The 71,771-nt window shown below is 47.7% G+C and overlaps 1 protein-coding gene across 1 annotated transcript; it reads right to left on the bottom strand.

Moving 5' to 3' along the window:
* Nucleotides 1–61,677: 61,677 nt before the first annotated feature.
* On the bottom strand, nt 61,678–66,412 carry SOCS1 (suppressor of cytokine signaling 1). The gene is made up of 2 exons (XM_028706818.2): nt 66,140–66,412; nt 61,678–62,883 (listed from the first exon to the last, which is right to left on the bottom strand). The coding sequence occupies exon 2, from the start codon at nt 62,806–62,808 to the stop codon at nt 62,191–62,193; it is 618 nt and encodes a 205-aa protein (XP_028562651.2). The 5' UTR covers nt 62,809–62,883; nt 66,140–66,412; the 3' UTR covers nt 61,678–62,190.
* Nucleotides 66,413–71,771: the final 5,359 nt, after the last annotated feature.

Here is a 71,771-nt window from a genome sequence, read left to right as displayed (position 1 = left end):
AATCCCCGGACTTAGCTAGGATGGGCAAGTCACCTCCTCAACAAATCCTGTTATGCCAAAGGCTCTGTTCTCGACGAGCCTGGGAACTTCTGCGAACAAGTTAAGTTTCACTTTCAGGTTCCTGGAACTCCTTGCGTTGGACAACCGCAGCTTACAAGGACAAAACAGCTGCCGGGACAAAGATATCCGTGACATTCCCTTTCAAACGGTGCGCGGGTACCAAGATCTGCAGGAAAAACACTGATCTCCTTTAAATAGGAGTTCATAGAACTATGCTATGAACTCCAACATTGTTCATCCTCATCCCTTCGTTAATCGTTTGGCAAAAACACTGCTGCATTTTGAGCACGCGTTTCTCTTAAAATACACATTTTGCTGTGCAATGTTTTTGCAAGCACTTTCCTCTAACTTGATGCAACCTTGTGTATTTTTTTAATGCACATATGCATTTTTGCACGTGCCTTTGAAAATGATAATTTTGATAAAATATGAACTGAACCAAATTTCTTCCTCATTCCCTCCATCCATCTAATGGAAAAGGACTAGAAAAACTTTGCTCCCCTTTTCTGCGCTTTTGGCAGGATCTTATAAGTTCGCATTTAGCTTGCAGGATTTCATCTGGCGGGCTTCTACCGCTTACAGGTGAAATCTTGCCAGTTAAATGCACGTAAGATGCGATCGTGCTGTATCTATTTTGCAAAGTGGTTTGCCTTTCTATCCAAGTGTACGCTACAGGTTCAGCCGCCTCTTGAGATCTCATTGCCAAATTTGGCACGAGGGTCCCTGAGGTGGGTGTGGCAATTTTCATCGTTGCTGGGATGCTCAGCAGTGAGTTGGCTTGAAGCTCCAGGTGGGCGACGCACGCAGCTTGTGCATGCACCTTGCACGCGTCAACCTAGCAAGAGCTGGCTGCAAATTACAGTCATACCTCGAGTTGAATGTGCTTCGGGTTGAGCGTGTTCGAGTTGCGCTCCGCGGCAACCCAGAAGTAATGGAGCGCGTTACTTCCGGGTTTCACCACTTGCGCATGTGCAGACGCTCAAAATGACATCATGCGCATGCGCGGAAGTGGCAAAACGCAACCCACGCACGTGCATACGCACCGTCGCACCTTGCGTTCCATTCGGGATGCGAACGGGGCTCCGGAATGGGGATCCGTTCCGGAGCACCGTTCGCATCCCAAGGTACCACTGTATAGCATGCACAACTGGGAGGCAGGAACCTGCCTTCCTCCCCTCTCCCAATTAACCTCCGTCTCCAGGGGCTGCCCCATGACATCATCAGGAGGCATCCCTAGGTCTCAGGTTTGGGCCCTGAAATCTCAGGATCTAGGGTGCTCCTGAGCTGACAACCCTAAGCGTGTCTACTGTGTCTCCCCCCACTTTTTACCGCTGTTTCTTAAACTGATGCACATTTGGGCAGGCATAAAAATTGGCTGTGTTGGGGGCACATCAAGCCCTCTGGGCATGGGGTTTGCCACCTCTGCTCTTTTGGATCAGGGCCTTACTCAAACATTAAAAACTGCACAATGAAGGATTGCAACATTTGCTTAGGTTTGGGGCAAAGATGAGAGGGGAGCCACCCTTTTGCCCTTCGCTGGAATTCTATTTTGAAGCCGTTCTTGCTTAAACCTGCCTGGGTATACAGCGGGCAGGGTGTGCCCCAAACAGCAGGAGTTGAAGGCAACTCCCTGGCACTCTGTGCCCACATCTCTGTGTGGTTATAAATAACCCCACGATTTCTGTGAAAAGGAAATGTTTGTTTTTCTTTTTGCTCTCTGGCAGAAGGCCATACAGAGACACACACCCTTCTGGCTGATGGCCAACTTCCCTTAGACATCCTTGAGATCTGATTCAGGGATTGGCAATGGGCAAAAAGGCAAGATTGTGCCTGGCATTCTGGGATGGAAAGAAAGAGGGAAAGAACCAGGGAGCTAAAAAAAAGCTGAAGGAAGAAACAAGATAAGCCAGAAACAAGATAAGCTGAAGGTATCAAACTGGGGCGAGGCATTGGATGAGAGATTCAAGACAGTTTCCAAAGGCAAAAATATGTGATCTGCACCTTCTGAAACAACCTGCGAGCCGAAATGCACCCACACTCTGGCATTTCAACTTCTCCGAATTTTGCAGTGATGCTCTTCAGCCAAGCACTGCGTGCAAAAATGCACCACGCACTGGGGTAAATTGTGCATAAAAATGCATATTTGGATGCAATGCAATTTGCAAAGCTGTGTTATATGGAGGAAAATATGCTTTACAAAAAGGTGCCCATTAGGCAAAAATGCACACACAAATGTGTGCACATTTGGGGAAATTTGCAGCAAAATGCAGGTGAATCTTCTTAGGGAATTAAAACTATATATATATATATATATATATATGCAGGTTTTGGTGTCCTCGGGTATCTTCCCGTGTAAAAGTTGGGGTGTCTAGGCGACGTTTCGACGAGGTCTCACTCGTCATCTTCAGGCTGGTGCTTTCGGCTTCAGAAGCCGAAAGCACCAGCCTGAAGATGACGAGTGAGACCTCGTCGAAACGTCGCCTAGACACCCCAACTTTTACACGGGAAGATACCCGAGGACACCAAAACCTGCATTCCTGTACCCGTGAAAATCTACGAAAGCATATATATATATATATATATATATATATATATATAAACGGATGTGAAAATGTGGAGAACTGAAGAGTGGGGGAAAATAAGAATTCAGGAAAAACAGATTTGCCCATCCCTGTGGCTAAAAGCAAAGGGGGAGCAGATTCCACGCAATTCACTTTCTCTGGCACTCAGTTGTAGGTCAGTTCCATCCCATCCCATGCAGATTTTCCAAATGAATGCACAGAATGTTGCATTTAAGTCATATGCCTGATTACAAGCATTTTTTGCGTTTGTGTATTTCTTTAAATAGAGATTTCCGCCCTGCAAAAAAAATCTTTTATATTGTACTCTATGTGCAATATAAAAAACGATGTCCATTAAAACAAAAGCATGACCTAAAATCAACGAAACAGCATTATAAAAGCTTATATAAGCAAAGCAACATCAAAGATTGGGAGATTCTCTAAGACATTAAATCAGGCTCCCATTTTAAGGGCCAGGAAAAGCCTGGGCAAAAAGATAAGCCTTTACAAGACGTTTGAACTCTGAAGCAACTGATTGCATTACTGCTTGATGTATTGCAGAGAGCAGGGTCTTCCACAAAGCTGGGTAAGAACAGAAAATGCCTATTGCCCCAAGTTCCCCCAAATATGCATTTTCAATGCGTTTCAATGCCTTGCCATTGAGCATACAGTTTGCATATGCACTTAAGCAATCAAAATAAAATCCATGCCGCAAAATTCTTTGGCACAAAGTCCAGGCCTAACCCTGTAGTTTCTTTCCATTTCCGTTAGCAAGTTCTGGACGACTGACCTGAGTCAGTCCACTGTGAAAAGCAGACCCGATGAATTTCTCCTCTTTTCCTGCTGAGAACAACCTGTCTTTCTACTTCTGTTTATAGAGAAGTTTTGGAATAGCTTGACTTCGCTTCCACAGAATAGTTTAATACGCAGACAGAACGTCGGAGGAATCCCAGCCAAGTGATACTAAACACGTCTTTGCTGAGGCTAAGCAGCTTTGGGATCTGGTCTGTGTCTGCATAAGAGACCGCCTAAGCAATCCAGACCAAGTTGTTGCCTTGGAATTCCATGGAAATGGCAGGAGGGCAAGATGTGATTGCAATATCATAAATAAGGAGAGCTGTCAGTCAGCCATCGTCACCTTGATTTGACTAGCCCAGGGTTTTGCAGCTTATCAAGCTGTCATCAAGCCCAACCCGAATTCTTAGGAACTGAGATGAAACAAAACTTAATTGGTTAAATTATTTAAGTCGTGGATTAAAAAGTGAAACTCTGCACCTGAGAATCCTAATGAACAGTGGTACCTTGGTTCTGGAATGGCTTGGCTTCCAAACAAATCGGCTCCCGAATGCCACAAACCCGAAGTGTTCCGGTTTGCGGACGTTTTTTGGAAGCCGGGTGTCCGTTTCGGCTATCGCCATTGCTTCCGGGGCCAATCAGCCATTTGGAAGCCGAGCCTTGGTTTGCGAATGTTTTGGAAGTCAAACGGACTTCCAGAACGGATTGAGTTTGGGAACCAAGGTACCACCGTATTGTGGAATCATCTTATTAAATGCAGAGGTTCCTCACTGGCAATGGAGGTGCCCTCTGCCCATGCCTTGATTTCTAAAATCCATAGTGCAGTTTTTCACTCCGTAAGAATCTTTCCCACCCATTTTGGTCCCCCTTTTGACCGCCACCCTAGATCTTTATTCACTCTCAGCACAGTCCCATCAGGCCCAGGGGGTCATAAAAACACAAGAAAAGCACTGCAGGATCAGGCCAATAACCGGTCTGGTGGGGTATCGTGTTCTCGCAGTGGCCGGACCTAATGCTCCAACGTGAAACTAGCCAGCAGGACCTGAGCACAAGAGCCCTCTCGCCTCCTGTGGTCTCCAGCAACTGTGGAAAGCTGGCTTCAGACATCAGACCAACTCTGCATTGCAAAGATGCCTGCAAACGAGACAGGAAGGCTGGCAATATCAAGACTGCCACATGGGAATCTCTTGGAGACAACCACACTGCTGGGAGACAGGCAGTCACGTTGTGCATCCATAGCAGTGACAAGAGAAGGAATGACAGCTGAGAGGAGTATAGAGAGAAGGCGCTCCATGATGCATCTGCAGCAGCATACATTCCAACATTTCTCTGATGAAAATATGCAGACCTAACGGTCAGGGGTCCCTTTTTATCTAGCTGCTATACTCAGGGTAGACCGGCTGAAATGGACGGACCTGAGTAACTGAAGTCCACCGACTTCTGTGGCTGCACTCTGCAAGTTGTGTGTATTCCATATTGCCATTCTTCTTTGGATGGGACCTCACTCATTTTCCATTTCATTTTCCCCCCAATTTTTTTAAATTGGTTTTTACAATATTAACGGCAAACAAAAACACTAAACGAACAAACATAAATCATAACCTTATTGAAAATAACAGTTATTAACTTTGTAAAGCAACTTCCTCATTTCCCCTTAGTTGAATTTCATTGCATATCCTTATAACGGGTTTTCCAAATCCCAATTTTATACACTTTAAATTAAACATTAACATCTTTAAATCTCCTCCTTATAGTATTAAACATATTATTTTATCAATTAACATAAATACAATCCTAAACCCATTAAATATCTGGAAGCTATTTCCGGTTAGTTTAGTTTAACAAATTTAGCTAAATAATCATTTAATTTCTTCCATTCTTTGCTCATTTTCCATTTCAGGTGCTCCCAGCTCTTGACCTGTTGGTACAATTCTCTATTTCTCAAAATCAATTCATTAACAACAACAACAACAACAACAACAACAACAACAACAGCCCTCCTAACACAAAAATCCATTCCAGTTACTACCACCCTGAAAACTTCCTTCATTTCAGCAACATAATGGGGGAACTGCTGTTATACAATTTTAAACAGTTTTGTCAGTGATAAATCCTGGCTGATCTTCAAATTTCCCAGACATCTGAGGCTGGATCCCAATCTGCCCACCCCCCTGCCCTGCACTAAGTATCCCAAATGATATTTCAATTCCTCCAAGTTTCTTTGCAGCATCAGCATAGAAGGCTCTCCTATTGGACGCCGGGGAGGAGGAGGACGCAAGCATTCTTGATTGGAACAAGATGTTAAAGGCTAAACAAACCGTTTCGCAATAATGTTCCCCTTTCAGTTACACACTCCATCTGGCTCAAGTTACAAAAATATCACTGGGAGAGGGGAACCTGTTTGCATTCGTCACACCGACATCGCAAGAGGCATGATTTGCAAGAGTCGTTCAAGAGGGGCAGCGCTGTGTAGTGGTTAGAGTGCTAGCCTAGGACCTAGGAGACCGAACTTCAGCCATGAAGCTCACTTGGGTGATCATGGGCCAGCCACTCACTCTCAGCTTAGGCTGTTTCGCAGGGTTTTTCTGAGGATAAAACCAGGTGGGGTGGACCACTATGCTTGCCACCTGGAGCTTCCCTTGGAGGAAAGGTGGAACATAAATGCAGGCTCACATCCCTCAGAGGCGGACATGGAGTTGGCGTTATTTACGATGTGCTGAAAGGGGCATTGTTGCTTTCGTACGAGGCTCAACGGCTCAGGAACTTATCCATTTCCCATGCCACAGAAATGAAAACATTGGCACAAGGCTGATGAAGTTGGCCGGGGGCCTTAGCCAGAGCTGCTCGATGGGCAGGCAGTGATTCAAGCGCATTGCAAAAGCATTTCCTGACCCCTTTTTCTTGGCTTTTCCTGTGGGTCAGCTGCAGGGCACACTCGTTGCATAACGGGGATGCCTTCCTGCCTTATGAAACGGCCGTACCTCGCATCCATTTAACACCTGAAGGGTTGCAAAGCCTCTGCGAAGCTTACCGCGGCCTTGGCATTCAGCAGCAGCCATGTGAAGGGACAGTGAACTCCGTACGGGCGGAGAAGCGTTTTTGACTCAAGGGGTGCATACCCTTATAAGCAGCCTTTTGGAAGTGCAACAGCAGGGATCATTCAGTTTGCAACCTAAGGGTTAATTCTCCTATAACCAGGCAATGGGGAAACAGAAGCAGGAGAGTGGAATGAGGGAGGCCAAGAAGCATGAGATGAGTCTGGCTGGTGAAGATTCACGGGTGTCTCCCTCTACTGCTGCGACAAGCTCCCTTCCTTCCTGGTTTCCCAGAACCAGAAGAGGCATGAAAAGGGCGGAGGATAGGTTGGTTGGTTGGTTGGCTGCATGCAGACATAGTCTTCTATTGCCTGGGGAAAGCCCTGGAGAAGAGGGGGCTTAAATAGCTGTAAGGAGGTGGGGACCTTCAATCTTAGCAACTGATTTCATGAAGCAAGACCCACCAGGTCTGCGAAGATCGTGTTTTCGCTAACCAAGTGTTAATTCCAGCTTCGAGCAGTGTGATTTACTGCTGGCTCGCTCTTTGACGCCAGAGCTGGACCCATAACAGCTAGCCAAACACTCTCAAAGAGAACAAGAAGCAAGGAGGGCTGTGGCCTGGTGACAGTTCCAAGGGCCAGATATATAAGCCTAAGGGGCCACATTCAGCTCCTGGGGGCTGAAGTTCCCCACCCCTGAAACAGCCCTTGGGCTTAATCCAGAGCAGCAAATCTTGTTCTGGAGTACTGTTTAGGGGCTTTGGTTGGGAGAGGAGGTTGTTGTTGTTGCTGCTGTTAGTTTTTTGTATCTTCGTTTTGGATCTTATGATTCATGTGGACATTGTTCAATTTGGTTGTGATTTTTTTGGATGTTTTGTCTATGACTACTTTTATTATATTTGTAGTTATGCATTTTTTTTCTGTCGCAAGCCGCTTTGAGCATGGTTTTAAAAATGCTCCCAGGCAACTTCCTTGGAAGAGCTTAACGAGATTGTCTCTACCCATTAAACAGTTCAGTAACTTTGGACAGCCATTAAATGTTCTGAGGAAAGAACACGGATATAAAACAGGGGCTGGGCCATGTGCCCTTCCTGCCCGTGGCTCATGTCAGCGCATGTTGAGCTCTCCAGCTCTGAAACCATTTATTAGATTCCACCATTCCTGTAAGGCCCCATCTTGAATTCCCAGAGGATTCTGGGAACTCTAGGAACTGACAGACCTCAGCGCCCTTCATAAACTACACTTCCCATAATCCTTTTGGGGAAGCCGTGGCTGTTTAAGGTGGTATGGCATCCAGATGGGGCCTGAGTCACAACCCCTCCAGCACCAGCCAGGGTGGAGAACCTTTTCTGAGGGCCTCATGCCAGAAGTGGGTGTGGTCAAAGTGGGCATGGCCAACACACATACCTACATACTCAACCCAGATATAGAGTAGACACTGGCAGAGGAAGAGGAGTGCGGGGGGAGCACACCACCCCCGGCAGCACGATCCCGGTGGGGTGCCATTGTGGCTGCCCTCCGCCCGTATCGGGCACCACGCCCCTGCAGGCTGCACACCCTGCCCCCGCCTGCTCTCCACACACACACACACACACACACACACACCCTGGTGCCGGAGCATGAAGCTCCGCTACCGAGTGGACATGCCAACACTGGAGGTGTTGCCTAGCAACCAGTCAGAACGGCACAGCCCTTGCTGAGGCAACTAGTGCTCTGATTGGCTGTGTAGTCCTGAGGAAATTTCCCCCTGTACACTTGGTTGTTGCGTCTTTCCCTGCTATGAACAAGTCCTGACCTAAGGAAGAAAGGCAAAACCTCATGGTTTGTTTCTCAAGTTATGCGCTGTTCTTGTTCATTTTGCTGAGCAAAGTGTTATCAGTTTCTTTTCTCTCTGGACTGCATCCATGCTATCAAAGCGACTTCTCTAATGACAAGCCTGCTTAAGTGACCATTTCACCCTTATCTTCTGTGGACCTTCAATTACAGGGCTAAGATGAAGGGGTTCTGCTAACCACACTCCGGCCTCTGCAGTCAATACATTGAGTATCACTGGCTAATGGTTGCTGTTAGTTCTAAAGCCTGTGCAATAGGTCTGTCCTAACTGAGAAACACCTCTGGACACTGGGCAGTCAGCCACCCCACTAAAGCTGCAGCAATTGAAAAAGGTGAATTCATTGCTGCCAGCCCCAGTAGCCACTCCACTGAAAACCAGAAGGGCCATCCATCCTGTAGTTGGGCCAAACAAAACCCAACACTATTGAGAAGGCCTATAGCAGGGGTCGACAAACTTTTTCAGCAGGGGCCAGTCCACTGTCCCTCAGACCTTGTGGGGTGCCGGACTATATATTTGGGGGGGGGGGAATGAACGAATTCCCACAAATAACCCAGAGATGCATTTTAAATAAAAGGACACATTCTACTAATGTAAAAATATGCTGACTCCTGGACCGTCCATGGGCCAGATTTAGAAGGCGGTAGGGCTGGATCCAGCCCCCGGGCCTTAGTTTGCCTACCCATGGCTCAGTCCAAGGCTGACTGGTGCTGAAACAACATCCATATCCTGCCTCCAGCTTAAGCTTTGAATGGAGCTGTCCAGGGCGCTTGGACCTCTTTCCTGGCTGGAACCAAGACCAAAGTTGTCTAACTGGTGGCCTTCCAGGTGCTATTGTACAGAGCCCATCCAAATACTGAAGGGATTTGAGGAGGCGGGTGTCTCAGGGTGCCCCATTATCGCCCGGAGCCACCGCTTGGCTGGCTTGAGCTCCTGCGCTGGCGCTGAGCACCCAGACCGTCTGGAGCCAAGCCGACCTGCTTTATCAGCTGGGATCTCATGTTAGCCTAAAACTCCACACTCTCTACCTGAAGCTGTCGCAGACATGAGTTTGTTCTGCAGCTTACTAAGCAGGTTGGTGGCGGTTTGCTTCAGGTGCGCGACGGATTCTGGCTGCAGCTACTCCTCAAACATTGTTTTCCTTGGCAAAGCTGCCAAATTGCTTCATCTGCTGTTTCCAGCTATGTTTACCTCCGTTTTCTTTCGATAATCACTTTCTTTTCTTTTGAGGGATTAGCCTTGCACCAGGAGGGAGGGGAGGGGAAATAGGATCCGTTTGGTATTGTTTACATCAGCTGCGGCACGCAATGTGAGCTACGCTGACATTCGCTTGAGCTTGCCAAACTTGTGTCGCCTAGTCCTAGAGGTCTTGCACCAACTTGCAAGGCCCTGAGCACGGCTGATCTGAGCATTTGCAGGAAAGGTTTCTCTTTTGCTTGGAGAAAAGAGGAAGGAAGGAATAGGGGACGTGACAGGTCTATAAAACTGGGTGTACAAAGAGAACATTTTCTTCCTAGGGGATTGGACATGGGATCTTCTGCAAGCAGAACAGATGGTTTGCAACCAAACTCTGGCCCTTTCCATCTGCTAAGGGCTGGGCCAGATGAGCCAGGCGTGATTTGCTCTATGCATGGACAGACGTTAACTAAAGCAGTTGTCCTTTTCGTTTGCGGATATATTTGAATCATTGCTATAATTGTGCAATGCACAACATTGGTTGGTACCTTGTTGGAGACTGCAATGGTGCAGTTCCTCCTGGAGCAACAACATTGCGCCACAGTGATCCTATATTATTTTTATTTCCCTGCTTGCAATCAAAAGAATTCACAGGGCAGTTGTTATGGAGAATAAATCCTACAAGGAAAGGTTGCAGGAAGAGAGCATGTTTAACTAGGAGAAGAGCCTTTAAATCAAAGGTGGGGAACCTTTGGCTTTCCAGACATTGCTGAACTATAACTCCCAACATCCCCAGCCAGCATGAGCAATGGCCAGGGGTTATGAGAGCTGAAGTTCCTCACACCTGCTTTAAACATCTCAAAGGATGTAGAAGAGGGCAAAGACTTGTTGTCCGCTCCCCCAGAAGGCAGGATGAGATTGAAGGGTCTACACTACAGGAGCGTAGATTTGGGTCAAATATATTTTGTACAGGAGGACAAATTTGGGGTGAACATTAGGAGACAAGAACGACGAGGCTGGGTAAGGGTAAAAAGGGTAGCTTACTCCTGCTAAAATACTGTAAATAATTGAACTTTTATGCCATGAGGGAGAAACCCTACCTATTCTCACTGCACAGAATAAAACACAGTCATCCTTTGGAGTTCTGGATTCTGCCATGCAGCTCTCTGACCAAGCAGTGCGCACAAAAACACATATACTAAGGGAAGATGTGCAACGAAATGCATTTGTTAGTTAAAATAGCATCCAAAAATGCATTACAGTCATACCTCGGGTTACAGACGCTTCAGGTTGCGTTTTTTTCGGGTTACGGACCTGCCGGAAGCCGAAAGTACCAGAACAGGTTACTTCCGGGTTTCGGGGGTTGCGCATGCGCAGAAGAGCTAAATTGCAACCCACGCGTGCGCAGACATGGCGCTGCAGGTTGTGGGCACTGCGGTTTGTGAACGTGCATCCCGCATGGATCACGTTTTCAACCTGAGAGTCCACTGTATATGAATGTCCATGAGGACTTTAAAACAAAGGAGGAGGGGGAGGAGGAGGAGGAGAAGGAGAAGGAGAAGGAGAAGGAGAAGGAGAAGGAGGAGAAGGAGAAGGAGAAGGAGAAGAAGAAGAAGAAGAAGAAGAAGAAGAAGAAGAAGAAGAAGAAGAAGAAGAAGAAGAAGAAGAAGAAGAATTCAAAGACTGATATAGAAATATGGAAAACTGAGCTCTGGGTTGGAAAAAGGAGAAACTAAATTGGATATCTGTAGCAACCACACCATGATTTCACCCAGCTTCTGGGTCTGCAGAAAACGGTCGAGACCACATCCCGTAGGCCCCTGAGCAACCCTGACTCGCAATTAATTTTTCTTCAGAGTTTCTCAGGGACCCTTAAGAACCATAAAACACTTTCATTACAGGGCGGGGGAGGAGGATGTGGGGAAGGATGAAGCGAAAACGGGGCTGACCAATATTTTCCACACAGCTCTGAATGCAAACGGTGCCTGAGGGTCTTCTTCCCACTGGGTGAGAAAATATCTGACTGTACCTGTGAACGTGTGGTGCAGGGTATGCAAAACGGGGAGGGGGGAGGCTGCCGCTGGGAAGCCAGTCAACACAGCAGATTCCTGGTGCGGCTAGCCATCCGCACAACCCTACATGTGTTGTGGTTTGTGCTGTTTCCAACGTGGTGGGTGCCTCCGGATGTTGGGGAGGGAGATCATTGAGTCTGCAATCCCCTTTAGATCTTTCCGTGCGCAGTGGGACTTACTTCTGAGGGCAAATGTGCCGAAACAGATTATACATTTCAAGGAGTATCCTATCATGGCTTCCTCCCAGAGGATCCTGGGAAGTTTCATTTCCTTAAGGGCACTGAAATTTGTTAGGAGATTCCCAGTGCTTTTTTCTGAGGGTACGCAGGGGTATGCACACCCCTAAACATTTGGGGAATCTAAGTTTGGCCTCGTTGAGGGGCAGTATTTCAATATGAGTAGGAAAATGAGAGTACCCCAAACTTTTTTTTTCCGAAAAAAAAAGCACTGGTTATTCCCTTCACAGAGCTACAAATCACAGGGCGAATTATTAAACCACACAGGGAATTATATGCCTGTGAGGGGAATTTGGGTCTTTAACAACTCTCAGCACCTTCAGAAAACTGTAGTTCCCAGGATTCTTTGGGGGAAGCTATGGCTGTTAAAGTGGTTTAAGGGTGCTTCAAATGCACCCATGTGGCCTGTATCTGGTCAGAACACAGAATGGGAGTGGGGCGCCATCTTGTCCTTTGCCTCAGGCGATGAAAAGTCTTGGCCCTGAGGAAAAGGAGGGTGAAAAGGCAGAGGCCATTGAGGAGAGGGTGGCCTGAGGAGAAAATAGAAGTAAAAAATAGAATCTGAGGGCCAGATAGAAGCCCAAAGGCCCCCACTGAGCCATTGAGGTTCTCCATCTCCGCTGAACAGGATAAGATAACCTCAAAAGCTTTGTCGTCCTCGGAAATGGTTTATTTGTATGAAATTGTTACAAAACCAAAACGCACAGGGTGCAGCAGAGAAATTGGAAAGCAGGAACATGTCCCAAAAAAGGATTCACGCAAAAAGTAATGGTTATGATATTTAGATGTACTAAGTGCTCAAGAAGCTTCACATTAGCTCAGCAATCCATGCAACAGTCCTGTAAGGAAGGCCAGAAATATCATCCTCCACATCCATTTCGTGTTTCTCTGCATTTCTGGGGCACATTGTGGTGAGAGCCAGGAAGGTGTAGGGGTCAGATTAGGGGTCAGATTAGGGCCCAGGAAAGACCTGGGTTCAAATCCCCACCTGGTCATGAGGCTCACTGTGTATAACCTCAGGGCCACTTTCTGCCTTTCTCAGCCTGGCCTACCTCACAGGGGTAAATGAGGAGGGGGAAGAACCATGCATGCCACCTCAAACTCCTTGGAGAAAAAAGCAGGATAGAAATGCAATAAAAATAATAAAGATATTTAAAACACAGAAGGGCAAAGACACCCCATTCCATGTTCTCTTCTCCCTTTTTAATGGGATCAGTTCTGATGCAGAAAAGACCTGCAAGGAAATAGCTGTGCGAAGCAACTTCAGAATAAACAAGGGAGGTTTAAGCAGCCTGGGAAAAGTTAGGATCCTTGTATGAGCTGATGAAACACCAGCCGGTTCTTTGTGGTGGCGAGGCGAGATTTGGCCACTGAGCAGAGTGTGCTAATTTCTGGGCAGGGCGAGCTTTTCCAGTGAATTTTCGCAGAGCCTCTTAATTGACAAGAAGCCATTTTATCTGTTTACCTATCCAGAACAGGGCCAAGGGCATCTCACCTGCCAACACCTGGATATTTAATATCGGCTTTCTGTGTGGAGCTCGTTGTGGCCCATCCCAGAGGTCACACAGGGCGGCAGTTTGTTCACAGGCATTGGTGCACATAGTAGGGAGCATGGAAAAAGGCTCATCTAATTCAGCACACTGTTCTCAACAATGGCCAGCCTGTAGGAATCGGGGGGGCCCAACACACCATTGGCGTCAACACACCATTTGAATAGCAATGCCCATCACCTTTTGGGGGGCCTAGTAAGGTAAAGGTAAAGGGACCCCTGACCATTAGGTCCAGTCGTGGCCGACACTGGGGTTGCGACGCTCATCTCGCTTTATTGGCCAAGGGAGCCGGCGTACAGCTTCCGGGTCATGTGGCCAGCAGGACTAAGCCGCTTCTGGTTAACCAGAGCAGTGCACAGATTTCCGTCACGGTGTTCTGTTGCGCCAGAAGCGGTTTAGTCCTGCTGGCCACATGACCCGGAAAGCTGTGTGTGGACAAACTCTGGCTCCCTCAGCCTGAAAGTGAGATGAGCGCTGCAACCCCAGAGTCGCCTTTGACTGGACTTAACTGTCCAGGGGTCCTTTACCTTTTTACTAGAAAAGCTAACAAACAAGCTGAAAATAGCACAGGGTCAAACAAAGGAGGATGCCTTCACCCTGGTGTGGCTCCCCTTTTTTTACATATACAGGCTTACAAGACAATTACCAATTCCCCCCAACAGCATACGAATCGACGAGGCTAATCTGACTCAATAATATATATATATTTTTAAATGATATTTATTAGAAGTTTAATAGTTACAAAAAGGGGGGGGGAAGAAAGACAATAAAAAATTACAATACATCAAAAATAAAAAGAAAGACAGAAAACAATACAGCAAAACAATAAGAAAAACAAAAACACTTAAAAACACATCCAATCTGACTCAATAATAACCCCCACTCTCACACACAAATAAAAATAACCGGCTGCAACCAACCAGTGCTCACACACTCTGTAAATAATTGTTTACTGTCTCCCTCCTGCTTCTTCTTCCTCCCCTCTGCCTCCCCACTTCTCTTTTCCCATCCCATCCTGCATAACAGCAGTAATGTCTCACACTGTAGAAAGGACTCTATGATCTGTAAACAGAGGCACTGGATGTACTTTTGTTACCCCAAAAAATCTTCTAATAAAAACATGGTTTTGGTCTTATATATATATATATATATATATATATGCAGGTTTTGGTGTCCTCGGGTGTCTTCCCGTGTAAAAGTTGGGGTGTCGGGAAGACACCCGAGGACACCAAAACCTGCATACCTATACCCGTGAAAATCTACGAAAGCATATATATATATATATATATATATATATATATATATATATCCCCAAATGCTGCAAACTTTCCTTCTAGAGTTGTTCCATCCCCATGATCATTCCAGCTGCCCATTTCTTGAAGCCTTGGGAAAGACAAGCATTTCCCACAAATCCCGAAGTTCAAATCCATTTTTTTAACTCCTCTGTGATTACTTGCAGCCATTGTTTCTCCTCTTTGTTGATTTTCATATGGCTGGAATTGAGCCTCCTGTACAAAAGTAAGATTTACATCCATCACTCCTTCACTCTCTGTGGTGGGCATGAGGCCCCCAAAAGCCTCCTGAGGGAGGAATGTGGCCCTCACTCTGCTCCCAGCCCCTGGGATAAATGCACAAGAGGAACCCAGCAGCGTTGTACCAAACACACCCAACTCATTTCCCCTGGAAAGCTCCAAAAACCTCCTACTTTCTTTGTTCCTTGGCAACTGATAATTGAGGTAGATGATGTCTGAACTTGGAGGCTCCATTCAGTCATAGTGGGGCAGTGCCCACTTTGCCCTAATGAACTGCCCCCCACTGCTCTGAATGTAGCAATGCTGGGAACAACCAGCTGCAAACACCAACACTCGCACGACAACTTTTTTTGTCACTGCTGCATGGGGAAAGGATCGTCTGGGGTGATCACACCCGCATTTGGCCGCAGCCACCAGTGGCACGTAGATTCCAGGAGGTTGCCCATGAGCAGAACGCAGCCCTCACGCTAAAATTAAAAAAGAATGTTCTTGCTATATGAATAGAAATGTAAGGCTGTCATCACGCAGCCCCCCGTCGGAGGACTTGCTGTGCCGCATCACAATCGGGGATTTGCATGAAATCAAAGCACACACACACACACACCCCCGTTGGAGGACTTGTGGTGCCGCACCACAATCCTGGATTCTCATGAAGTCAGGGGAAGGGAGCGAAAGAGACGGCAGGTTTCGAAATGGCAGTTTTAAACAACAGCAGATGTTTGAGTGAAGCAGGAATGGAGAGGCACAGAGGGGCTATGGGTGTGCAGAAAGAGTTGTGAGGATATGGGTGGGTCTTGAAGCAGCTGAGGGGGCTTGGGTGCAGTGCGAATGGAGGAGGTGGGGGTTGGCATGGAGGGGTGAAGGTAGGCAGGGTTGATGAGCAACACAAGCAGCAGTGGGAGCGCCTAGTCGGCGTCACTGAACTAAATGGACAAAGTGCCAAACTCTGCTGCCTATGACTCTGTGGCTTCCTGGCTTATTTCCTAGAAAGGAGCCCCTTGCAGAGAAAACACAGCGCCCTGCTCCAGAGATGAGAGATTAGATGGCCTTCCCAGAATGCTTTTCTTTCAGAGAAAAGGGCTGTGAAACTCTTATCTGGTTAGAACGCAGAAGGGAGGGGGAGAAGGTTTGATAAACAAAAAAGCTAAATGGGGACAGGTTGCGGCGGGTGACTAGGAGGGAGCACAGAGGAGAAAGCGAAAGCTACGGAGGGGAGGAGAAAAGGGACGGTTTACAGCAAACAGCTGCAGAGTGAAACAGAAAGCAACCTTGTCTTGCAGTCACACACAAAGACAGAGGTCATCTCAAGGAGAGTCGCATTTGAGTCCATTCAAGGGAGAAGCGAGCAGCAAAACTCTTTTTATTTTTTAATGCATTTGTGGAGGAGCTGCAGGAAAAGCAAAGTGAACATCAAGAAAGAAAGAAAGAAAGAAAGAAAGAAAGAAAGAAAGAAAGAAAGAAAGAAAGAAAGAAAGAAAGAAAGAAAGAGCCCACATCGTTGTCCAAAGAGTTCTACTGGTTTAAATGGCTTGGCCACGCCAACCATTTCCATGTTACAGCTTGCAATTATTTATCTGATTGCAAGTTCCCTGAGTAGCTTATCTGACCGGCCAGCCTGTGATATATCTCCATTGTGAAATACCGCATATTGATTCCAAGAAACACCCTCCCCCCATTTTCCCAGTTTACTTGTCAATAAAGGCTTTTGCCCTGTGATGCTTTGGGAGGGAAAATATGGACGTGAAGACAGAGCTGAATAGCTATTATTGAGGAGGCTGGTTTTATTTGCTCCTGGGGATGCAGTTGTGGCTGACATCATTTTCTGGAACATGGGCTGGAGGAGCCTCAGTGTCTGGTTCTCTGGGAAATGGGCTGTGTTTCACCCCTTGATCCCTGGGATGGGGGTTCAGTGGCCAGGAGTGCCCACCTTATTGAGCGCATCCAAGCAGGGAGACGGGACCCATTAGTCACCTTATTTATTATAATTTAGTGCTCGCTCTTGAGCTTTCCCCTTCTGATGTATAAAACTCACATAATGCCAATGGAGCAAAGAAACAAGGCAAGCGATAAAATCACTGGAACCAAGTCGTGCAACTCAGCAGAAACAATGGGCCTAAAATTAAAATTAAAGAAATATAAGACGCAAGTGATGAAGGAGATAAGAAATGGAAAAGGGAGAGCAAGTCCCCGGAAGGACAAACTCAGAGATGTGAAGGACGATGGTGAACAGCCAGATTACTCAAAAAAACCTGACCCTCTACAGCATAACTTCATCCCCTCCGACATTTCTCCAATGAAAGTAGGGATATTCTAAGGCGAAGTGGGACATTCTGGGATCAAATCATAAAAACTGGGACGGCTTCTGTAAATCTGGGACGGCTTCTGTAAATCTAGGACTGTTCATGGAAAACAGGGACACTTGGAGGGTCTGGCTGTGAAACTCTGATATGGTTAGAATGCAAAAGGGAGGGGAAAAGGTCTGATAAAGCAAAAAAGCTAACTGGGGGGGGGCAGGTCGTGATGGGTCACTAAGAGGGAGCACAGAGGAGAAAGCAAAAGCCGTCAAAGGGGCTGTTTACAGCAAACAGCTGCAGAGTGGAACAGAAAGCGACCCACACACACACACACACAAGTCATCTCAAGGAGAGTCGCATTTGAGTCCATTCAAGGGAGCAGCGTAGCAGCAAAATTCTTTTTAATTCTTTTTTTTTTAACACCACCCTTATGACATCTTTTGCCTAACAATAGTAGTGGCCCTGTGTGTTTATGAACCGACCCAGACACTGCAGTCATCATCTGAGGCCCTTGCTTCCTCCATGAGACGTCTGGAGGGTGGCAACACAACAACAGGGCCTTTTCTGCAGTGGCTCCCCCATTTGTGGAATGCTCTCCCCTGGGAGGTTCGCCTGGTGCCTTTGCCACATATCTTTGGGTGCCAGGCAAAAATGACCAGGGAGGCCTCTGGCCTTTAACTACCTGTGGCTTTTAGAAGTGGGCTGGGTGTTCTTACTGTATTTCTATTTTCCTTTCGATTTTAATGTATTTTTGGGGGTGGGGGTTGTCTGTCTGTTGTCAGCTGCTTTGGGTTGCCCTGGGCAAGATAAAGTGACTAGCAAATAATATTAATATTAATATGTAGAAAGGATGTGGCAACGCTGAGAGTGTTGAAAATCCCCTGCCGTTCCACATGTAACCTATAGCTGACACAACAGCAGCAAATGGCTATTACTGGAATTCAGTGGTCCGAAAATATGATGGATTATAGCAAAAGGGCCCTTTGCCGATCTGTCTTTGGAATGTACCTGGCCAGTTTTTAGTTATAATCAGATTTTTTGAGTTCTTCGGGGCAGGAGAGTGGAGCACATGCGTTGCTGCTCCAAATTTGTCTGAAGCCTCCTACACTTGGCCAGGTCCACCCCCAGTTTCTAAGAATACTTTGTGGTACTTTCAGCTTTTCCGTCTCTGTCTCTCCAGGAAATATTTTGGTGGCTTAATACACCAGCCAACATCTTTGAAGTGCGAATCTCTCATCAAAAGGTGTCTCTTTCTCTGTGACACCTCGGAGGCCAAGGCCTCAAAAACGCAAAAAAATAATAATAATAAAAAAATAGCATTACCGATGAGAGATGCTGTTTCACCTTGAGGTTACACTTCACCCCACACCACCTCGCTCATTTTGGGATTCTCTTTCTCCCCTTTATCTGACAGCTGCGGCCTTTCCTAATGCTTTGCCCAGAGAGACAGTGTGGTGCAGTGGTTAGAGTGTCAGGCTAGGACCTGGGAGAGGCCTGGGTTCGAATCCTCACTGGGTGGCCTTGGGGACCAACCACTGCTTTTCTCAGCCTAACCTACCTCACAGGGTTGTGGTGGCGATTAAATGCAGAGGGAGAGAACCATATGCAACACCTCAAACGTCTTGGAGGAAAAGGTGAGATACAAATGCAAAAAAAAAAAAAAAAACATTCTAAAGCACTGTTCCTCAGCCTGGTGCCCTGCAGACGTTTTGACTCTGCCAGTTTGGGTTCCTCTCTCACACCCCACACCCCCATCTTAACTTTAATTCCCAACCTTTCCTCACCAATTCAGCCTAATAAGCACATTTTTGCAAATCAATTTCCCCTCATATAGTGCACGGTTACATGCTTATTTTACTAATATAATATGAGCAGTTTTGTACACGTTGCTTGGCTGGAGAAGGGCACTGTAAAATTCAGAGACCCGCGGATCTTGAAGGATGGCTCTGTTTCAGTTTTCTTCTTGTTTCAGAAAGTGAGACTTAGTACAGTGGTACCTCAGGTTACATACGCTTCAGGTTACATACGCTTCAGGTTACAGACTCCGCTAACCCAGAAATAGTGCTTCAGGTTAAGAACTTTGCTTCAGGATGAGAACAGAAATTGTGCTCCGGCGGCGCGGCAGCAGCAGGAGGCCCCATTAGCTAAAGTGGTGCTTCAGGTTAATGACCGTTTCAGGTTAAGAACGGACCTCCGGAACGAATTAAGTACTTAACCCGAGGTGCCACTGAAAAGGCTAACTGAATAAACTTTCTCCTTCCTCGCTAACTACAGCACTCATCAGCCCCAGCCCCACACATCCTGCCATGTGCTTGTGTGTTATCCTGGGCACATTCTCCAGGGTTTCCTCCAAGTAATCGGAGACTGTGCCTGCATTTAGCCAACCTCTCTTCCGCCCTTTTCATGCCTCTTCTGGTTCTGGGAGACAAGCGGGGAGGGGAGCTTATTGCAGCAAGAGGGAGAAATACCTGTGACTCTTCACCAGCCTGACTCCTCTCTGCTTCTTGACCTCCCTCCTCTCCTGCTTCAGCTTCTGCCTCTGATTCTGGACTGCTCTCTGCCACAGACTCTCCCCACTCACTAAGTCCTGTTACCCCTTCAGTTTCCAACATCAGCTCCTCCCAGTCTTCTCCCTCTGACCACTCGCCATCGTCCCACCACCACTGCCCAGGCTCTGAGCCTTCTACCCTTGGGGGTTCCCCAGCTGCTTCCTCCCACTATTCCTCTGTGTCCAACCAGTCCATGACAGATGAGAGGTGGGGGGAGATTTGAGCATTGCACCGGGCACCACTGAAATTTGAACCACCAAGGTCCACCATTGCTAGATGGACCCAATGGCCTAGCTCAGTATAAGACAGCTTCCTATGTTCCTAGTATTTGTTGTTGTTTAGTCGTTTAGTTGTGTCCGACTCTTCGTGACCCCATGGACCAGAGCACGCCAGGCACTCCTGTCTTCCACTGCTTCCCGCAGTTTGGTCAAACTCATGTTCATAGCTTCCAGAACACTGTCCAACCATCTCGTCCTCTGCTGTCCCCTTCTCCTTGTGCCCTCCATCTTTCCCAGCATCAGCGTCTTTTCCAGGGAGTCTTCTCTCCTCATGAGGTGGCCAAAGTATTGGAGCCTCAGCTTCAGGATCTGTCCTTCCAGTGAGCACTCAGGGCTGATTTCCTTCAGAATGGATAGGTTTGATCTTCTTGCGGTCCATGGGACTCTCAAGAGTCTCCTCCAGCATCATACTTCAAAAGCATCAATTCTTCAGCCTTCTTTATGGTCCAGCTCTTACTTCCATACATCACTACTGATGTATGGTTAGTTTTAACTATACTATAGCTTTAACTATATGGACCTTTGTTGGCAATAATAATAATAATAATAATAATAATAATAATAATAATTTATTATTTGTACCCCGCCCATCTGGCTGGGTTTCCCCAGCCACTCTGGGCGGCTTCCATAGAAAACAAAAATACAGTAAAATGTCACAGATTAAAAACTTCCCTGAAGGTGATGTCTCCTGCTTTTTAAGATGCTGTCTAGGTTTGTCATTGCTTTTCTCCCAAGAAGCAGGCGTCTTTTAATTTCGTGACTGCTGTCACCATCTGCAGTGATCATGGAGCCCCAAAAAGTAAAAATCTCTCACTGCCTCCATTTCTTCCCCTTCTATTTGCCAGGAGGTGATGGGACCAGTGGCCGTGACCTTAAGTTTTTTTGTTCCTAGTATAGGAAAGGGTCATCATTCAGCGGCAGAGCATCTCTCTACAGGCAGACCTTTGCTGTGTCCAGGCTTGTGAAGAAAGATGGAAATGATCCCACTTTACAGTCAGGAAGACTGAGGCGCATAGAGAACATGTTGCCCCAAGGACATGCACAGCGAGTCCATGGCAGAAGTGAGGTCAGCCCTTTCCCCAACTCCTCAGCCATCTTTGCCCATCTGCTACGTTACAACCTCTGGAATTTACCGAAGAAGGAAGTGCGATTCTTGCTAGCCAATGAATCAGAGAAGTGAAGTTGAGTTAGTAATAGTAGCCAGACAATTCATTGCAAAAGAAGAATTTGGGAGAAGTGAGGTAGGGAGTTTCCACCTTTTGCTTTCTTCCCGTCTGTCAATGTGATACAACCATCAATGGTGTATTCATAAGAAAATGGATGTTTACCCCCACTCCTATTGTTCCTTTAACAGTAAAAGAGAAATGAAAGGCCGAACCAGACCCGTTTCTGGCTAAAGGGGTGTTATTTTTAAAAGGAAACCAACCGATTTGGTTGAATTTTGAGATCTCTAAGTCACCGTCGCCTCAAGACGTGTGACCCTCAGCATGTGTCTGGGGTGGAGGGTGTTCTGACTCCCAGGCCTTCGTCTTGGGACAAGAGTGCCGCAAAGGCTGCTATCTAAGACAGAGCTTTCCTGTCAAGAACATGAAACGCCGTTGTTTGGGGAAGGGCTGTGGCTCTGTGGAAGATTATCCGCTTTCCTTTTTGTGTGTGTGCGTTTTGATCTTCATTGGTTTCAAAAATACATCACAGATATCCTTCTCCATCCGAAATATACACAAAAGAAATACTGAAGTGTTGGAAATGAAGTAAAGTTGTACAGTAGTACCTCGGGTTAAGAACTTAATTTGTTCTGGAGGTCCGTTCTTAACTTGAAACTGTTCTTAACCTGAAGCACCACTTTAGCTAATGGGGCCTCCCGCTGCTGCTGCTGCGCCGCCGCCATGTGATTTCTGTTCTCATCCTGAAGCAAAGTTCTTAACCCAAGGTACTATTTCTGGGTTAGCGGAGTCTGTAACCTGAAGCATCTGTAACCCAAGGTACCACTGTATAATGAAGTATTGAGGCTTCCCTCCAGCCCAACATGGGTCCTCTGCATTTCTGTATTAACTGCATATTGAATAATACCTAGTTTATATTTATCCGTTATTTCCATAAGTTGTGTCACAATGCAGGAGTCATTCAAGGCCTGCCCAAGATTTCAGGTGTTTACAGTAATCATCTAGGTATTGTCTACATTTATCCCACTCTCTGCTTCCATGCTGAAAGTCCCGGGTTCAATCCCCGGTGTCTCTCGGTAGGGATGGCAGAATCCTGCCTGAAATCATGGAGAGCTGCTGTCAGTGTTGTGTAGACGACTCTGAACTGCATGGGCTGGTGGCCTAACTTGTGGTAAGGCAGTTTCTGGCAATACGAACCATTCAGCACTGAAATGGACCCCTTAAGAACGTGGTGGACTCTTCCTCAGTGGACGTTTTTGGGCAGAGGTTGGATGGCCACCTGTCACTGATGCTTTCGTTGAGATTCCTGCAATTCAGGGGGGGTTGGACTAGATGCCCCTCAGGACCCCATCCAAACTTGACAGTTTTATGATTCTGTGTTGTCAGACCACATCATCCCTAGCCATATGTCAAGCTGGCTGAAGCTGAAAGGACTTCTAATGACACCAGGAAGGTCACGGATTGCCAACCTCTGGCGTATCGTGTTGGACATTTTGCTTCAAATCTCCACTCAGCCACAGAGTTTCATGGGTGGCCTGTCCTATTTCACAAGTTACAGATAGGTAGCCGTGTTGGTCTGCCATAGTCAAAACAAAAAAAATTCCTTCCAGTAGCACCTTAAAGACCAACTAAGTTAGTTCTTGGTATGAGCTTTCGTGTGCATGCACACTTCTTCAGATACACAGAATTTTTTTTGTTTTGACTATTTCACAAGGTCGTTGCAAGGAAAAGGTAAAGGTAAAGGGACCCCTGACCATTATGTCCAGTCGCGGATGACTCTGGGGTTGTGGTGCTCTTCTCGCTTTACTGGCCAAGGGAGCCGGCGAACAGCTTCCGGGTCATGTGGACAGCATGACTAAGCCGCTTCTGGTGAATCAGAGCAGCGCACGAAAACGCCGTTTAGAGTGGTACCTATTCATCTACTTGCAGTTTGATGTACTTTCGAACTGCTAGGTTGGCAGGAGCTGGGACAGAGCAGTGGGAGCTCACCCCATCACGGGGATTTGAACCACCGACCTTCTGATCAGCAAGTCCTAGGCCCTTGGAAGAAGAAGAAGAAGAAGAAGAAGAAGAAGAAGAAGAAGAAGAAGAAGAAGAAGAAGAAGAAGATATTCATACCCTTCCTATCTGACTGGGTTTTCCCAGCTACTCTGGGCGGCTCCCAACAGAATGTTAAAAACACGATAAAACATCAAACATCAAAAACTTCCTTAAAACAGGGCTGACTTCAGATGTCTTCTAAAAGTTAGAGAGTTGTTTATTTCCTTGACATCAGATGGGAGTGCATTCCACAGGGCAGGCACCACTACTGAGAAGGCCCTCTGCCTGGTTCCCTGTAACCTCGCTTCTCGCAGGGAGGGAACCGCCAGAAGGCCCTCGGAGCTGGAGCTCAGTGTCTGGGCTGAACAATGAGGGTGGAGACGCTCCTTCAGGATTGAGGCTGATTAGGGCTTTAAAGGACAGCGCCAACACTTTGAATTGTGCTTGGAAACGTACTGGGAGCCAATGTAGGTCTTTCAGGACCGGTGTTATAAGAATGCAATAAGAGCCGGCTGCATCAGGCCAGTGGCCAACTGAGACTGGCACCCTGCCCTCGCAGTGGTCAGCAAGATGCCCATTGCAAATCCCAAAAGCAGGACTTAGCAGCCTCTTTGACAGTGATTCCTAGACATTCAGAGGCTTCTTGCCCTGGAAAGAGGATAAAATGGGAAGAGGGAGAAGGGCAGTTGGCCATGAGTGTTTTCTTCTGTTGCTATTTTTTAAAAAACCTCATACCGTTTCAACAAGATGGGGGCAGCGAGTGCTTATTCAACTTATTGCCAGTTTCCGTTTTGGTGGGCGACCTCCTGTCATGAGAGGGAGAGGCGGAAACCCCTCTGTTCATGGGATTCTTTGACAAGGGAAAGTGGAAGATCCAACTCTGAGCACCTTTCTCCAAAGATGAGGAAGTGAGCTCAACAAGGGGAAGCCTCCTTTTCCGGGAAAGTCTTGCAGCCCAGTGGTAGAGCAGATGTTGAAGTTCCTGGGTTGAGTCTCCAGCATCACCAGTGTTATGTACTGAGTTGAATAGGATCCAAAAGGCAGCAGTCTGATTGGTCCTGGAACAATAGGGTCCAGAATGCAGCAGTCTGATTGGTCCTGGAACAATAGGGTCCAGAATGCAGCAGTCTGATTGGTCCTAGAACAATAGGGTCCAGAATGCAGCAGTCTGATTGGTCCACAGGAGCCACCCAATCCAGCTCCAGGTGGAAGTGAATCCGCAACCTGATTGGCCTACAGGTGAATCCCGAAATTAGCCAATCACGTGGGGCCCATTGTGTAAATAATGTATGTAAAGCAGACATTCTGGAGGAACTTCCATTCCTCCTCATTACTATGAGCTGAATAAAGAGCATGAGATCCACTCTCGACTCCCAGTATATTTCAACCAGTTAAAAAGAGCAGGTAGCACAAGGCAGTGAGCCTCAGGCCTGGGTGGACCCAATGCGGCCCTCCAAGTCTCCCTTTCTGGCCCTCGGGACTCTCCGCAGGCCATACCCCTCACTGGCCCTCCGCCGCTCCCTCCTTGAATGTTTATGCCTAGCTGCAATGTGTCCTTGAGCTCTGATAACACCTCTTGCTTGCCTAAATGGAGCACCAGGAAAAATGTGTGAAAAGGAAGCCACCGCAAAAAAGGCCCCGTTCTCGTGTTGACATACTGGTGTCAGACTGTTTCCTGGACTTATTTCTGGATCATGTTTTGCAACTCGGCTGATTCTGCGTACTTGACTTTGGGTTGAATGCTCCTCTCTTGGTGGGGAGGGGGCAACTTCCTCACCTTGGAAGAGAAAGACCTAGTTTGCTTGGAGACCCTGAAGCCCTGGCACCAATCAGAAGAGACAACACTAGGCTAGACAAACCAATGGCAGCTTCCCACGCGTTCTCTCCAGCTAGGCCCTATGCAGGGTAGACCCACCGAAACCAAAGAGCCCAACTTAGTCATGCCTGTTAACTTCAATAGGTCTACTCTGAGTAGGGCTAACATTAGATAACAGCACTACCGTTCAGTTTCTCGACACCCCACGGTGCACAAAGGCTTCCAACCTTTCCTTGGCACGAAAATTCCTTTGATTGTTTCTCTTTCTCTTTTCAGAACTTTGGCCACTTCTCTTAAATCCATATCTGAGAGCCAAATTACGCAACAGTCTAAAGTGTGTGGTGACAATCACCGTGTCCTGGTTCTTTTATTGCTTTTATTTTTATACAACAGTCCTGCTGTGCAGTTTTCTAACCACCTTCTGTCTTGCCAGCACTGCAGCCCCAACTAAAAAACAAAACACACAAGCACACACACAAATACACCCTGCTCTTTGCAATGGGGGGGGGGAGGGAATCCTAATGGCCCCAGTCCCCCGACCCCAGGGAAGAAAACAGGAGCAAAATACAAAGGGGCGGTGATTTAGCAGGACTAAGAAACAAAGACTCAGAGCTAATGATTTTGGTGTCAATAAAACGTACCCTATTTTTCTTTGTATAAGACGATGCTTTTTGCTATAAAAAATTACGCAAAAATTGGGTGTCGTCTTATACACAGATAGTGAATGCAGAGGGGGGGATGTGTGATTAATGGCAGCAGCAAGCAGGAAATTGGTAGCAGTGATTGGGCAGGTGATTGGTGGCTGCGGCAACTGAGTAGGCGATTGGCGGCTGTAGCAAAGCGTGCAGGTGATTGGTGGCTGAGGCAAGGTGTGTGATCGGCAGTGGCTGTGACAAGCAATCAGCAGCGGTGGGCAGGCGGGTGAGCGACTGGTGGGAGTGACCTCCCCACCCCCCAAAAAAGCTAAACAACTTAATTTGGGGTTTTAAAAAATAAGGGTCATCTTATACATGGGGGTGTCTTATACACGGAAAAATACGGTAATTTGCAGATTGTCTTCAAGACACTTTTGAAAAGCCCTGGGTCAGAAAAAGACCGTTTGTTGTTGATTTAAGATGACAATGCAAAGTAAACAGCAGAGCTGGGTAGAAAGCGAAAATGACTGTTTTACTGGAAAACATTAAGGGTTTTTCCAGCCGTATGGACTTTTGTGGCAAGGCAGAAGAGATACTGGAGCCCAAAAGCCTGGCTAGGGGGTGTAGGACAGCACAGCAGGGTTTTGCTTTCGGCGGAGTTGCCAGATGACCGTCATCTGAGCAAATTGGGTCGAGGTCATAGCTGTCAACTTTTCCCTTTTCTTGCGAGGAATCCTATCGGAAGAAGGGAATTCCCCTTTAAAAAGGGGGAAACGTTGACAGCTATGGTCGAGGTTGGTTTCCAAGTTTTCCAAACAGGCCCAGCGATTGTCAAGATGTGACAAGGCTATAGAAGAAGGAGGAGAATTTGGGCAGAAAGCCTGCTGCGAGGAACCATGTTTCTTGCAGGCCTGCTCAGGGGCGGGAAAGCTTTACACCCCAGCCAGAGTGAATGGAGATTGTAGAGAAAGGGAATTAGCAACAGCTATCTATCTATCTACAGTGGTACCTCAGGTTACATACGCTTCAGGTTACATATGCTTCAGGTTACAGACTCCGCTAACCCAGAAATAGTGCTTCAGGTTAAGAACTTTGCTTCAGGATGAGAACAGAAATCGGGCTCCGGTGGCGCAGCAGCAGCAGGAAGCCCCATTAGCTAAAGTGGTACTTCAGGTTAAGAACAGTTTCAGGTTAAGTACGGACCTCCGGAACGAATTAAGTACTTAACCAGAGGTACCACTCTATCTATCTATCATCTATCTATCTATCTATCTATCTATCTATCTATCTATCTATCTATCTATCTATCTATATCTATTCAGGGTTCGTGTAAAAGCTGCCTAAATTCTATCAGTGCGTTTGAGAGTGAAGAAGGGCTGTTTCCCAGGAAGAGAGAACTGAGTCACAACAGCCTTCACTTCACTCTGGAGTTTTGGGGGAATGTGCAACCTCAGAGGTGAAATATGTCCTCCTCCTGAATATCAAATATGTAGGGATGTTTAGTGAGGCAGGAGAGGATATATTATTTTATGATATCCTTCCTAACTTGTGTCAGCAAGTTCTATGACTCAGCAGAGTTGTTAAACAATCCCCCTTTTAAATTACACAGCGGTTAACTAGTTGCAGGCTCGTCTCACTATTTAGGATTCCTGCTTTCCCTTTTTATATCCCTCCTAAAAGAATAGACACGACCGTCTGGTTAAAGTTAACATAAAACTAGTTTACTTACAATCCTCCAGTTCACAACAAGATCCCTGAAGGCAGACTTAATTTACAGAACAACATATAACTATGTGAACTATGCCATAAGGGAACTCAGCAGTCACTTCTCCTAACTCTTAGGAACACAAAATGGAGAACACACAGAGCAGAACATGGAGGCCATGTGCTCCTCTGCCCAAGAAGAGGCCATGCCCACATTAAATCACCTGCAAAGGAAGTCTGTCCCTGCTCAGGAGGAACTAGGAAGTTTTCTCCTGAGTGATACAAAGCATTCCCCAGCATGTGCATTGTAGGAATGTTGTATTTGACTGCAATACGTTTTTACATCCCACAGGATAAGCTCCCAGAATGATGTTCTCCACACCATTCCTGTCTCTGCTGGGTGCGGGAAGGTGTCCACAACCGCCAATAGCCATGTATTTGCTAACCGGATCACAGAGATGGGGGATAGAAATTTTGTTCCTTGGGATGTTGAAAGAGTTGCGCTGGAAATATAGCAAGAGTAGGAAGAAGGGGATGCTCTTCATTTATGAAACACAGGGGCAGAATGTGGGAAGAGAGATTGTTCCTCCATGGTTGGGCCCATGTAGGAGGGCCAGAGGTGGTCCACCATTTCCCCTGCATTCCAAGAGTCACGGTTTAGTTATGGGGGCTCGGGAAAAGGTATATGGGACACACACAGCTCTGTCCTCCAATGGAAGGATATAGGAGCAGGAGCCGAGGGGGTGCCCACTCCCCCTGCCCCAGCATCTGCTGCTTGAGGAAGTCACCTCAAGCTGCCCAATGATAGGGCTAGGCCATGCATTAAAGTGTTGGGTGGATCCTCTGTTTTAACTCCGCTTACGGTTAAAATTCTCTGAAGAGCAAGGGCAGGGTGGAAAGGTACAGTACGTCAGAGGTCGCTGAGCTATTTGGGCCACTGGGCGGATGTGGGATTTTGAGGCAACGTTGTGGGCGCCAGCCGCAAAATGGCTACCACAGGGTCTGTGGCATGGTACAAAATGGCCGCCACATCTAAAAGAGCAGAATCAGAGAACAGGACCACGGATTGGTGCGTTGACATGCTCCTTGCATCAGCCCCACCCCCCCCAGTGGGGCAGGGGGAGTCAACTGTGTTAGGCACCGCCACCCTCACACTTTGAACTTCTGGCCTACTCAGAAGCAGAAAGAAGGAGGAGGCCCAGTCCTGTCACACAGTGAAATGTGGGCATGTTTATAGCGATATAGTCAATGCAGGAGACGCCAAGACACTGTAAGCAGGAGCTAAGCAGGAAGACCCAAACAGTCTTTTTGTGCATGGTGGATTTTCGAGGCGTTATTTACTGATGGTACTGGTAGATACATTGAATGCATGTGGGCACCACATTGCTAACCCCTGTCGGGCCTAGTAAGCCTCCTGGATTCCCTGCAACAGAAGTGGAACTGCAATGCATAAATAAAGAACTGCTTTTCTGAGTGAAACGAAAAATTCTTTGGAAAGACCAGGGGAGGCAATGTGTTAGGAGCGGTTCCAGAGAAACCCCGATGCTTTCTGCTTTATTTATGCAGTATGGCTTCTGTTCTCCTCTGGCCAGCGTACAAACAGGATCTGGCACACATCCTACAGCTGCCTTCTTCTTCCCCCGACATGCCAAAGGCAATGAAAGGAATTTCCTTCTACCAGAAAGGAAAAAACTGTTTCAGGAACAGATTGCTGTGCAAACCGGAATGAGTGAACAGTCACAGCGCAGGGGCTGGCTGGTGCCCATTGAGATGGGCAGGGCAGAAGGAGGTGGCTCTGGAACCAAGGAAAGGCAAAGCTGGGATGAGACCAAGAAGGAGGAAGCTGATAGTCAGTGGGCCAAGAAGTAGAGTTGTCACGCCAGCAGCATCCCAGACCCTGAGATTTCAGAGCCCAAACCTGAGACTCTGGGGAGGCCCCTGGTGATGTTACAGAGAAATCCCCTGGAGACGGAGGTTAATTGGGAGAGGGGAGTGTAAGAGGGCAGAACCCACTCTGGAGGGTCTATGCTATAATTTGCAGCCAGCTCCTGCCAGGCTGAAGCATGCAAGCTGCATGCACAGTCTTCTGAATAATTCTTAAAATTAAAGGCTCCCTCGGCCACCTAGAGATTCAAGCCTTGTGCCCGTCACCTGGAGGGGGCCATGCAAACCTGGAGGCTTCAGGTCAGACCTAGAGGCCTGCCAACCCTAGTGAGAAGGCAGACAGGTGGGGGCTGGCTGAGGACCAGCTGAAGCAACTCCTACTGGTTATAGGACCAACTCCTACTAGTTATAGGCCAGGGCTGGGGAATCTGGTGGCCTCCAGATGTCGGATGCCTCCACCACCCCATCAATCCCTCCCCAGCCAGCATGGCCAATGGCCAGGGATGATGTGAGTTGTAGTCCTGTGGAGCTTTCCATCAAAATTGATAAGGTTCCCTGAACAGCAGAGGGCTTGTTTGTCTCCAGGGTTACCTTCTATGGAAAAGTCACTTTGCCAAAACTGTGAGCTTTCAAACGATGCATCAGTGCAAGCGAGCAATTAAAGGCCTCTCCAAATAACCGGTTTACCCCCTTATTCATTTATTTTTAAGCATAACGTTTTTTGGGTTTTCAAAAAAACAACAACAACCCAGCATGCAAACAATAAAGAAGCAAAGCACGGCAACTGTGTGGAGCACATTATGGCAGCTGGAATAAAACGAACAGAAGGTTTGGTCGGCTTCTGCAAACGTCATAATAAAACAGAGTTTTGGAAGTCAGAGCACATATCAATAAGGTAGCATCACCACATAGAGGCAGGTGTTGTTGGGGGCCTATGAAGTGTGCTGTTTTTATTTATGAAGCATGCAAATGGGTATCAAAATGGTATTGTTTTCAAATGCCACTATGAAGTCTCCTGTGAAGCTCAGTCGAATGCTCAGCCAAGGCCATGCCCCACACTAACCCAAACCATCCATCCCTAGAAGAGCTTGATATGGGCTTCCAACTAGAGGTGCCAAGTTGCAGAGAAGATTGGGGGGGCGGACAATGGTGTTGGGGCATTGTGCAGCGTCGGGGCGTCGGGAGGAGCCAGGGGGCAGAGCCGAACATGGCGGCAGCGGTGCTTCGGCAGCTCATCTCCGCCAAAAAAAATATTGGGGGGCAAAAGAACTGGTCCCTTGGGAGTTGGTGCCTTTGCTTCCATCATTAGGCAATGTTGCACCTGGTTGCAGCCAGCAGCAGAGCTAGCAGCTCCTTGCGAACCAAGTGAGGTATCTCAATTGCTTTCAATACCCAGGAGAGCTAATACTGGATCAGGGATTACAGGCTGCAGAAAGGTCTGTGAATATAGTCAGCCGATAAGCTGTTATTTTTTCCTTACTCTATTTATCAGAGTATTCCTCTACTGCCTTGTCATAAACCCGTCAACATAATTCTGCCTTAAAAAAATAGAAATACAGATAGTCATTAAGGTCACCGGGTAATCAAAAATGCCAATTAAAACAGACACAAAGGCTTGTCAGCATTAAAGGGTTTCCAAGAGACACCTAAAGGTCAAAAGTGACAATGCCTATCTGTTGCGCAGCCCTTTTGTACTCATACAAAACCCTGCAGAGGTGGGAATATAGCCAGTCTAGCTGAGCAGATTGTTCTGATTTGCTTGTGGGGAAGGTTATACAAGGATAAAATCCTGCAGTCATCCTGATTTCCCAATGGGTTGTTTATACTGTACATCGCCCCATTAATTATTCCTTCACCCCCCACTTTCCTAACTGCAAACACACCCTGTTTCAGATTGCAAAATATGTGGCTATGAAGGTAAAGAATCAAAATTTCAAGTGGAGGTATTGAATAATGAGTATAAAAATCTGTCTAAAATGTATAAAATGTTGCTGGAGTGGCATACAAAAGATGAAGAGGTAAAAGCAGTAATGATACATTGGGCAAGAGAGTTTGGTTATAATATACAGTATGATGACTGGATGAAATTATGGAATGAAAGGTTAAAATTTACGGCATGTACTGCGTTGAAAGAAAATGTAATGAAAATGGTTTGCAGATGGTATATAACACCAGTTAAACTGGCTAAAATGTACAAAACATGCAACAAGTGTTGGAAATGTAACGAAAAAGAAGGTACTTTCTATCATATGTGGTGGGAGTGTAAAAGGGTGAAAGGCTTCTGGGAAATGATATACAATGAATTGAAAAAGATGTTGAAATATACATTTGTTAAAAAACCAGAGGCCTTCCTATTAGGAATGGTAGGAAATGAAATTAATAAGAGAGACTGTAAACTGTTTCAATACGCAGTGACTGCTGCAAGGATACTTCTGGCCCAAAGATGGAAGCAGGAAGAAATTCCAACAGTGGAAGAATGGAGAAGGAAATTGACTGAATATGCAGAATTGGACAAATTGACTGGGAAGATTCGATACCAGAAAGACCAAAAGTTTATCGAGGACTGGGGGAGATTTACAGAATATCTGAAAAACATATGTGATGTACAGACAACGCTTGTTGGTTTTGAAGAGACTCTGTGAGATAGTAAGAAATAGTGCAAAAAAGAGAGTAAGAGGAAAAGGAGTTCTAAAAGGCAATATTATGTTTTGAAATGCGTTAACAAAATAGAAATTTTACGAAAGATTGACAGAGAAACTGAGGGAAGTCAAAAAATTGAAGAATGAGTGTTAAAATATTTGTTGACTGTATAAAATTGTTTGGAAAATGAATAAAAATATTTATTAAAAAAACACACATCCTGTTTCTTTGTTTAAGTAGATTTGTTGCAACAAGGTGTCAGGCCGCTTTTATTGCACAAACCTAAATTTCGTGATATGTGCCTGAATCCCTCCCGCAGAATGCAGACAGACCACGTTGTTTCCAAAAGCATACAATGCAGCAGGTGTTTCCTTTGAGGCACAGTGAAGAAGATGTGGAAATCAAGTGTGCCAGAAGCGCTGTAAGAAAGGGATTGACTCAGCGAGGGCCTGCCCTACCATTAGGCAAAGGGAGGCAGCTGCTTCAGGCGGCAAACTATTTGTGGCATGGAGAGTTGGCGAAACCTTGGAGGACAGAGCTGGGTGGCCGTCCAGTCTGTTCTGCACTGCTGGCTTCAGGTGTGTCTGAGGCCACCAGCGTGGAAGTAAAGCCCAGTCTGTAACAGAAAGCCCCATCTATAACGTCAAACAGTATGGCTTTCCCCAAGGAATTCTGGGAACTATAGTTTCTAAAGGGTGCTGAGGCTTGTTAGGAAATCTCTATTCCCCTCATGGGAATAGGAGTTTCCTAATAGCTCTCAGCACTCTTAACAAACTATAGTTCCCAGAATCCTTTGCAGGAAGCCATTGCTGTTTAAAGTGGTGTGACTCTATTTTAAATCTGGACCGCAGATGGGGCCTAGGATTCGACAGCCAGTCTGGTGGCTTCTGTACACAGAACTAGGGATTGGGGGGGGGGCAACTTCTTGTCCTTTGCCTCGGGCAGCATAATGTCTTGAGCAGCTGCCAGTCAGTGTCAATAATACTAAGGTAGATTCCTTTGTCAGATCCGGCCCATTATGCAGGTATGACTGAAACAGAGAGCCAGCATTCACCTTCTTGGCCATTTTCCCGTTTGTTGTTGGCAGGATGTCTCCCCTTGGAAAGCTCAGAAGCTAGTCTGGAGGTTTATTAATCGAAGAACTGGGTCAAACTCCAGATTTATCTGGATCACTCTCTGAAAGGGGCTATGAGGTAAAATCTCTCTGAAAGCATAAAAAGGAAGGAAAGAATTGCCGTCTTAAAACAGCCTGAGCCCTTTCACTCTCATCACATCTGGGCTTGCCATTAAACAAATGATTTCTTGTTACAGCTGAAATAACCCGTCCCAGATTTCATTTGTCAGAGAAGTTCTTTGGGGTTATTTTTTCCTCCTGCCAATGCAGAGCAACAGTGAGATTGAAGCAACGTGATTTCAAGACCAGGAACCGTTTCATCAAGGGACCGTGGGCCTTGGTACACAGGGCCTGATCCTGATAATGTTCAGCACTTCTAAGGCTGGCTGTGGTCGCAGCCACATAACACCTTTGAAACACTCTTATACCATTATAGAACTTTACTCAGTCATAGATTCCTCCAAGGAACGGCTAGCAGTGGGAATCATTAGATTCAGGGTCAGTGCACAGTGACATTCGCACCATGATGGTGCCACCTTAAATAACCATAGTTTCCCCCAAAGAATTATGGGAGCTGCAAAGGTCTGGTTGGGCGCAGGGAGATGGTGTTAGGAAGCAGCTGGGGAACCAGCAAGGGAAGAAGGCTCAAAGCCCAAGGAGTGGTGATGGGGCAACAATGAGTGGTCTGAGGGAGAAGACTAGGAGGAGGAGGTGTTGGAAACGGAAGAGGTAACAGGGTTTAGCGGGCAGGGAGAGTCTATGGCAGAGAGCAGTCCAGAATCAGAGGCAGAAGCTGAAGCAGGAAAGGAGGGAGGCCAAGAGGCAGAGATGAGTCTGGCGGGTGAAAAGTCACCGGTGTTTCCACCTCCTGCTGCAACCATCTCCCCTACCTGCTGGTCTCCCAGAACCAGAAGAGGGCTGAAACAGGTGGAGCAGACTCCACATGGGCACAGTCTCTGATTGCTTAGGGAAATCTCTAGCGAGGAGGGGAGTTAGTAAAAGAAACATTGTGCCCCTAGGTTGCACTTCTGACATAGTTTGCCTCCAGACCTGTTTATTGAGCCTTCGCCCAGATCTGTTTGCACAAAGTTAGCTGGGAGGTGAGCTGGTGTTACATGAAGCCAATGTTGTCCTGTCCTTCCCGGTGCAATCTTCCTGTCACTTTCCTTACTGCAAGGAGTCTATTGCTGCTGTTGGTTCAGAGTGCTGGTGGAATGGGTTTGCTGCACAAGATTGACACATCCATTTGAATTGCGCAACCTAAATTTCCTAGCAATTAATTGAATTCTACCGAAAATAGCAACTGTCTGGGGAGGCCTCATAATCATACTGTCATTTCCTGGCTGCCAAATTGCAACATTTTGTTGTTGTTGGAGAAGGGCAATTGCTGAGAGTCCCCTGCCCTGTCTGTGGTGCTGCCCTTGGCGCTGGGTGAAAGGTGATTGACTTAGGATAGCCTTCGTCTGGAGGACGCTGAGGACAATGACTTGTATCAGTCCCAGGCAGCACAATCATCAAGGCTTTGAGGGTCCTATTTCTCAACCCCCTTCCCAAGTGCCATTTGGTAAAACTCTTGGAAACCATAGGCATTTATATATACTTTACCTTCTTTGGCTCCATGATCACTGCAGATGGTGACAGCAGTCACGAAATTAAAAGACGCCTGCTTCTTGGGAGAAAAGCAATGACAAACCTAGACAGCATCTTAAAAAGCAGAGACATCACCTTGCCAACAAAGGCCCGTAAAGTGGTGCCTCGCAAGACGAAATTAATTCATTCCGCGAGTTTTGTCGTCTTGCGATTTTTTTCGTCTTGCGAAGCACGGTGTCGGGAAAGTTTTGGAAAAGCTTCAAAAATCACCAAAGTCTTTAAAAACCTCAAAAAAAGGCTACCACACCGCGTTCTATGAGTTGCTCCTTGAAGTCAAGTCGCAACTGTATTAACGGTGTTAAGAAAAAGGAAACAAACTTGCAAGATGTTTCCGTCTTGCGAAGCAAGCCCATAGGGAAAATCGTCTTGCAAAGCAGCTCAAAAAACCAAAAACCCTTTCGTCTTGCGGGGTTTTTGTCTTGCGAGGCATTTAGAAGACATATTAAGGCAGCCCTGTTCAGGGAAGTTTTTAATGTATGATATTTTAGTGTTTTTTGGTTTCTATGGAAGCCGCCCAGAGTGGCTGGGGAAACACAGCCAGATGGGCGGGGTACAAATAATAAATTGTTATTATTATTATTATTATTATTATTATTATTATTATTCGTCTTGCGAGGTACCACTGTATAGTTAAAGCTATGGTTTTCCCAGTAGTGATGTATGGAAGTGAGAGCTGGACCATAAAGAAGGCTGATCACCGAAGAATTGATGCTTTTGAATTCTGGTGCTGGAGGAGACTCTTGAGAGTCCCATGGACTGCAAGAAGATCAAACCTCTCCATTCTGAAGGAAATCAGCCCTGAGTGCTCACTGGAAGGACAGATCGTGAAGCTGAGGCTCCAAGACTTTGGCCACCTCATGAGAAGAGAAGACTCCCTGGAAAAGACCCTGATGTTGGGAAAGATGGAGGGCACAAGGAGAAGGGGACGACAGAGGACGAGATGGTTGGACAGTGTTCTCGAAGCTACCAGCATGAGTTTGACCAAACTGTGGGAGGCAGTGGAAGACAAGAGTGCTGGCGTGCTCTGGTCCATGGGGTCATGAAGAGTCAGACACAACTCAACAACAACGACAACTTTTTATTAATATATTTGTATGTTTGTGTCCACCTCGCTCCCATGTTTCCACGTCGGAGGAGCCTTGCTCAATCACGCAAAGCAGATGCCTCGAAGGAAAGCCTGAAAATGGGATCTGAGCACAAAAGCACACTCCTCATTTGTGATTCCCAGCGCCTGGTACTCAGACAGAGACACACCTGCTGCAGAGAGAATCAGGGTGCCGGCCCCTTGGTTCTCAATACTTTTCTCTTGTTCTGAATCATAGAGTTGGCAGGGACCCTGAGGGTCATCTAGTCCAACCCCATGAATTGCAGGAATCCTTTTGTCCAACGCGGGGCTCGAACCCACAACCCTGAGAGTGAGAGCCTCATACTGTTAGGGACTGGCCCCCAAGGTCACCCAGTGAGCTTCATGGCCAAGTGAGGATTCAAACTCTGGACTCCCAGGTCCTGGTCCAACACTCTAACCACTACGCAACGCTGCCTCTCCATTAGAATTCTCCACTCTGAGAAACCCAGAGCTCCCCCAGATGACCTATTTATTCAGCATTTCTCCTTCCACAAAGCTTACACGGAGGTTAGACCATGTCCAGTTTGCATTGAGCAATTGTTCTGCTTTGCTGGCAGAGAAATTATATGAGAAAACAAGTATCCATTTTAATTTGCTAGCGGTACATGTGTACATCTTCCCATTAACCATTTGCCCGTCCCACACCTTTCGATGCATTTCCTCGTTCCTATCCTAATCACAAAAGGTCTGTTTCTTTTTTCAAAAGTGGATTTGTTGCCATCGGAGACAGAGCATTTTAATACTGTTTAATTGTGCAGTTCCAATTTCCCTGTGTTCCTGTATCCCTCTGGCAAAATCTGGAGACGGACCCCAACTAAATTTTGTAGTTGCGATGGAGAGTTTTGGTTTTGGTCTGTGTGTCTTTTCTTTAAAAAGCTCTAGAAATCCAACAATTGCTCCTCTGAGACAAGATGATTGCCTTTGACCTTAGACCCATTTATCAAGGAATTGCGTAATCTGTTCTTGGAGAATCACTTCCTGCAGCCAAGAGTGAACATCCAGTGTTGGCTAATGTAAACAGAAGTTACCTTAAAAAGCAGGAAGTAATAAATAAATAAATAAATAAATGTACAAATGGTTCGTCACTTCTTATAAAACACCATGTTTCCTATTCTCCGGTTCGTTTCCTATTCTCCGGTTCAGGGGAAATTGCAATTTAGCAATTTCCTTGGGAATAACCGTATCAGAGATTCCTGCTTGCTTTGGGTTAATCTATTCGTCTACAACAGTTCCCGTTAACAGTGCTGAAGATGTCAGTTTTCAAGGCCAGGGTTTCAACATGACAGCCCTCACACCAACTGGCTTTAGCCAGCTAAGTTGTACTCAGAGTAGACCCATTGAAAGTCCATCAGAAAGTGAGCAGAAATTGCCAGTTTAATTCACACCAACTGATACAAGCAGAAATTCCTTTCATTCACTATTGTGCCAGCGAGATGGTCTTACACCATAGATGCCAACTCAACCACTCGGATGTACAGAACCAGGATTCCTACAGATGTCACATAATATCTGTTTCATGTTTATAATAAACCAATTTTTGTGTTTTGCAGCATCTGGAACTTGCTGCCTGTTGATCGATAAGTAAACAGGTGCCTTCCCTGTCATTTTTTCAGCATCTGCTAAAAACATTTTTGCTTAGGCAAGTCTACCCAAATATCTAGAATGTTGCTGGATGGTTTCATCTGGGTGTTTTAAGCATATCGTTGATTTTGTTTTTGTATGTTTTGTTTTTAAGGTTGTTGGGTTTTTTTACCAATTATTTTATTGTTTTATTCTTTTTGTGAAAGGAGGGTTTTAATATCTTTTTAGTTTGCAGCTGCTTTTAATTTTCTTTAAAAAGTCTTAAATAGTTGTACGGAATGTTTTATTGCTTCATTCTTTTTGTAAGCAGTTGTATGTGTGTGTGGCTGAAATATACTCTGAGTCAAGAGTTGATTTCATGTTCTTTATTCAGCTCATAGTGGTGAGGAGGAATGGAAGTTCCCCTCAGAATGTCTGCTTTGTATACATTATTTACACAATGGGCCCCACGTGATTGGCTAATTCCGGGATTCACCTATAGGCCAATCAGGTTGCGGATTCACTTCCACCTGGAGTTGGATTGGGTGGCTCCTGTGGACCAATCAGACTGCTGCATTCTGGGTCCTATTGTTCTAGGACCAATCAGACTGCTGCCTTTTGGATCCTATTCAACTCAGTACATAACAGTGGCAATCAAATTTAATGATAGGAATGAAATACTATTTGGCTTCTTAAAGTCTGCAATGTCAGTGTTTGAAAAAGGAAAAAGGCTCTTGCTTCCTTTTCCTGGTCCTCGGACCCTAGTCGGCACAAAGAAAGAAAGAATACTTTGCAGAATTTATTCTTAAAATCTTCTTCTCCGACCATGACCGACAGCTTTTACACACACCAAACTCGGCCAACTTTCAACCATCCCAACCCACACACAGTCAATGACCACTCTATGTCAGGTATATGTAAGTAAAAGGTTGCATGAGTCATGCAGGCTTTACCAATTAATTGTAGGCCGCTGACTCATGCTGACTCAGTTCCTCTTGTATTAAAGAAACAGCAGCTAATTTTAAGCCATGATACCCCTTCTGTTTCTTAAATGCAAAAACATATACAGTTATACCTCTTGTTGCGTTTGCTTTACGTTGCGGCTTTTCGGGTTGCGAACACGGCAAACCCGGAAGTGTATACTTCTGGGTTTCGGTGCGCGCATGTGAAAAATTGTTCTACATGCTTTGTGCATGCGCAGAAGCGCTCTATCACGCTCTGTGCTTGCACAGAAGCGCTGCTTTAGTTGTGGGCTTTTCAGGGTGCAAACAGCACCCCAAAACGGATCGTGTCCACAACTAGAGGTACCACTGTATACACTATTTACATGAACCCAGTTTTGTCATCAATTCGTTATGACACGTTGTTGACAAAGGCTTGATGAACAAATCGGCTATATTACCTTGTGATTGACAATACTCCAGTTTGATTACACCATTCTGTACACAATCTCTAACTTTTGCATGACGAATAGCAATATGTTTTGATGCGGATTTCATTATTTCCGAGCTCGCTAATACAATGCATGATTGACTATCTTCGTACACTTGGATGGGCAAATCCACTTTACAATCTAGGTCTTTTCGTATCTGGACAAGCTACATGATTTCATTACATGCAAGCGACAGACTCCCATATTCTGCCTCACAGGATGAGGTTGCGACAAATCCCTGTCTCTTTGACCTCCATCCTATTATGGAATTGGCAAACATCATTACCATCCCGCTTGTGGATTTTCTGCTTGCTACGCAGCGCCCCCAGTCCGCATCAACAAATACTCCTAGCCTCTCATCTTGTGTACTAGATATCTTTAAACATACACTTAATGTCAGTACTGGGTTTAGATACACGTTGGCTCAGAACATTTGTAGCACACGCAATGTCTCGCCTTGACCACTGGCTCAAATACAACAGTGATCCTATTTTTGAGTGGTACAACGTAAATTATTACGTTCTTTTCTGCATTGTTTTTGACTTTCCTTGCACTGAAATTAATTATGTCATTAACTGCGGTTGCGATCGGGCATAAGCAGACAAATAGCATGGGGTTTAGCAGAAGCCGAACTGCAGCTGAATGGAAACAGTGCCAGCTGTGATAAATAGAGAGTGGGACTGAAATCGCTGCCTCATTACATCTGTAGGTGTCATGGAACTAGTTGGACGCAGGGAAATGGTGTTAGGAAGCAGCTGGGGAACCAGCAAGGGAAGAAGGCTCAGAGCCCGGGAAGTGGTGGTGGGACGATGGTGAGTGGTCAAAGGGAGAAGACTGGGAGGAGGAGGTGTCAAAAACTGAAGAGGTAACAGGACTTAATGAGCGGGAGGAGTCTGTAGCAGAGAGCAGTCCAGAATCAGAGGCAGAAGCTAAAGCAGGAGAAGAGGGAGGCGAAGAGGCAGAGATGAGTCCAGCTGGTGAAGAGTCATGGGTGTCTCCCCATCTTGGTGCAACAAACTCCATTCCCCCCTTGTCTCCCAGAACCAGAAGAGAGCATGAAAAGGGCAGAGAAGAGGGTGTCTGCATGAAGGCGCAGTCTCCTTTTGCTTGGGGAAAACCCTGGAAAGGAGGAGTCTTAGGCAGCTGTGAAGTGGCGAGGACTTTCAGTCTTGGCAGCTGGTTTTCATGGTGGAAGACCGTCAGGAACGAGCTGCTCTGCTCATAAGGCATGACCCTCAGCCAAGCTTGTGGAGTTCATGCTTTTGCTAATAAAAAAGTTCTAGTGTCTTTTAAATCAGAACCAGTGAAGGCGGTAAAGGTCCTGTGTGAGTGTCTGGAGGCGGTTGGAGGATGGATGGCAGCTAACAGATTGAGATTAAATCCTGACAAGACAGAAGTACTGTTTTGGGGGGACAGGAGGCAGGCGGGTGTGGAGGACTCCCTGGTCCTGAATGGGGTAAGTGTGCCCCTGAAGGACCAGGTGCGCAGACTGGGAGTCATTTTGGACTCACAACTGTCCATTGGAGGCGCAGGTTAATTTTGTGTCCAGGGCAGCTGTTTACCAGCTCCATCTGGTACGCAGGATGAGACCCTACTTGCCCACAGACTGCCTCGCCAGAGTGGTGTATGCTCTGGTTATCTCCCGCTTGGACTACTGCAATGCGCTCTACGTGGGGCTACCTTTGAAGGTGACCCGGAAACTACAACTAATCCAGAATGCGACTGCTAGACTGTGACTGGGAGCGGCCGCCGAGATCACATAACACCGGTCTTGAAAGACCTACATTGGCTCCCAGTACGTTTCCAAGCACAATTCAGAGTGTTGGTGCTGACCTTTAAAGGCCTAAATGGCCTCGGTCCAGTATATCTGAAGGAGCGTCTCCGCCCCCATCATTCTGCCCGGACACTGAGGTCCAGCACCGAGGGCCTTCTGGCGGTTCCTTCACTGCGAGAAGCCAAGTTACAGGGAACCAGGCAGAGGGCCTTCTTGGTGGTGGCGCCCGCCCTGTGGAACGCCCTCCCACCAGATGTCAAAGAGAACAACAACTACCAGACTTTTAGAAGACATCTGAAGGCAGCCCTATTTAGGGAAGCTTTTAATGTTTGATGCATTACTGTATTTTAATATTTTGTTGGAAGCTGCCCAGAGTGGCTGGGGAACCCCAGCCAGATGGGCGGGGTATAAATATATTATTATTATTATTATTATTATTATTATTATTATTACTCCATTCTTTGAACTGTGTGATTGCTGGCTGGCACGCTCCTGTGACAGCAGTCCTCATTACACATTCTTATATGCACTAATAAGACAATCAGTGGGTCCAGTAGCAAGCCAATGCCTGAAATTTTCTTAATTTCAGTCCCAAGAGAGACCCACATTAGGCAGGGGTGTGTTTGCGTGTGTGCAAGTGTGTCTTGAACACCAGGTGCTTGGACGAACCCTGTCGCCCCAGGAGAACCCATCGTTCCACCCGGGTGCCTAAACAGAGAGACGCTTCCTCCATTTACATACCACACCAGGAAGACTCGTCATAACCCTCTTAGAAATTGATTTTTGTGTAAATGCAAACAGCTGGGGGATTGCTAATGAGGATGCACATTCAGCAGCAGCTCTGACTAAGCAGCAGGTGGTTTGGATGAACTGAACCATGCAGATCCGGGAAACCGAAAGTACACAGCAGGGAGAGGAAGGTCTGGGCTGCATGCAGACACCACTTAATTTTCCTGACATTTAAGGACCTGGCCATTCCTGTGTTTTGCGTGACCCTTCTTCGTGGGATGCAAAAGAATCAAAAACCACTTCTGGAAACTCAGCGGAATGTCGTTGAATTTTGGCGCTCCTTTCCATGTTATTGGCTTGTGGGAAAAGAAATCCGTTTGCAACGCTGTCAGTCCGAAAAACCGCGGGGAGTTTTGTGTTGCAATTTCATGTTGTGAAATTTGGAACGGGATCCTAGCAGACGGTCCTTTCCTGCCATTTTTATTTTGGTGTGATGAGGCGGTGTATCGGTCAAAAAAGCCACAGTTCCGTAATGCAACTGGTAAAGGCATATTACCAGTTATCATTTGGGATAGAAGAGCTAGCATTATAATCAGGAAATCCCATGCAGTAACCCCACATCTGAATGTATCACTGAAGTCAGCCCCTTCCCTCCTTGCAATGTGGCTTCTAGCCATGATGGCTATGGTCTGCCCCGATGATCAGAGCCAGTGTGGTGTAGTGGTTAAGAGCGGTGGACTCGTAACCTGGTGAACCGGGTTCGCGTCCCCGCTCCTCCACATGCAGCTGCTGGGTGACCACTTCTCTGAAGTCTCTCAGCCTCACTCACCTCACAGAGTGTTTGTTGTGGGGGAGGAAGGGAAAGGAGAATGTTAGCCGCTTTGAGACTCCTTAGGGTAGTGATAAAGTGGGATATCAAATCCAAACTCTTCTTCCTCTTCTTCTGAATACTGGTTGCTAGGAACCATGGGAGGGCAGAGAGCTCTTGTGCTCAGATCTTGCTAGCCAGTTCCTCACAGGCATCTAGTTGGCCACTGTGAGATCAGGATACGTGGGCCATTGGCCTGATCCATCAAGCCTCTCCTTGTGTTCTTAGGATCCTAGTTTCTTTTCCCATCCGAACAGTGCAGCAATAGCTCAAATTAAGCATTCAAGTGTTTTGGAAGAATCCAGCTCTTCCATTTCACACGGGATCTCAGTGGTCTAGAGAAAGCTGTACACAGCACTGTGCAGATGGTTTTGTAATTACAGCATCAGAAAGACAGGCATTGCTTCCCTCTCCCTTTATTTACTGGGATGGCTTGTGGTCAGAGTGAGGAAAACACACTTTTTTTTTTTTTAACGAGACGGTTCTCTGCTGCCAGCGAAGCTCTGAGAAAGATCTGAATTCTAACACTGGTGGAACAATAGGTGTGTGTGCGTGCGTGTGTGCAGAATTGTTCTGGAGCCTCTCTCTCTCTCACACACACACACACACACTCACACTCACACACACTGCATCAGCTGCTTCCCAGTTCACAACAATTCAGATAATACGTGTTATGTTTGGGTAAGGATGTCAGCACCGGAACAAAGACTGCTGCCGTCTCCTGAGTCAGAGCACTGGTCAGCTAGCTCAGTATTAGTTTACATTGTCTGTTCCTGGATCTTTGGAATTTCAGGCACGGAACATTTCCAGCCCCGAGAAACCAGGGATTGAACCTGAGGCCTCACCTATGCAAGGCAGATGCTGTACCACTGAGCTACAGGACGTGCTTCAAAATCCAAGTTACATGTAGCAAGATGGGCTGGTTGGGACGAAGGTTGTATCTAATGCTAGTCCTACTCAGAGAAGGCCATTGAAATGAATGGGCATGGCTAACTTATCTCCAGTCATTTCAGTGTAGGATTAGCACTGGATACCAACCCAGAGTCGTCTTCTCTGTAGGGTAAATATGAGATGGAGTCGAGGGCTTGAATTAGGGTTCCAAGAAGGCAGGTTCTGACCTCCTGCATGCCATGCGCCAAGCCTACCAGACGGAACTCTACAGTTGGGGGTACCACCAAGGCTGCAGTGCCTACTTGAACATTCCGTCAGCTGATTCCCAAGAGCCAATCCTTGCCCACTAGGCTCTATAAAACCCCAACCTCATCCCTTGCTCTTCAGTTTGAGGAGCTCATCTCTGGTGTGAGGTCACTGCCTAAACTCTTGCAGTGCTGATGTGGCACCTCTGGATGCCATGGTGCTGTTGACATTTCCCACAAAGCCATTTTATATATATATATAAAAAACCCTGCCAACACACATGCACCACCTGCTTGGTCACAAGTTGGTGAGGGTGGTGGTGTTTCACCTCCTCTCTTAAAAACTACATAAAGTTGAAGGAGGAAGTTGGAAGTGTGACTCTCTTTCCCACTTCCTCTTCCCGCTCCATGTGCTTTTCGGGGCTCAGATTAGCTCTGCGAGGTCCAACTTGTACCCTGATCCCTTGAAAATGCAAAATGTGTGCACGGGCATGCAACCTTTCTTAGTCTCTTGAGGTGATGGAGACGTGACCAGACAAGGTGGTACCCACAACACTCGTTCAGAAATCCAAACATGCCTATGGGGCTGAGGAGGAGGATAGTGGCCCCTGCTTTAGTGAATTGCTGGTGTGGAGTTTAACCCCTCAGAGGCAGATTTAAGGGAGTGTAGCAGTTCTTCCACACCGGGTGCTGAGCCAAGAAGGTGCCCACTTTGACAATGATGCAGAACGGAAGGCAGCACGTTGCAGGGGCACCAAATTTTGGCATCACATAGGGCGCCGCTGAAATTTGAAGGGTCAAAGTCTGCCACTGCTGACCCCTGCCTGCCTGGTTTGGTTTGGTTTGGTTTGATTTCTTTTCTTTACTTCATAACCTGCCTCCAATCCACTAGGGTGGACTTTCGACTCCAAAATCCTACGGCCTGGAGCTTGACTCCGACTGAGGCCTGGTGTTCTGTTGGGGAAGCATCTTTTCAGCAACAACCTCTGGGCAGCGTAAGGAGGGAGGGAGGGCATCCTGGGGGGAGGGCAGCAAAGCCAGTCCCTTCCCCCGCCCACCCCTCATCACATATACTTCCCCCCCCCTTCACCCCTCAGCTGTCTCTTGCTTCTCAGAAAGGTTTATAGTTACTTATCTCCTTGGCTTGAGGGAATAACATAACTCCATCCCCCCTGGCATTTCTCCGATGAAAATAGGGATGCCCTAATATACCCTCCAAAATTTCACTGATGAAAATAGGGACGCAGGTGGTGCTGTGGGTTAAACCACAGAGCCTAGGGCTTGCCAATCAGAAGGTCGGTGATTCAAATCCCCGCGACAGGGTAAGCTCCCATTGCTCGGTCCCTGCTTCTGCCAACCTAACAGTTCGAAAGCACGTCAAAGTGCAAGTAGATAAATAGGTACCGCTCTGGCGGGAAGGTAAACGGCGTTTCCGTGCACTGCTCTAGTTCGCCAGAAGCGGCTTAGTCATGCTGGCCACATGACCCGGAAGCTGTACGCCGGCTCCCTCGGCCAATAAAGCGAGATGAGCGCCGCAACCCCAGAGTCATCAGCGACTGGACCTAACTGTCAGGGGTCCCTTTACCTTTACCTTTTTACCATACCCTCCAAAATTTCACTGATGAAGACAGGGATATCCTAAGGAAAAGGGCGACATTCAGTTTCTGAGAAGCGAGAAACGGCAGAAGGGTGAATGGGGAGAGCATGTGTGTTGAATTCAGGGGCATTTGGAAAGGGGACTGGCATAAACTGCCTCTGCCTATGTAAGGAGGGCATCTGGGGGGGTTATCAATGCCGTCGGCGGCAGATGCTTTTAAGGTACGTGCTGGCGTTTTTGATTACCGCTGAAAACCAGATTGTACGGGATGTGAGTGAATTGAGAGAGGATTAAATACTTGCTGACGGGTATTGATGGCTAGGTATGGTCAGTGTGTGTGTGTGTGTGTGTGTGTGTGTGTGTGTGCATGTACTATCTGACAGAATGTGCTTCTCTCTCTATTTTAACTAGAGAAAGAAAGAAAGAAAGAAAGAAAGAAAGAAAGAAAGAAAGAAAGAAAGAAAGAACAGCAGCATCATTCGCAGGAACTGCAAACTCAATTCTTGTAAATGACCTCAGTCATAACAGGATTACTAAGACCACAGGTTTGAACCAGCAAAGGAAACTCATTTTCTTTGCACAGCAGCTTTTATGAGGGATGCGAAACTGCCATGGTTTGGCTGAGGACAGAGGTGGCCAACGGGTGGCCCACAAGGACCACCTGCATTTCCCCCTTTCTCCTTTTGTCACCTCCCCACAGGCAGGGCTGACACCCTCAAGTGCTTGCTTGTTTTCTTCCCTAGTGAGGATCCTATGTCAACCGCAGGCAGAGGTTTGATGGGCAAAGTGTTCTCCCTGGCTTTGCCTCTGTGCTTGCAAAAGCTTTCTTTGCTGAGTTCCTGCCTCCCACGGAGCCTCGGTGGACACGGGCATCTTGCCAGGGGAGCAAAACGGTGATAGTCGTATCAGAGATGTTCCCCACGCTTAACACTAAATATGGCACATGGTTTCAAAAGTGCAAAGGTCACAGGGTCAGCCTGGGGATCAGTTATAGAGAGGCTTTTTTCAGTGTGGGTGGAGCCAGAGACAAAAGTGGGCGGGGAAATTAATGTAAATTCTACCTTTGTAGGGTAGGCTAGTTTCTGCACATATCCACACACCCCTTTCTAGCCTCCAAAGCAAAGAATCTTATTCTGATTACCACTACTACTATTATTTCATCTCCCACATAAAATTGAATTGAATTTTATTATTACGGTCACAGACCAGTTCCGGCTCACTTACAATATCAGGAAAATCATAAAACAGCAGGAATACATTGAATTGCAATTGGGTATAACAGAGACAATTCAGATACAGCGGCAGTTAAAAATATATATTAAATCTTGATCACTAAAATATAACCTAAAATTGTCATTTAAAACCTTAATCATTTTGGTAGTACAGCTTGTTCCCTAAGTTTTATGGCAGTCACACAGAATTTGGCCACCCTTAGCATGATCTCTAGATCCTTGTCCTCTACCAAGAGTTTTAGACATAAAATTGTTGTTGTTGTTATGTTTGTTTTTGTTTATGTTTATGTTTATACTACACCCGTCTGGCTGGGTTTCCCAGCCACTCTTGGTGGCTTCCAACACATATAAAAGCATAATATACTGTATTTTTCCATGTATAAGATGCATCTGATGGAAGGGTGTTCCACAGGTTGGCGCCACCACTGAGAAGGCCCTCTACCTGGTTCCCTGTAACCTCACAGTGCAGTGAGGGAACTGCCAGAAGGCCCTCGGCACTGGACCTCAGGGTCTGGGCTGACCGATGGGGGTCCAGAGGCGCCTTCAGGTATATAACTCCCATTATCTCTGGCCTATGGGCAAGGGCTGATGGGAGAAGTCTAATGATAGAGGACTGCAGGTGGGAATGGGGTAGAAATTTGATCCATTTCACATTCAGAGGTGACCGTTCCCCATTCGCACTTTGCAAAACAATGCGAAACATGAGTCGTCTTTCAAAATTTCACACTTCTCCAAATTTTGCAATGGAGTTCTTCAGCCAATTGATGTACACAGAAATCCATAAACAGGGGTAAAGCGTGCATTGAAATGCATATGGACAATAACATAGAAAAATGCAATATATTGGGGACAGTTGTTGCAACAATAACAAAAAGTGTATATTAGGCCAAATTGCATACACAAATATGCAATTTGTATTAGGAGAATTTTGTACCCAAATGCTGATGAATTTTTGTGAGTTGTAATCAAATAGCATCCAATAGCAACCTTCAAATATCTCAAGGGCTTTCACATGGAAGAGAGAGCCAGGGGCGTACGAATTGGGGTGCAGAGGGGGCAGTCCACCCCAGGTGCCACTCGGAGGGGGTGACAAGACGGGCCCTGCCTCCCCCCAGCTGTAGAGCAGCCAAGGGCACACACAGTCCGTATGGGCACCACTTGCAGGGCATCCGTACAGGCTGCCACTCTTGCACACAGTCCATATGGGCTGCCTCTCACACGGCGACCGTACGGGCTGCCGCGTGTGCGCACTCTGTACAGGATTGCCGCACATGCGCAGTCCGTACGGATGTCGTGCAAGTGGTAGCCCGTACGGACGTCCCACGTGCGCCACTGGGCGGTTTGCCCCGCCCCTCAGTGTCCTGCCCCGGGTGCCAGAGTGGGTTCCTCTGCCACTGGAGGTAACAAGCTTGTTTTCTCCTGATCCGGTGGGTAGGACACAAACCAATGGATTCAAATGGTAAGAAAGAAACAGTGGTACCTCTGGTTGTGAACAGGATCCGTTCTGGAGGCCCATTCGCAACATGAAAAGTCCGCAACCTGAAGCGCCGTATCTGTGCAGGTGCGCAGCGTGATTTAGCGCTTGTGCGCATGCGCGAAGCACGATTTAGCGCTACTGCACATGCACGAGCAGCGAAACCGGGAAGTAACCCTTTCCGGGCCGCTGCGGGACGCAATCTGAAAAAACGTAACATGAAGCAAACGTAACATGAGGCATGACTGTAGACATTTGGAAGAAATATCTGACAGTTAGGCACACGGGTGGCGCTGTGGGTTAAACCAAGGGCCTAGGACTTGCTGATCAGAAGGTCGGCGGTTCGAATCCCCGTGACGGGGTGAGCTCCCGTTCTCGGTCCCTGCTCCTGCCAACCTAGCAGTTTGAAAGCACGACAAAGTGCAAGTAGATAAATAGGTACCACTCTGGCGGGAAGGTAAACGGTGTTTCCATGCGCTGCTGTGGTTCGCCAGAAGCGGCTTAGTCATGCTGGCCACATGACCCGGAAGCTGTACACCGGCTCCCTCGGCCAATAAAGCGAGATGAGCGCCACAACCCCAGAGTCGGCCACAACTGGACCTAATGGTCAGGGGTCCCTTTACCTTTGCTTTTTTATCTGACAGTAAGAGCTGTTTGGCAGTGGAACGGTCTCCATTTGGAGGGTCTTGACTCTCCTTCCTTGGAGGTTTCTAAGCAGAGGTTGGATGGCCATCTGCCATTGATGCTTTAGCTGTGATTCCTGCATTGAAGGGGGTTGGACTAGATGACTCTGTGGGTCCCTTCCAACTCGACAATTCTATGATGCTTTGGTTCTACTTGGGAGTCATAAGCAGGGCAGCCGGGGAAGTGAAGGGCGAATTACATTTGGCCCCATTCTGTTCTCTTCCGAACTTCCTGAAGTTCTGATTTAGCTTCCCCAGCCCGGTGTGAACCAAAAAGGTTGAGGAAAGAAAGAGGGGGTTAATCCATACCAGTGGCATTGCACAGTTTTGCAATTAGGCTAATATACTGAACGTGGTGGAAGAGGGCACTGCGATTAAGTAGACTCCCAGGGAAGGAAGCGGCTTTTTATCACCCAGATCAGAATATTTATGAACCTTTCTTCGCCTCTCATGAAGTTATTGTATCTCAGGTAAGGCGAAAAGCAAGGCTTGCTTTCCTGGCCATGATTTATAACAAAGATGGGAGGGGTTTCCGTGTGGCTGGCAGAGCAGGCCTTGCCTCTGCCAGAGGAAACATCCTTACAGTTCGGGAGGGGTCAGTCGCGCACGTGGAAGAAAGGAAGCTGAATCAGACCATCGGACTTCAGTGCCAGGCAGTGTCTCTCCAAGGTAGGACCCTCTCCAAGCCATAGCTGCAGTCTGAGAAGATGCTCCACCACCTTCCTCTAAAATTAAAGTAAGGTTCTAGTCCTCATGGTTCCGTGTAAACAGCTACATTTGGCAAGGCCACAGAGAGCTGCTTTGCTCCCAAGTCAGACCGTTGGATCCATCTTAGCTTAGTATTGTCAACACTGACCGGCAGCATCTCTCCAGGCTTTTGAGCAGGAAATCTTTTCCAGCCCTACCTGGAGCTGCCATTGGGGATTTGAACCCAGGACCTTCTGCATGCAAGGCAGGTGGTCTTCCCTGCTCATGTCGTTGCTCAGGACACCTGCTTTTTTAGGGGCACAGCAGTGATGCAATGCGTAGTCAAAAGGGAGTGCGGCCTGGCAATATCGCAGAGGATCTCATGCGCTCATGTGCAAATTTGAGATTTAAATTACAGCTGCTGGTGATGGGCGGCTCAATCAATTTCCTTTTCTCTCTGTTTCTCATTTTTCCAGTCTTAAATCTCCCACATTTCCACATCAGTTTGCATATTTATTACAAAGTCCTCAAAATTCATCAATGAATGCCTCCTAATATATGCCGTATTGCCCAATATACAGATCTTTTTACAAAGTGAATTTCTCTAATATAATGCCATTTAAAAAGAATTTCCACTCATATATACATTTTTATGAATAGTTTAACCCGGTCTAATGCATTTCCATACACGTGACTTGGCCAGAGAACCACGCCGCAAAATTCAGAGAAGTGTGAATTTGAAGGATGACTGTGTTATTGGTTTGTGTGTTGTTTTGGAAATTATATTAGGATAAAATGCTTTGCAAAGGGACGCGGGTGGTGCTGTGGGTAAAACCTCAGCGCCTAGGACTTGCCGATCGCATGGTCAGAGGTTCGAATCCCCGCGGCGGGGTGAGCTCCCGTCGTTCGCTCCCAGCTCCTGCCCACCTAGCAGTTTGAAAGCACTCTTAAGTGCAAGTAGATAAATAGGTACCGCTTTATAGTGGGAAGGTAAACGGCGTTTCCATGTGCGGCTCTGGCTCGCCAGAGCAGCTTCGTCACGCTGGCCACATGACCCGGAAGTGTCTGCGGACAGCGCTGGCTCCCGGCCTCTAGAGTGAGATGAGCGCACAACCCTAGAGTCTGTCAAGACTGGCCCGTACGGGCAGCGGTACCTTTACCTTTAAAATGCTTTGCAAAATTATTCAGTCAAAATTGCATACGTGTGCTTATCAGGAGAAAGTTGCTGGTGAATTTTCACGAGGACTAATTCTTCTAAAGTCACAAATGGATGTGGAAATGAACAGAAATTAAGACCGGGAGAGTGAGGAAAGGGAGGTGGACTGAAATGGAGAAATAGACTCATCACTAGATCAGAGCAAAGGATCGTCTAGTCAGCATCAATGTCAGAGGGGCAGAAAACGCATTTGAGGCTGTCAACACCCTTTTCTTTGGCTAGGAATGTGTGGCGTCTGTGTCAGCCAGCAGTTTAAGCACGAGAACTCCTCCAAACTGATCCCGAAATGGGATCCCAAAAAAGGAAGTCATCTCATTTGTCTTCCTAACTGCATTCTGACAACCGGTCGTGCCCCAGGAATGAACTTAGGTGACTGACAGGTCATTTTCACTGATGACACTAAAAGGCTCATTTGGGCTCCTTGCCTCTTTTAATGGGAGCGTAAAAGACACACTGTGCCTTTGATTTAAGACTTGCCTTCCGCCCCCCCCCAACCCGTCCGCTTTCTCCTGCGTGTTAATGACATTCTCTCGGGCACAAATGAAAAGTTCAAAAGTTCTCTGGATCTCCAGGGAGGAAGTGCCCTGAAGGCTCCAACCCAGCCTATATTTCACCTGAATTTTCCAAATGAGAATTTCATAGAATCACAAAACCGTCGAGTTGGAAGGGACCCGAGGGTCATCCAGCCCACCCCCCCCCTGCAATGCAGGAATCTCAGCTGAAGCATCCATGACAGATGGCCATCTAATCTCTGCTTAAAAACCTCCAAGAAAAAGAGAGTCCACAACCCCCAGATGGAGACCATTGGCTTCAAAGGAACCAACAGCGCAGGTGGACTCACTCCATCAGACTGGGCTTCACTGCTAAATAAGGTTTTCACCAAACCTCTTTAAAATAAAAAAATTATTCATTTTTCTTTTTCATTCATTACATACATCTCAAATTCTTAACATTTACTATATATTCCTCCCTCCCTCCCCTCCTAGGCTTTCCCCAACTTCCGCTTCTGGTTTGTTTCTCTTTTCACCCATTTTGCTATCTCTTAACAGAAAAAGTTATTACAGTGGTACCTCGGGTTACATACGCTTCAGGTTACAGACTCCACTAACCCAGAAATAGTACTTCGGGTTAAGAACTTTGCTTCAGGATGAGAACAGAAATCGTGCTCCGGCGGTGCATCGGCAGCAGGAGGCCCCATTAGCTAAAGTGGTGCTTCAGGTTAAAAACAGTTTCAGGTTAAGTACGGACCTCCGGAACGAATTAAGTACTTAACCAGAGGTACCACTGTAATAACATAGAGGCTCCAATACTTTGGCCACCTCCTGAGAAGAGAAGACTCCCTAGAAAAGACCCTGATGTTGGGAAAGATGGAGGGCACAAGGAGAAGGGGACGACAGAGGACGAGATGGTTGGACAGTGTTCTGGAAGCCACCAACATGAGTTTGACCAAAGTGCGGGAGGCAGTGGAAGGCAGGAGTGCCTGGCATGCTCTGGTCCATGGGGTCACGAAGAGTCGGACACGACTAAACGACTAAACAACAACAACAAAATCCTAAAGACATTAAAATAAGAGCAAATACACCGTCATCTTTCACTATCTTCTAAACATTTTCTGATGCTAATAATGTGAATGGTACTGGGCACGGAGTCCTCAGAGGATGAATTGGACTCCCTACAAGTTGAGGATTTTTGGTGCCAAAGAAGGATAGAACTTTTTTTATGTATGCTACGACAGCAGCAAGAATACTTATTGCAAAGTATTGGAAGACACAAGATCTACCCACTCTGGAAGAATGGTAGATGAAGGTGATGGACTACATGGAACTGGCAGAAATGACCGGCAGAATCCGATACCAGGGAGAAGAGTCGGTGGAAGAAGATTGGAAGAAATTTAAAGACTATTTACAGAAATATTGTAAAATTAATGAATGTTAAAATGATGTTGGATGGAAAGTTATGTGGTTTTTAGCTATAACGCTATAAGGAGTATGAAAAAAATGGGCTATTAACAGTCAAAAATTCAATGTTACATATTATTTTAAGATTAAAGAGTAGGATAAACAAAGAGGGGAAGGATTTGCTGAACTAACAAACTGAACTGGAATACAAAAAGGGAGGTGTGAGGAGGTCCGGGAAATAAGCAAATGAAAGAAAGTAATGGAAAGATGGAATTGTTTTTTATCTATTTTTACTTTGTATTTTTCATTTTTCTTTTTTCATTTTGTAAAATTCTAATATCTTTTTTTAAAAAAAATACAAGTTGAGGATTTTGAGGAGCTGTCAGTCAGAGGCGGAGCTAGCTGCTCCGGCACCTGGAGCGGCACACATGCTGTGCATCCCAGGGCTGGGCGAGCCGCCTGTGGGGGCTGGGCGAGCATCCCAGGGGTGGGGCTAGCCACCCACAGGGGCAGGACTAGCCACCCATGGGGGCGTGGTAAGCTTCCCAGGGGGCGGGGTGAGCGTCCCAGGGGGCGCCGCCTGCAGTGAGCAGTGAGCGTCCCAGGGGTGACTCCCACGGCAAGCATTCCAGAAGGGCGGGGCAGCAATGTCACCCCCCTCATGGATGACACCCGGGGCGGACTGCACCTCCCGCACCCCCCTTCCTCCGCCAGTGGGCAGTTTCCTCTGGAACCTGTGCTTAAAATCCCCTTCAGGAGCCCTCTGGCTGGCAGGAAACCTGACAAAGAATGCTTGGAGTTGTGGAGCCACCACCACCCAGACCCCGAGAACAGCAACGCTCAAAGGTCTGGGTTGAAGAGCGATGAGATGGCGTGCATCAACAAAGCCAGTTTATGAGTAAAGGGCCTCCTCAAGTGTAAGGGCAGGGCCTAGGGCCATCCTTCCTCAACCTTGGATCTGAAGCTATGGTTGGACTACAACTCCCAACATCCCTAGCTAGCAGCTCAGGGGTGATGGGAGTTGTAGTCCGACAATAGCCACAGATCCAAAGTTGAGAGTCCTACATTGCAGGGGGTGGGGCTGGATGACCTTTGGGGTCCCTCCCAACAGGCCTGGAAGACTACAGTTCATAAGTTCTCCTTCAGGAGCTAACTAGTTGCAGGAAACATCAGACGTAATCCAAACCCCACTGAGACACGAGTAGATACGGATGAATTGATTAATAACCAATGAATAGATAAATGAGTAACAACACTGCTCTTTAGCCCATCTTTGCAAACCCAGAATGTTTGCGCAGGAAGGAACAGGATGCACACATTAGCGATCTCCGGCCCTGGACTTTTCCAGCTCCAGGGTCTTTGGCTCCTGGGTAACTCATTGAGCCGAATTCCTAGGAAATGTTGCATAATAGAAAGCGGAAGGGCATTCGTTGTCTCCGGATCTCATTATAGTTGGCTGGTGCGAGGCAGTGGGGGGTGGGGTAGATCATAATGTTCATTTGGAGGTCTTTAAGCAGAGGCTTGACAACCATATGTCAGGAGTGCTCTGATGGTGTTTCCTGCTTGGCAGGGGGTTGGACTCAATGGCCCTTGTGGTCTCTTCCAACTCTATGATTCTATGATTCTATGATTTTGTTAAAAGGCTGGCCGTGGTCCCACTGGGGCTTATGGAAGAAAAGAGGGAAAACCTCCTGGTATTTCATTTTACGCTTTTGCTATTGGAACATGGGGAGCAGCTTCAAATGGAGCCAAACCATTGGTCCATTGAGATGAGTGTTGTCTTTACAGGTGGGTCTCCAGGTTGTGGGTCTTTCCCATCCTTACCTGGTGATAAAAGGTAAAGGTACCCCTGCCCATACAGGCCAGTCTTGACAGACTCTGGGGTTGTGCGCCCATCTCACTCAAGAGGCTGGGGGCCAGCGCTGTCTGGAGACACTTCCGGGTCACGTGGCCAGCGTGACATCGCTGTTCTGGCGAGCCAGAGCCGCACATGGAAACGCCGTTTACCTTCCCGCTGTAAAGCGGTACCTATTTATCTACTTGCACTTAAGGGTGCTTTCCAACTGCTAGGTTGGCAGGCGCTGGGACCAAACAACGGGAGCGCACCCCGCCGCGGGGATTCGAACCGCGACCTTTCGATCGGCAAACCCTAGGCGCTGAGGCTTTTACCCACAGTGCCACCCGCGTCCCTAATGCTTACCTGGTGATGCCAGAGGTCAAATCTGGGACATTCTGCATTCAGAGCAGGTGCTCTACTGCTGAACTACACCCCTTCTCTGCTGCGATGGGAGTTTTGTTTCTCCCATCATTTCAGAAGATGCCGATTTGACAGGTGCGCCTTTAAATGCAAGCTGAATTGAATTTCTCCTCTTACAGCCCTCTTCTTCCAAAACAAGCAGCGGAGGGAAACTTTAGCAGGATTTTAGACACATTGGAAAAGGAAGTTTCAGATTTGAATGGTACGCTGGCTGGGTCAGCGGAGACAGGAATTCTGACTGTAGCCCTGCAGGTGGACCTGCCAGCAAAGAAACAGAAACTGGTGGTGGTTTGGAGGTACAGTGGTACCTCGGGTTAAGTACTTAATTCGTTCTGGAGGTCCGTTCTTAACCTGAAACTGTTCTTAACCTGAGGTACCACTTTAGCTAATGGGGCCTCCCGCTGCCGCCACACGATTTCTGTTCTCATCCTGAAGCAAAGTTCTTAACCCGAGGTACTATTTCTGGGTAGCGGAGTCTGGAACCTGAAGTGTATGTAACCTGAAGCATATGGAACCTGAGGTACCACTGTACATCATGACAGTGGTAGGTCTGAACTCGCAAAGTTCCAGTCGGATTCGGTAGCTAAACAATTATCAAGGTTGGAAATTGAGCTCAGAGTCCTCCTTTCGCACCAGCACGGATGCTCATTTCGCATTCGTGACCTAGGCTTCAGATCCAAGGCTACTGGTGGATATGCCGATAATCTGCTTGCTACCTTCCAAGGAATTGATCTTGGGTGTGCATGGGGAGGGGGGAGAACCCTGACCCCCCTTTGCTGTTCCCCAATTAACTCCTTGACCCTGAATTATTGCTACACAGGGAGCTATCTGCCTGCTTTGCCTCTTGGGCTGGACCAGCACTAAGTTAAAAGCCAGAGAGTTATGAGGCTGGCAAGAGAACAGACTCTCTGGAAGTGGGATGCGGAAAGCAAAATGACCCAAAGGCTACAGTGAGCTCGCCAATTCCGGTGCTCTCAGTTGTGTGTGGAACAAAGTGCAGGAAGCCGACATCTTTGCTTATTTGTTACTTTTTACAAGCCGACTGTCCTCCAAAGACATTTGGAGCAGCAAACAGGGCTTTCTGCTACCTGCACAACGACCCTGCGAGGTAGGTAAGGCTGAGAGGAGGCAACAGGCCCCCCTGGTCACGCAGAAGGTTTTTCAAGCAGGAATTTAGACCTGGGCAGTGTGTATGGCGGTCCTGGTCTGCCCAGACAACAAGACCACCCCCCTCTTGGCCTTGCTGATATGGTCCAAAGGAAACCAGATCAAGATGTTTGGCACCACCTTGGCTACAGGAGTTGCTGGGATAATAATAATAATAATAATAATAATAATAATAATAATAATAATAATTTATTTATTATTTATACCCCGCCCATCTGGCTGGGTTCCCCCAGCCACTCTGGGTGGCTTCCAACAGAATATTAAAATACAGTGGTCTGTTAAACATTAAAAGCTTCCCTAGGCCGCTAGGATTCTTGTGGCCCAAAAATGGAAAACCCAGAAGATTCCAACTTTAATGGAGTGGCAGACGAAATTGTTTGAATATGTAGAATTGGCGAAAATGACTTACAAAATTCAATACCAAAAGGTAACAAAGTCTGAAGAGGAGTGGAGTAAATTTGTTGTGTACATACAGAATAACTGCAGAAGTTTAAAAACTGTAGCGGGGTGAACATAAATCTTGTGATGTGGATGGAGTGTGTAAATAAGAATCTGTAAGAGAGGATGTAAATTGTGAAAACCGAAGCAGGGAAGGAAGGAAGTCCGGGCGCAAAATTGCGCAGGGTAAATAAGAAGATACAAAAATGTTGAATGTAAAAGTTTACGTTTCATTTAATTTTGCATGAAAGCATTAAAAGCTTCCCTAAACAGGGCTGCCTTCAGATGTCTTCTAAAAGTCTGGAAGTCACCACCCCACAGCCTCTCCATCCTTTATCCAAGCAAGCAAGGGACATTAGCACAGTTCAAGCACACCTTCCAGCCAAGATGGAGCATGAAAGGAGAATGCAGAGGTGTGTCCTGCAGAGAATCCTGGGGGGCAGCATTTGACACACACACCCCAAATCTGAGACTCCCCACTCTTGGATAAGGTGGTGCAACCACTTGCTCTCCCTCCCACCCACCCCCAGTGCGTCAGAATGGAAGCCACAGGCTGTTAATTCATTGCTGGGAAATTAAATCTGCTCTGTGGTTTCGGCTGCTGCCCTTATTCTTTAAATGCACAGCTGACGACGGTGCAGTTCTGTGCATTTTGCAGCCCGTGTGCTTATGTCCACGTTAATGGGCAGAGAAACCCAAGCAGCTGCCTAATACCGAACCAGGCCGCTGGTCCATCCAGTCCAGGTTTGCTTGCACCGACTGGCAGCCTCTCTCTACCCGGAGATGCCCAGGATTCGATTCCAAGATCTCTCACGTGCAAAGCAAGTGTTATTCTCAGCTGTGTAGGTTGGCAGTGCAGCAGAGCTCACTGGTTCTGAAACTGGCAGCCTGTCTCCACCAGGTAGATGAGGGGAGATTCAGCCATTCCTCCTCCTGAACCCTACGTAAATTTCCATTTGGTTTGTCCTTATGCTTAAAAACAAAACAAAATACACTTTGGTGTGCTGCTATTTTGTTCTTTTTTATTTTGCATTCATTGCATTTTGCTGATCAGCCAGCTTCTCTTAGCCACTCCGAGCATCTCCATAAAATGTGAATTTTGTATTTTGTTATAAAATAAAAATAATTATAGAGAGAGGTTTGCAAGGCTGCACACACAGAAACAAGCACAAATGCCGTGGATCAGTGAGAGACCTTCTAGGCAGGGGCTCTGTGGGCCTGGAATGTTTGCAGGTTCTAGACTGCAGGCTCCTCCCGATGTTTTCTGCTCTGTGCAACCTGTGGCCTCCCAGAAGGTCTTGGACTCCACCTCCCATGAGCCCTTGCCAGCGGTCCAGGATGATGTCAGCAGAGCAGGTCCCTTGCCCCTGGTGCGGTGGAAGGATGGCCAGCCCCTTTCCCTTTCCCTCTGCAACTTGAACTGGCAAATGTCTGTTCCCAACAGCCTCTTCCCTGAGCCACGCTCTGCCTGTCTCCTTGGAAAGCCCTCCAAGGTTGCAATCCTGACCCCACTTACCTGAGAGTACATCCCACCGAATGCAACAGTACTTCTGGGTAGATGTGGCCAGGCTTGCACGGTAAGCTACTAAAAGTCACTGCATCCGGTGGCAGTGAGTTCCGCAGGCGAATGGTGTGAACATGCCCTTCCTGGGGGAAAGGGCAGTAGCTACTAAAAGTCACTGCATCCAGTGGCAGTGAGTTCCGCAGGCGAATGGTGTGAGCGTGTCCTTCCTGGGGGAAGGGGCAGTAGCTCAGAGGTTAGAGAATCTGCTTTGCCTGCAGAAAGTCGCAGGTTCAATCCCTGGCACCTCCAAGTAGTGGCTGGGAAAGATTAAAAGCCTGGAGAGCTGCTGCGAGTCAGTGTAGACAATACTGGGCTAGGTGGACCCAACCGTCTGAATTGCAGTGTCCTTATTAATTTTTGCCTTTTACACAGAGCCATGAGGACTAGAATCTTACTTTGATTTTAGGGGAAGGACCATAGCGCAGTGACAGAGCACCTATCTGCTTTCCAGGCAGAACTTTCCCCAGTGGCATCCCCACATAGGGCCTGAAGTCCCGGGGAGCTGCTGCCAGTCAGTGCGGCCAGCTCCACGCTGGGTGAAGCAATGGCCTGACTTCCTTTGTTCCTCTGTAACATCAGTCATGGGGGCTGCCCTACTTTCCCTGTATCTTCTCCAGCTGTGCGTTGTGCAGTGACTATTTGCAGTATTCCTAGCGCAGCCACAGCACGGATTTATATAACAGCACAGCGATACTGGCAAGTTTTGTTTCCCACTCCTTCCTTAAGGATTCCTAATATGGCCTTCGCCTGTGACAGGACTGAGTCAACAATTCCCTTTCCTGGCCAATGACCACCAGGTCAGACCCCCACAGCAGTGTACATACCAAGTTAGGCAAATTTGGGTTTCGTTTCGTTTCTCCCTTCTTCTCCATTCACAGAGTTTGGAGGGGGTGGAAAGCAAGCCTTTTGGAGCAGATTGCAGCCAGCTTGGAGTTTGAAAACACCCACTTCTCGGATGGGTGAAAACTCAGGAGGCTTAGGGAAGCTTTTAATGTTTGATGTTTTATTGCTTTTTTATTATTGATAATATTCTGTTGGGAGCCGGCCAGAGTGGCTGGGGAAACCCAGCCAGATAAGCGGGGTATAAATAAATCATCATCATCATCATCATTATCTTACAAAGAGCCCTAAGGGGGATCTCTTTTTCTCTCTCTCTAAATTGGGTATATAGGGAACAAAAACCTATATAGGGAAAATAGGGAACAATTCTTAATCTTTTGTTGGAAGCCGCCCCGAGTGGCTGGCGAAACCCAGCCAGATGGGCAGGGTATAAATAATAAATTTATTAGTATTACAGTGGTACCTCGGGTTAAGTACTTAATTAGTTCCAGAGGTCCGTTCTTAACCTGAAACTGTTCTTAACCTGAAGCACCACTTTAGCTAATGGGGCCTCCTGCTGCCGCCGCGCCTCTGGAGCACGATTTCTGTTCTTATCCTGAAGCAAAGTTCTTAAGCTGAAGCACTATTTCTGGGTTAGCAGAGTCTGTAACCTGAAGTGTATGTAACCCGAGGTACCACTGTAGTATTATTATTAGAACAACAGCTGCAAATGAACCTAGGAATCTGCCTTGCAATGACTCAACTGATGCCACAATCCTCATGCTAACATTCACTGCATGCTGCCTTTTTGCCCAGAGGGTCCCCAACCTTTGCCCTCTGGAACTGTATGCTCAGCGCGTTATCCCGCTGCCAAGTTCCTCGCTCTCCTCCCAAGACTGAGCGTGCCCAGCCAGCCACAGCAGGGGCCATGCACCCTGCGACTGATGGGACCATTGGAAGCTGTTTTGCCTCAAGCCAGGTGGTTCATCCATCTAACTCAGCTGGCAGCAGCAGAGGCAGCTCTTTCCTACCCGTTGGGCTTCTGGTCCTTTGAACTGGAGAGGAACCAAGGACCTTCTGCAAGCGAAGCAGGTGTCCTGCCACTGAGCTAAGAGCCTTCTTCCCCTCCAAGCTTCCCACTGGTTCTGTCCATCTCTGTTAGTGCAATTCTACAACTGGAGGTGTCAGGAATTGGACCTGGGAATCTTCCGCATTCTGGGCTCTTATCGTACGTTGGGCATGGGGAACCTTTGGCCCGCCGGATGTTGTTGAACTACAACTCCCATCAGCCCCAACGAGCCCAGCCAATGGCAAGGCACAATGAGAGCTGTGGTTCAGAAACATCCCATGGGCCAAACGTTTGCCCCACAACTGCTTTGGGTGCTCTGAACTTTGCCTCTTTGAATCAACCTTCTCCACCAAAACGTGGTTAGACGACACCTCGCATCATCCCTGAGCATCTGTCACAGCACTTGTGAGTGATGGGAGCTGGAACCCAAAATACCCAGCAGACACACCAGGTCAGGAAGAGCCTCTCTAAATACTTTGCATCACCAGGTCTTCACCAGAGAGACGATGGTGTCAAGATACACCTTGAGATCTGCATCAAAATAACATCACCTGCAAACCCACATCCTGCCAGCTTGAGACTATTGTGGAAACTAGCTACATAAAAAGGACCCTTGGGTTGTTTTGTTTATTAGCATTCCACGGTTGTTGTTTTTTGCAAAGAGTGGGAAGGAAGACCTGGAAGCGGATTGGACATGTGGAAAAGCTGCTGCATCTATCTGTGCCCAGGGCTTCTGGGTACATTTCAGAGGTCTTCTCCACATGGTGGATGTAGCACTGAGAAGCTGTCCCCAGGAGCCACTGCATTTGTCCTTTGGACAGTGGCCAACCTGCTCTCTGCTTGTTATTTGCCATAAATGATCTGGACAGAAGACTTCCAGGTCTCCACCAAACATTACCCTTCCAATACATGCAGAGAGCAGGCAATGGAATGTCAACGTGGCTCTGTACTGCAGTGTCGGCCATGAATTTAGAAGGAGCCTCCCTTTAGAGCAGAGCTTCCCAACCTTTGGTCTCCAGCTGTTTTGGGACTACAACTCCCATCATCCCTGACCACTGGTCCTGCTAGCTAGGGATGATGGGAGTTGTAACAGCTGGAGACTTAAGTTTGGGAAACTCTTGCTTTAGAGCATGGGTTGTTAAGAGAACTACATGGGGCCACCAAAGCTTTCAGAGCACCGTCTCTTTTATGAGACCACACTGACCACCAAGCTACGTTCTGCAAGGAGTTCTGTTCTTTGCGGAAGCGAGATACACCTAGTACATTCTGCCTGAAGCCGAGATAGGGCGGCTACCTAGCAGGAATGCTGTAGAAATGGTTTGACTTCACCCCCAGAGGCACACTCCATTGTCTCTTGAGACAGATGGATGTCAACAAGCAGCAGCTTTCAAGCACTGGCTGAGGGTTGGACTAGATGAGGGATTTTCAGGACCCACTTTTGACCCAAACATGCATTTGGGGACCCATTTCCTAATCTCTTGCCACCTATTTTCATGGTGGCAGTGCTCGTGCTTCACTGTTGCTCCTGTTAAACCACCTTGGACCAACTGATGGATCCCAGCCCACAAATTGAAGACCAGTAGACTAGATTACCTGGGAGGTCCCTTCTCTCTCTCGGACAGTGTTCCCCAACCTTGGGTCTCCAGCTGTTTTCGGACTACAATTCCCATCATCCTTGACCACTGGTCTTGCTAGCGAGGGATGATGGGAGTTGTAGTCCAAAAACAGCTGGAGACCCAAGGTTGGGGAACACTGCTCTAGGATTTTTGTTATCCATGAGCAGGGCCTTATCTCCAGGGACTTGGACAAGATCCAGTTGGCTAGGTCCAATTTCAACTTTCAGAAAAGACCTTTCTAACACCTCCATGCAGAGTCAGTGATGATAGAATCATAGATAATGGTTGAGATAGAAGAGAACCCCCATGCATGGGGCTCAAACACACAACCCGGAGATTAAGAGGCTCACACTCTACCGACTGAGCTACATCCCAGGCGTAGTTCTTTTCAGAGGTCAATGTATTATGCTGCTTTAACGTGCAACTCTCAAGTAAGTGACTTGATATTATCTCAAGGAAAAGGGGGAATTGCTCTGTGCCCAAAGGAGAGTCACAAATGAAGTCAGAAGCAGATAATGAAGCCCTGGAGAACATCTGGGCCCCAGATGTTGCTGAACTACAACTCCCAGCATTCCCAGCCATTGGTCATGCTGGATAGGGCTGAAGGAAACTGGAACTCAGCGACCATGGGAGGGCCAAAAGTTGCCCAAATCCTGCCCAAATCTGTGGCCTTGCAAAAACTAAATACCCAGAGCCCACAAAGAGACTAGAGTTCTGGGGATTTTTGCAAAAACTTTTAGAATAAGGTTTATTACCCCGTTTAAAAAAATAGATATAAAATAACAGCACATTCTGCCCAGCAGAAAACATTATTGTCAAGACTTTCCCGTAGCCTCGCTTTGTGCAAACAGTTTTTCAGTTATGAGTTATGTAAACATTAGAAGTCAAGTGTTCAAGTTCCAGCCCTCCTCCACATACAGTAGAACTGCTACAAAAATAAGATATGTTCACGACTGACACTTTCCCAAAAATCCCAACATCTGCCTGCGTGGCTGCAATCCACACATCCCAACAGTCACTGCGGCAAAGCCACTCCAAGCTTTCCATCACAACCGCCTCTTCACCCTGAACAGGGCTCTCCGCGAGCGAGCGGATCGCTACCGCCCGGCCCTCAAGGTCATAGCTGCGCGCTATTTTAAAAGCGGCAACAGACGAGAGTGACCTCCGGGGACTTGGTTTCCTCCCCCGTCGTCGCCTTTCTCCCAGCCGCACTGGCCGATTTAATGCAAACCCTTTACAACTTGAAAGGGAACGATTCCAAGTAATCCTTTAAGACCGGGTTGAGAGGGATGCGCCTTAAGTTCTCTCTGCCGTACGTCGCCACGATGTTTTTCCGGCAGAGTTCCTGCAAGGACCGCATGCGCTCCTTGCGCAGCGGGGCGACCAGGGCTTTCCGCGGGGAGCTGACATAATGCTCCAGCAGCTGGAAGAGACAGTCAAACACCTCTTTGCTGCCGTCCAGGCTGAAGCGGCCCGCCTGGAAGACCACACGGATGCTGGTGGGTCCGGTGGCAGTCTTAACGCTAATGGTGAAGAAGCAGTTCTTCTGCCGGCTGTCCCGGATGAGGAAGGTCCCCAGCGGCTCGCCTTTGAGCTTCTCATGGGCCGCGTTGACCGACAACGGTCCCCAATAAAAGCCGCACTCATCCAGCAAGGCGCTGGTGCGAATGATGGTGCTGAAGTCCGCCTGCGAGCGAAAGGTGTGGAAGTGGGTGTCCCGGGGCGCGGCGCTGGCACAGCCGAGAGCGTGAGGGACTCGGGCTTGCAGGGCGTCCCGCAGCGGGGGCTCAAGTCGACACCTCAGGCCTGTGGCGATCCCATTCTCAGGCGTCACGTTGCTATGTGCTACCATCCTACAGACTGGGCCCGCCGGTGTGGTCTTCCATAGCCTCCGGGGCCTGGGAAGCGCTACTGCGATGGGGCTCTCCTGCAAGGCAAAAGAAAGAAGCCACAAATCAGGAGAAGGTCTACCAGGAAGGAACAGCCTCTTGAGAAAAACCACAAAGCTTTGGCTGATCTGCCCTAAGTAAAGACAACACTCCCGTCTGAGCGAGCTCATTCATGTCCTCCTCCTCTCTCTCTCTCTCGCTCTCTCGTTTGAAAAGGGAAAAAAGAGCGCCAGGCTAAGTAACGTTTACACATGCTCGCAAATGGTTTCCTCTCCTCAGCCGCAGAATGCATCAGAGGCCCGCTGATGGGAACCGCCGGTTCAGAAGCCCGCCTTTCCCATCAGTTGATTAAACCCGATAGCGCTGTTACTTACACAGCGCTAGAATTTATCTCCAAGGCTGCTCTCCGTCCAGGAACAAACTCACCCCACACGCAAAAAAGGTGTCACTTCCGAGTAAATTATTTCACCCCTCCTGCCCCACCGTAGTAAGATGATGCAGCCCACGCTCTCCCTTTTTTTCCCCAGACCCCCTTTGGTTTTGCTCTGAATGTTTATGAAGAGAAGGAGGAGGAGTTTTCAGAGAATTTTATATATGTCTCTTTCTGAATGAATAAATGCAGGGGCTCTAGAACAACAGTTCTCAACCTGTGGGTCCCCAGATGTTGTTGGACTACAACTCCCATCATCCCTGAGCTCTGGCCTTGATAGCTAGGGGTGATGGGAGTTGTAGTTCAACCACATCTGGGGACCCACAGGTTGAGAAAGGTTGCTGTAGAAGAAGAGGCTGTGGCTTACTGGGGCAGCTGTATGCTGCAGTGGGGAGGGGAGTTGGAATCATATAATTGTTGGAAGGACACCCCAGGGTCATCTAGTCCAACCCCCTTCAACGCAGGAATCAGTGTGGAGTTGTGCAAGAGAAATGTCCCTGCGGATCATGCCCCACCATTCCTGCTCTTGCCGCAGCCTTTGCTGGCCTGGGACTCCCCCCCCCCTCCAGATGTTTCTGCAGGGCATCTCCCATCCGCACTGCTGTGCTGGCTGAGGCTGGTGGGAGTTGCTAGCCCCAAACATCTGGAAGCCCCCAGGGTCAGCAAAGGCTGCTCCGCTTCTGTGTTTCGAAGCATGGGAACTCAGGAAAGAGTGGGGTTTCTCCAGTTTGGGATCAAATCCCCCAGAGCAGAACACAGCTTGCCAATATGAATAGATTCCTTTGTGCAAACCAAAAATAATAATAACGTGTGGTTTGCCCGCTTGCCAAATCACTGAGTAATCCTAGATCGCCTTCTTGAAGAAGTGCTCCCCTCCCCGCTTCGCAGGGCCCCCCCCCCATCTCATGGGATCTTAAGGCTATAATCTCCCCATGCACACACAAATCAACCCCTGTGAACTTGTAAAGCATTATTCCACTAGCTCTTAGACTCTCTCTCTCTCTTTTTTAAAAAGAAGAATTGCTTTAAGTGGTCCAGTTTAAATGGCTTCCTATTATTGATATATCTTCAGCATCCACCGGTGGGGAGGCAGGCAAAGCCTTTCCCCAGCCGAAACTGCTCGTAACTGCCAGGGATGAGTTCCTAGCCTCCAGCATCCACTAACCCCTGACAGCTCATGGGTCGATACATCTCCTTCACCTGCCTTGACCTTCCTGGCAAGCATAGATTTTAGGATTTATCCCCCCCGGTCAGTTTATAGATCTCGGTTGGCACATCACTGAGAATGCACAATGCATTCTCAGAAATCGAGCCTCCCAGGTACGCCTGGAGGTCTGCAGCCGGTCAGATTCTGAGTCCTCCGCAACGTGACACAGACTCTCTAATTGCTTCCAAGTTGAAGGGAAGCAACAGCTGGCATCTGTAAAGGCTCCATAAAGTGCAGGATTCGGATCTCGCTGCAAGACCGGTGTCAGCAACTACCACTGCCAGGCAGCGATGAATAATATTAGGAGTCATGAAAATTTTACGGGACCTCACGAACGGGAAATGACTGATCTGACAAGGCGCTGAGTTGGCAGCTGGTTGCCCCGGGACCACCGTAGGCTCAAATAGGATGGAGCAGGAAAAGAACGGGGGGGGGGGCTTATCTCAACCCCCTCCACCTCACTTTTAGGCACCCAACATGCTATCACAAGCAAAGCGATCTGGACCATGTGTTGCGATGCTACCACGAAGGTCTCCCATCCATCCCCTCCAATTCTGCAACATTCTTTCTTCTCCAAAGAGCCTTGTGCAACTCCAAAGCTTGCTTCCCTTAACCTGCCCACAAAGGAGCCCTGTGTCACTCAAAAGCTTGCTACTTTGCTCCTGGAAACGGCCTGTGTGGTTTTATTTTATTATATAGTATTGCAATAAATCTGTAAAAGGCCTTGCCTTTGAAAGAGGGCACAGGGAATATTTGGGGCAAGGCAAACACGGATAGATTATACTGCAGTAGGAGGTTCTTACGCATCACAGGTACATCACTGTAACCCAAATACTAATCCTTTTCTGGACAAGTTTGGAAGGGAACATTTAACTGCCATATAGTTCATCTACATACTGAGGATGAGGTTAAGCCTGTTCCTCCAGAATTTTAAGGGTTTGGGGGAGGGAGGGGGGAGGATAAAAGGAGCGAGCTATATCTACCAACACCTCATTAAATCTGCAATAAGACTTCTACAGAAGTTTGGCACGAACTTCCTAAAGGAGGAAATCTTCAGGCGAAGGGGCAAAGGAAAGGGAAAAGCAGTTGGGGAAGAGCTTTGTTTTCGTAAAAACAAACGAAGGCGCCCTCCCCAAAAGACCTCTCTCTCTCTCTCTTTTCCCCACCAACCTCCGTTTGGGAGGAACCGCGGGCCGCTTGCATTTCAAAGCCGTCACTCTAACGCAAGCAGACGCGAGAGAGAAGACCGAAAGAGAGACGTTTCAAGGCGGCGCCTTTTGAAGCGGCGCTCCAGATCTCCGCGGCTGCTCCGCTCCACATTTGCTAAAGGTCGCTGCGATCCGTTTCGGGTTGGGTTTTTGTGTGCGTTTTTTTTTTGTTTTTTTTAAGTGCGCCTGGTTTTTTTCCCCTCTCCAAGCTGCAATCCTGCGCTTTGGGGAGGGGGGCGCGTTTCCTTCCACGCAAAGCATTTTATTTTTATCTGCTTTTTATTTTCTTTTTTTTTTTGTGCCCGCTCCCTGAAATACCCCGGCACCTAACTTCGCCCTCCCCGCACCAAAATGTCTCCAGAATCCTGCTCTGCCTCCCCCCCCCCCCGGGGGGGTTGGAGGAGAGAATCGGCATCTCTGCCTGGCGCAACCCGGAGCGTCCGCCTTACCTCGGGGACGCGCCGCTGCTTCTTAACCCGAGGGGACCGGCACTCCTGAGAAGGGTGGCCGTCGCCGCTGCAGTCGCTGCTGTCGCCTTCCAGCGCCCGGCCGTGGCACCGCCTCCGCTGGGAGCTGCTGCTGCTGCTGCTTCCCTGCCGGGGCTCGGCAGCCGCATCATCCGCTCGGGCCGCCGCGAAGCCACGTCGAGGGGCGCTGCTGCGCGGCACCGAGGCTGCTGTTCCTGTCGAGGCCGCGGCCGTCTCTCCTGATCGCCGCAGCTGATGGCTTTTTAACCCGCCTCCCTCCCTCCCTCCCTTCGGTGCTAGCACCGCCCTCCCTCCCTCCCTCCCCCCCGCGGTTCTGCGAAAACACGTGCCTGCGCCTCTTCGCCGAACACTTTCGCTTTCCGTCCCGGCCACATCAAAGGCGCCTCTGGAGGGGAGGGAGCTGGAGGTGGCGCGGACGCGCCCTCTGCGCCCCTTCCCTCGCTGCGCGCAGGAGGCCGGGGCAGGGCTGCAACCCACCTTGACCTGCAAGCTGCGAGTGCGGGTTTACGGATAAGCTAAACAAACTATAGCTTAGCGCCCCACTCTCTTGGGGGGCCCCAAAAAAAATTAAAGGAAAAAAAGAACTGGATGTACCTTTCCAAAATATAAGATAAAAATACAAAGCAAAACCTGCAAACAGCAACAGTGGCAAATGCAAGGAACGCACTCTATTATGGACCTATTAGGTCCATAAATTGCCATATATAGCATATATTCAACACAAAAAACAGCGGCAATCTGTTGTTGACAAAGGACAGCTGGACATATATAAAGGGCCCCATAACCTTCAGTAGTTTAGGGCCTCACCAAACCTAAATCCGGCCCTGCCTGCAACCCCAGGGGTGCAAACCTTAATGAAATTTGGGGGGGGGGGAGCAGGGCAGGTAAGCCCTGCCCCACACAATCGATCGCACGTCGCACTATTTGAATGGCATTGTCTATCGACAGAGTTGGCTCCTATGCGCGCCCCCCCCCTCCTGTTTCTCCCCGGCGCGCCCAGCCCAGAATTCAGGATCCGGCGTGAGGGCTCCTGAGCGCGTGCAGAGTGCGTTCCCTCACCTCCGCGGAGAAGCTGCTACAAGCCGGCTGGCACCTCCGGCATGGCACCGGTCCATGGCACCGCGCGAATCCCCGCAGCCCTTTCCCGTCCCCAGAGAGGTGCGCACTTACTCGGGAGTAATCCCCGTTGCACTCGGCGAGACATGCCTCGGGTGGATTTGTCGTGTTTGTTTAGTAGGGGGCTCTGAGCTGCGACTGCAGCCCTCAGAAGAGGGAACAGGTTCTCCTGGCCGAAGGGGGACTTGCTCCCGAGTAAAACCTACTCCGGGTTTGGGCTACCCGGGTTATAAATAGAGAGTGTTTCCAGCGCCGCCAGGCGCCGGTGCGCATCTTTCTGGCGTTGTGCGGCGTAAGAACAGGTTGAGAGGGACTCTGAGCACGTGCAGAGCGCGTTCCTTGAATTCAGAGAGCCGCAGCCGCTCCTCCCAGGGAAGCTTGCGCCGGGGAAGTGTCATAGGAATGCACTGAAACGTGCAGGAGAAATGAATGGTGGCCAAGATGCATGATAGCTCAGTTGGTTAGAATGCAGTGCGGATAATGTCAAGGTTGCAGGTTTGATTCCCCTATGGGGTGGACTGAGATGATCCTCAGGGTCCCTTCCAATTCTATGAATAAAGAGAGGCACCATCTGACCTCCGCATAAGCAAATCAGGAGGACGAATGTTCAATAAATAAATTTAATCTACTTTTTAAAAAAATGTTATGGAAAGAGATTGTTTTTAATTTCTATAAAAGGAGGGTCTCGTGCAGAAGGCGGCTTTCTGTTTGAATCTGGAAGTTCTCCCAGTTAGGGAAGGACTTCTCTGCAGTTTTCAAGGAGCAAGAGGAAATGTACCGTATTTTTCGCTCTATAAGACGCACCAGACCACAAGACGCACCTAGTTTTTCAAGGAGGAAAACAAAAACAAAAAATTCTGAATCTCAGAAGCCAGAACAGCAAGAGGGATCGCTGCACAGTGAAAGCAGCAATCCCTCTTGCTGTTCTGGCTTCTGGGATAGCTGTGCAGCCTGCATTCACTCCATAAGACGCACACACATTTCCCCTTACTTTTTAGGAGGGAAAAAGTGAGTCTTATAGAGCAAAAAATACGGTACTTTGCACATGCATAGAGAGGTCCTTTCAAGTGTTCATTTAAAATATGTGTGTGGTGTTGTTGTTGTCCTTGAAGAGAAAACTATTCCAGGGTGGTTTCTAAAAAAGCACAGACCAATTTGTTCATAATAAAACATCACCAGGCTAGCGATTAATAATATAAATGGCCTGAGATTACTAACGCCTGGCAAAACCAGCCTCTGAGCAAGTGATGTGCAAGACAATGAGGGGAGTCTGTTGTCTTCATGGCCCAAAGTGGACCATCAATTCTGCTGGGCTGGGATTCAGAAGCAGGCCGCCCAGGATCCTCAAGGTAGCCCTCAGGAGGACTAATAGCCGTTTATATATCTTTCTCGTAGCGTTTTTATTAGGTCTCCAACAATATTTCAAAGCATTTCTCATCATGTACAATTTTTTTAAGCATACAATTTTCTTGACTTCCCAGCCCTCCTTTCCTGATATTTTTGCTCCTTTTTATCAGCTGTTTTATAACACATAAAAGGTAAAAGGTAAAGGACCCCTGGACGGTTAAGCACAGTTGAGTTTGACTTTGGGGTGTGGCACTCATCTCCACTTTCAGGCGGAAGGAGCCGGTGTGTCTGCAGACAGCTTTCCGGGTCATGTGGCCAGCATGGTTAAACTGTTTCTGGAGCAACGGGACACTGTGACGGAAGCCAGAGTGCACGGAAATGCCGTATACCTTCCCACCACAGCAGTACCCATTTATCTACTTGCACTGGCGTGCTTTCGAATTGCTAGGTTTGCAGGAGCTGGGGCAGAGCAACGGAAGCTCACCACGTTGCGGGGATTCGAACTGCCGACCTTCTGATCAGCAAGCCCAAGAGGCTCAGTGGTTTAGACCACAGCATGCATTTTTATTATCTAAACCCCGCTAATGTTAAATCTTTCAGTAACCAACTGCTTATATTTCAAACCCTGCCTGCGACTTCATATGTTGGTGATAATTGTATGGATAATCCATCTGCATTCTTCCTTAAACACTTCGTCATTATGCCCTCTTAATTTGGCAGTTAATTTCGCCATTAGAGCATATTCCATCCATTTCATAAGCCATTCCTCCTTAGTTGGTAATCCTTTCTATTTCCACTCGACCAGTAGCCATTTATAGACCTTGTGGTTGGCATCCGTCTGTCTCGAGAGACAATGGAGTGTGCCTCCAAGGGTGAAGCCAAACGGCTGTGTTAGCAGCACCGAAGTGACCTGCCTGGGGCACAAGCCTGGGCAGTGTGTCTGGAGCTCTTAGGGTGCCCCCAGGACAAGACACCCCCCCCTCTCAGCCTCATTGATGGCAGGCAGCATCAAAGGAAAGCAGAGCAATGCATTTGGCCCCAGCTGGAGTGCAGGAGTTGCCAGACGAAGGCGTACAAGACACCATCCAGCTGTCTTAGGCACACACCAGAAACTTAGAAAGGTAAAGGTAAAGGACCCCTGACAGTTAAGTCCAGTCATAAACAACTCTGGGGTTGTGGCGCTCATCTCGCTTTACTGGCCGAGGGAGCCGGCGTTTCTCCGCAGACAGTTTTTCTGGGTCATGTGGCCAGCATGACTAAACCGCTTCTAGCGAAACCAGAGCAGCGCATGGAAACACTGTTTACCTTCCTGCTGGAGTGGTACCTATTTATCTCCTTGCACTTTGATGTGCTTTCAAACTGCTAGGTTGGCAGGAGCTGGGACCGAGCAACGGGAGCTCGCCCCGTCATGGGAATTTGAACCGCCGACCTTCTGATCGGCAAGTCCTAGGCTCAGTGGTTTAGAAACTTAGGTTGGTGCGATTAACATGGATTTTTGCATGTTCCATTTTCCTAGTGCAATAAATCAGCGTTATGAACGAAATTGGGCTCCTTGCTGTTAGGAAAGTGACAAGGAAAAGTGCAATACGAATGGATATTTAACGGGACGATGCTCCTTCCCTGCAAACAAATTGGATTCACTGCTCCCTAGTCTCACTTCCGTGTATTAGTTTTGTGAGGGATGAATGCCCAAGAAACAGGTTGTGTGATGGAGCCCTTGTTTCCATCATCAGGGCCCGTTTTCTGTTGTTCTCAATGGACCGCAGATGCTTCCATGGGCTTTGGATCAATGAGCAGCTATTAACAAAGACATCCGAGAATGGAACCTCTGCATCCAGTGGCAGTCTACCTCTGAACGCCAGGTGAAGGGGACAAGCCACAGGGAAAGTGATGTTGCCTTGACATCCCGTTTGCTGGCTTCCTATCTGGCTGAGGGTTTTTTGGAAATCAGAATGCTGCATTTGATCCAGAAAAGCAATTATTAACCACCACTAAAAAAGGACAGGGCGACTTTCTGCTTAGTGGAAAGGGGGGAGAGATCTGCCCCTTGCTGTCTAATTGTGCCACTCATGCATCACTTTCTGTTCTTCAGAACTAAGGACCCCATAAATCCAATATAGATCCAAGAAACCAGACAGAGGCAAAGAAAAGGAAAGAGAAACCAGGTCAATTTATGCTCAGAACTGCAGATTCTTGGAAAGCTTTGAGCCATTCAAAACTATCACCTCGGCCCCTGCTGACAAATGTCATTATATGTCTGTTTTAATTTTTTTTTTCTCTTTCTCTTCATGCAGGAGTGCCAGCTTGGTCCCACGACTGTGGGTGACCGGGGCGGTGGGTGCCAGGCAGCGTGCATGGCCCTGGTGCCGCAATTTGTGGGTGCCCGGCCCCTTCATGGGGAATTTTGTGGGCGCTTGGGCCCCCAGGGAGCCGGCACCTATGTATTCATGCATTATTTTTCCTTGGCAGTGAGAGAGGTTGTGGGGCAAGGGCACTGTCGGTTGTCTTTATTTGACTGCAGTGAGAGTTGTTTGCGTGTGAGAGGGGGAGAGATTGTTGGGTCAATTTAGCCATATTGATTTGTATGTTTTCGGTGGGTACTTCTTGTTGTCCTGTCAGGCTGCGTATGCAATATAAGGGAGCCACACCGGGTGAAGGAATCTTCTTTTATATGTCCCCATATCAGTTTCAGTCTGTTGATTAGATTATTTAGCAAGGCTGTTTCCCATATGATTTGGTACCAGTGATATGTCTGTTGAAGGTGGGAGAATGTTTGTACAGTGGTACCTCGGGTTAAGTTCAAATGTGGTACCTCGGGCAGTTCGAAAGCACGTCAAAGTGCAAGTAGATAAATAGGTACCACTCCGGCGGGAAGGTAAATGGCGTTTCCGTGTGCGGCTCTGGTTGGCCAGAAACGGCTTAGTCATGCTGGCCACATGACCCGGAAGCTGTACACCGGCTCCTTTGGCCAATAAAGCGAGATGTGCACCGCAACCCCAGAGTCGGCCACAACTGGACCTAATGGTCAAGGGTCCCTTTACCTTTACTACCTCGGGTTAAGTACTTAATTTGTTCCGGAGGTCCATTCTTAACCTGAAACTGTTCTTAACCTGAAGCACCACTTTAGCTA

The sequence above is a fragment of the Podarcis muralis genome, chromosome 14, assembly GCF_964188315.1.
Source record: "Podarcis muralis chromosome 14, rPodMur119.hap1.1, whole genome shotgun sequence".
Lineage (NCBI taxonomy): Eukaryota > Metazoa > Chordata > Lepidosauria > Squamata > Lacertidae > Podarcis > Podarcis muralis.
The sequence above is the reverse complement of the archived record's forward strand: the minus strand, read 5'-3'. Positions and strand labels throughout refer to the sequence as shown.

Excerpts from the sequence above, each read along its gene's own strand:
- SOCS1 (XM_028706818.2), bottom strand. The coding sequence starts at position 62,808 with ATGGTAGCACATAGCAACGTGACGCCTGAGAATGGGATCGCCACAGGC.